The 69330-nt window shown below is 46.5% G+C and overlaps 7 protein-coding genes and 2 pseudogenes across 8 annotated transcripts; 5 read left to right on the forward strand and 4 right to left on the reverse strand.

Moving 5' to 3' along the window:
* Positions 1-15245: 15245 nt before the first annotated feature.
* On the forward strand, positions 15246-19287 carry LOC125511623 (calcineurin B-like protein 1). The gene is made up of 8 exons (XM_048677049.2): positions 15246-15716; positions 15855-15937; positions 17395-17451; positions 17561-17669; positions 17750-17802; positions 18005-18085; positions 18203-18315; positions 18947-19287. Exons 1-8 carry the CDS (start codon positions 15632-15634, stop codon positions 19008-19010), a joined length of 645 nt encoding a protein of 214 aa, XP_048533006.1. The 5' UTR covers positions 15246-15631; the 3' UTR covers positions 19011-19287.
* A 398-nt stretch (positions 19288-19685) lies between these two features.
* Positions 19686-22028, forward strand: LOC125511622 (putative casein kinase II subunit beta-4). The gene is made up of 5 exons (XM_048677048.2): positions 19686-19923; positions 20025-20249; positions 20372-20481; positions 20629-20794; positions 21491-22028. Exons 1-5 carry the CDS (start codon positions 19794-19796, stop codon positions 21622-21624), a joined length of 765 nt encoding a protein of 254 aa, XP_048533005.1. The 5' UTR covers positions 19686-19793; the 3' UTR covers positions 21625-22028.
* Positions 22029-23091: 1063 nt separating this feature from the next.
* Positions 23092-24104, forward strand: LOC125511624 (Transcriptional coactivator/pterin dehydratase). Its single transcript, XM_048677050.2, has 2 exons — positions 23092-23730; positions 23847-24104. The coding sequence occupies exons 1-2, from the start codon at positions 23193-23195 to the stop codon at positions 23939-23941; spliced, it is 633 nt and encodes a 210-aa protein (XP_048533007.1). The 5' UTR covers positions 23092-23192; the 3' UTR covers positions 23942-24104.
* On the reverse strand, positions 24094-24841 carry LOC125507636 (pectinesterase inhibitor 12-like). The gene has a single exon (XM_048672158.2). It carries the CDS (start codon positions 24785-24787, stop codon positions 24233-24235), a length of 555 nt encoding a protein of 184 aa, XP_048528115.1. The 5' UTR covers positions 24788-24841; the 3' UTR covers positions 24094-24232.
* Positions 24842-24991: 150 nt separating this feature from the next.
* On the reverse strand, positions 24992-25935 carry LOC125511625 (phosphatidylinositol N-acetylglucosaminyltransferase subunit P). The gene is made up of 2 exons (XM_048677051.2): positions 25455-25935; positions 24992-25333 (listed from the first exon to the last, which is right to left on the reverse strand). Exons 1-2 carry the CDS (start codon positions 25852-25854, stop codon positions 25179-25181), a joined length of 555 nt encoding a protein of 184 aa, XP_048533008.2. The 5' UTR covers positions 25855-25935; the 3' UTR covers positions 24992-25178.
* LOC125511620 (Man1-Src1p-carboxy-terminal domain protein) lies at positions 25897-29287 on the forward strand. Of its 2 annotated transcripts, none has more exons than XM_048677047.2 (9): positions 25897-26244; positions 26377-26504; positions 26600-26671; positions 26795-26892; positions 26990-27104; positions 27176-27256; positions 28158-28295; positions 28603-28690; positions 28890-29287. In XM_048677047.2, the coding sequence occupies exons 1-9, from the start codon at positions 25962-25964 to the stop codon at positions 29066-29068; spliced, it is 1182 nt and encodes a 393-aa protein (XP_048533004.1). In that variant the 5' UTR covers positions 25897-25961; the 3' UTR covers positions 29069-29287. The 2 variants fall into 2 exon arrangements, with proteins under 2 accessions (XP_048533004.1, XP_048533002.1); XM_048677045.2 differs by having other exon boundaries at positions 25901-26244; positions 26747-26892.
* LOC125511619 (ribose-phosphate pyrophosphokinase 1 pseudogene) lies at positions 29213-30550 on the reverse strand (annotated as a pseudogene).
* A 2421-nt stretch (positions 30551-32971) lies between these two features.
* On the reverse strand, positions 32972-35733 carry LOC125511618 (protein NRT1/ PTR FAMILY 7.3-like). Its single transcript, XM_048677043.2, has 5 exons — positions 35584-35733; positions 35286-35463; positions 34700-34917; positions 34033-34598; positions 32972-33926 (listed from the first exon to the last, which is right to left on the reverse strand). The coding sequence occupies exons 1-5, from the start codon at positions 35587-35589 to the stop codon at positions 33101-33103; spliced, it is 1794 nt and encodes a 597-aa protein (XP_048533000.1). The 5' UTR covers positions 35590-35733; the 3' UTR covers positions 32972-33100.
* A 15600-nt stretch (positions 35734-51333) lies between these two features.
* Positions 51334-54576, forward strand: LOC125511621 (uncharacterized; annotated as a pseudogene).
* The last annotated feature ends 14754 nt before the right edge of the window (positions 54577-69330 follow it).

Consider the following 69330-nt stretch of genomic DNA (forward strand, 5'->3'; position numbering starts at 1 on the left):
AAAAAAAAGAAAGGGTACAAACAAAATTACTAGTACAAACAAAGGAGTATCACTATAGATAGATGTTGCCGGCCCTAGCTGCATTGATCATAGCTGGTAAATTCAAAATAATTTCTTCAGTTATGATGTAGCATTGATAGATGCCAGGGTGGCTCTCCAGGTTCGGCATTGCTTTGAAGCAACACCACTGATTTGTTTGGCTAGAGCACACTTTCTTCAGAAGAGTTACAACATTCCACCTTCAGAAGGGTTACAAATGGGCGGCCTTTGCCCGTTTCCAAACTTGCGAATCCGCGAAATCACCCCGCTGCGTGCCGCCTCTAGTATCAGGTTGAGAAAAGATCCGTGTACACGGAGGGAGGAAGTAGAACAGACCTGGTTCCAAACATCCATTTTTACAGTTGAAAAAAAAGAAAGGGTACAAACAAAATTACTAGTACAAACAAAGGAGTATCACTATAGATAGATGTTGCCGGCCCTAGCTGCATTGATCATAGCTGGTAAATTCAAAATAATTTCTTCAGTTATGATGTAGCATTGATAGATGCCAGGGTGGCTCTCCAGGTTCTGCATTGCTTTGAAGCAACACCACTGATTTGTTTGGCTAGAGCACACTTTCTTGTCAAGAAACCGAATGAACTCCACCTTAAATCACATATTTGGCAGATCTTGTGAAAAATCAAAATCTAAATGGGTAACCATTAATGTAACAGAGAGCGTGCACTAAAAGAAGGCCGGGGGAAGCGGAAGGCGTTACAACATTCCACCTTCAGAAGGGTTACAAATGGGCGGCCTTTGCCCGTTTCCAAACTTGCGAATCCGCGAAATCACCCCGCTGCATGCCGCCTCTAGTATCAGGTTGAGAAAAGATCCGTGTACACGGAGGGAGGAAGTAGAACGGACCCGGTTCCAAACATCCATTTTTACGGTTGAAAAAAAAGAAAGGGTACAAACAAAATTACTGGTACAAACAAAGGAGTATCACTATAGATAGATGTTGCCGGCCCTAGCTGCATTGATCATAGCTGGTAAATTTAAAATAATTTCTTCAGTTATGATGTAGCATTGATAGATGCGAGGGTGGCTCTCTAGGTTCGGCATTGCTTTGAAGCAACACCACTGATTTGTTTGGCTAGAGCACACTTTCTTGTCAAGAAACCGAATGAACTCCACCTTAAATCATATATTTGGCAGATCTTGTGAAAAATCAAAATCTGAATGGGTAACCATTAATATAACAGAGAGAGTGCACTAAAAGAAGGCCGGGGGAAGCGGAAAGCGTTACAACATTCCACCTTCAGAAGGGTTACAAATGGGCGGCCTTTGCCCGTTTCCAAACTTGCGAATCCGTGAAATCACCCCGCTGCGTGCCGCCTCTAGTATCAGGTTGAGAAAAGATCCGTGTACACGGAGGGAGGAAGTAGAACGGACCCGGTTCCAAACATCCATTTTTACGGTTGAAAAAAAAGAAAGGGTACAAACAAAATTACTAGTACAAACAAAGGAGTATCACTATAGATAGATGTTGCCGGCCCTAGCTGCATTGATCATAGCTGGTAAATTCAAAATAATTTCTTCAGTTATGATGTAGCATTGATAGATGCCAGGGTGGCTCTCCAGGTTCGGCATTGCTTTGAAGCAACACCACTGATTTGTTTGGCTAGAGCACACTTTCTTCAGAAGAGTTACAACATTCCACCTTCAGAAGGGTTACAAATGGGCGGCCTTTGCCCGTTTCCAAGCTTGCGAATCCGCGAAATCACCCCGCTGCGTGCCGCCTCTAGTATCAGGTTGAGAAAAGATCCGTGTACACGAAGGGAGGAAGTAGAACGGACCCGGTTCCAAACATCCATTTTTACGGTTGAACAAAAAGAAAGGGTACAAACAAAATTACTAGTACAAACAAAGGAGTATCACTATAGATAGATGTTGCCGGCCCTAGCTGCATTGATCATAGCTGGTAAATTCAAAATAATTTCTTCAGCTATGATGTAGCATTGATAGATGCCAGGGTGGCTCTCCAGGTTCGGCATTGCTTTGAAGCAACACCACTGATTTGTTTGGCTAGAGCACACTTTCTTGTCAAGATACCGAATGAACTCCACCTTAAATCATATATTTGGCAGATCTTGTGAAAAATCAAAATCTGAATGGGTAACCATTAATATAACAGAGAGCGTGCACTAAAAGAAGGCCCGGGGAAGCGGAAAGCGTTACAACATTCCACCTTCAGAAGGGTTACAAATGGGCGGCCTTTGCCCGTTTCCAAACTTGCGAATCCGCGAAATCACCCCGCTGCGTGCCGCCTCTAGTATCAGGTTGAGAAAAGATCCGTGTACACGGAGGGAGGAAGTAGAACGGACCTGGTTCCAAACATCCATTTTTACGGTTGAAAAAAAAGAAAGGGTACAAACAAAATTACTAGTACAAACAAAGGAGTATCACTATAGATAGATGTTGTCGGCCCTAGCTGCATTGATCATAACTGGTAAATTCAAAATAATTTCTTCAGCTATGATGTAGCATTGATAGATGCCAGGGTGGCTCTCCAGGTTCGGCATTGCTTTGAAGCAACACCACTGATTTGTTTGGCTAGAGCACACTTTCTTGTCAAGAAACCGAATGAACTCCACCTTAAATCATATATTTGGCAGATCTTGTGAAAAATCAAAATATAAATGGGTAACCATTAATATAACAGAGAGCATGCACTAAAAGAAGGCCCGGGGAAGTGGAAAGCGTTACAACATTCCACCTTCAGAAGGGTTACAAATGGGCGGCCTTTGCCCGTTTCCAAACTTGCGAATCCGCGAAATCACCCCGCTGCGTGCCGCCTCTAGTATCAGGTTGAGAAAAGATCTGTGTACATGGAGGGAGGAAGTAGAACGGACCCGGTTCCAAACATCCATTTTTACGGTTGAAAAAAAAGAAAGGGTACAAACAAAATTACTAGTACAAACAAAGGAGTATCACTATAGATAGATGTTGCCGGCCCTAGCTGCATTGATCGTAGCTGGTAAATTCAAAATAATTTCTTCAGTTATGATGTAGCATTGATAGATGCCAGGGTGGCTCTCCAGGTTCGGCATTGCTTTGAAGCAACACCACTGATTTGTTTGGCTAGAGCACACTTTCTTCAGAAGAGTTACAACATTCCACCTTCAGAAGGGTTAAAATGGGCGGCCTTTGCCCGTTTCCAAACTTGCGAATCCGCGAAATCACCCCGCTGCGTGCCGCCTCTAGTATCAGGTTGAGAAAAGATCCGTGTACACGGAGGGAGGAAGTAGAACGGACCCGGTTCCAAACATCCATTTTTACGGTTGAAAAAAAAGAAAGGGTACAAACAAAATTACTAGTACAAACAAAGGAGTATCACTATAGATAGATGTTGCCGGCCCTAGCTGCATTGATCATAGCTGGTAAATTCAAAATAATTTCTTTAGTTATGATGTAGCATTGATAGATGCCAGGGTGGCTCTCCAGGTTCGGCATTGCTTTGAAGCAACACCACTGATTTGTTTGGCTAGAGCACACTTTCTTGTCAAGAAACCGAATGAACTCCACCTTAAATCATATATTTGGTAGATCTTGTGAAAAATCAAAATCTGAATGGGTAACCATTAATATAACAGAGAGCGTGCACTAAAAGAAGGCCCGGGGAAGCGGAAAGCGTTACAACATTCCACCTTCAGAAGGGTTACAAATGGGCAGCCTTTGCCCGTTTCCAAACTTGCGAATCCGCGAAATCACCCCGCTGCGTGCCGCCTCTAGTATCAGGTTGAGAAAAGATCCGTGTACACGGAGGGAGGAAGTAGAACGGACCCGGTTCCAAACATCCATTTTTACGGTTGAAAAAAAAGAAAGGGTACAAACAAAATTACTAGTACAAACAAAGGAGTATCACTATAGATAGATGTTGCCGGCCCTAGCTCAATTGATCATTGCTGGTAAATTCAAAATAATTTCTTCAGTTATGATGTAGCATTGATAGATGCCAGGGTGGCTCTCCAGGTTCGGCATTGCTTTGAAGCAACACCACTGATTTGTTTGGCTAGAGCACACTTTCTTGTCAAGAAACCGAATGAACTCCACCTTAAATCATATATTTGGCAGATCTTGTGAAAAATCAAAATCTGAATGGGTAACCATTAATATAACAGAGAGCATGCACTAAAAGAAGGCCGGGGGAAGCGGAAAGCGTTACAACATTCCACCTTCAGAAGGGTTACAAATGGGCGGCCTTTGCCCGTTTCCAAACTTGCGAATCCGCGAAATCACCCCGCTGCGTGCCGCCTCTAGTATCAGGTTGAGAAAAGATCCGTGTACACGGAGGGAGGAAGTAGAATGGACCCGGTTCCAAACATCCATTTTTACGGTTGAAAAAAAAGAAAGGGTACAAACAAAATTACTAGTACAAACAAAGGAGTATCACTATAGATAGATGTTGCCGGCCCTAGCTGCATTGATCATAGCTGGTAAATTCAAAATAATTTCTTCAGTTCTGATGTAGCATTGATAGATGCCAGGGTGGCTCTCCAGGTCCGGCATTGCTTTGAAGCAACACCACTGATTTGTTTGGCTAGAGCACACTTTCTTCAGAAGAGTTACAACATTCCACCTTCAGAAGGGTTACAAATGGGCGGCCTTTGCCCGTTTCCAAACTTGCGAATCCGCGAAATCACCCCGCTGCGTGCCACCAGTAGTATCGGGTTGAGAAAATATCCGTGTACACGGAGGGAGGAAGTAGAACGGACCCGGTTCCAAACATCCATTTTTTACGGTTGAAAAAAAAGAAAGGGTACAAACAAAATTACTAGTACAAACAAAGGAGTATCACTATAGATAGATGTTGCCGGCCCTAGCTGCATTGATCATAGCTGGTAAATTCAAAATAATTTCTTCAGTTATGATGTAGCATTGATAGATGCCAGGGTGGCTCTCTAGGTTCGGCATTGCTTTGAAGCAACACCACTAATTTGTTTGGCTAGAGCACACTTTCTTCAGAAGAGTTACAACATTCCACCTTCAGAAGGGTTACAAATGGGTGGCCTTTGCCCGTTTCCAAACTTGCGAATCCGCAAAATCACCCCTCTGCGTGCCGCCTCTAGTATCAGGTTGAGAAAAGATCCGTGTACACGGAGGGAGGAAGTAGAACGGACCCGGTTCCAAACATCCATTTTTACGGTTGAAAAAAAAGAAAGGGTACAAACAAAATTACTAGGACAAACAAAGGAGTATCACTATAGATAGATGTTGTCGGCCCTAGCTGCATTGATCATAGCTGGTAAATTCAAAATAATTTCTTCAGTTATGATGTAGCATTGATAGATGCCAGGGTGGCTCTCCAGGTTCGGCATTGCTTTGAAGCAACACCACTGATTTGTTTGGCTAGAGCACACTTTCTTGTCAAGAAACCGAATGAACTCCACCTTAAATCATATATTTGGCAGATCTTGTGAAAAATCAAAATATAAATGGGTAACCATTAATATAACAGAGAGCATGCACTAAAAGAAGGCCCGGGGAAGCGGAAAGCGTTACAACATTCCACCTTCAGAAAGGTTACAAATGGGCGGCCTTTGCCCGTTTCCAAACATGCGAATCCACGAAATCACCCCGCTGCATGCCGCCTCTAGTATCAGGTTGAGAAAAGATCCGTGTACATGGAGGGAGGAAGTAGAACGGACCCGGTTCCAAACATCCATTTTTACGGTTGAAAAAAAAGAAAGGGTACAAACAAAATTACTAGTACAAACAAAGGAGTATCACTATAGATAGATGTTGCCGGCCCTAGCTGCATTGATCATAGCTGGTAAATTCAAAATAATTTCTTCAGTTATGATGTAGCATTGATAGATGCCAGGGTGGCTCTCAAGGTTCGGCATTGCTTTGAAGCAACACCACTGATTTGTTTGGCTAGAGCACACTTTCTTCAGAAGAGTTACAACATTCCACCTTCAGAAGGGTTACAAATGGGCGGCCTTTGCCCGTTTCCAAACTTGCGAATCCGCGAAATCACCCCGCTGCGTGCCGCCTCTAGTATCAGGTTGAGAAAAGATCCGTGTACACGGAGGGAGGAAGTAGAACGGACCCGGTTCCAAACATCCATTTTTACGGTTGAAAAAAAAGAAAGGGTACAAACAAAATTACTAGTACAAACAAAGGAGTATCACTATAGATAGATGTTGCCGGCCCTAGCTGCATTGATCATAGCTGGTAAATTCAAAATAATTTCTTCAGTTATGATGTAGCATTGATAGATGCCAGGGTGGCTCTCTAGGTTCGGCATTGCTTTGAAGCAACACCACTAATTTGTTTGGCTAGAGCACACTTTCTTCAGAAGAGTTACAACATTCCACCTTCAGAAGGGTTACAAATGGGTGGCCTTTGCCCGTTTCCAAACTTGCGAATCCGCGAAATCACCCCTCTGCATGCCGCCTGTAGTATCAGGTTGAGAAAAGATCCGTGTACACGGAGGGAGGAAGTAGAACGGACCCGGTTCCAAACATCCATTTTTACGGTTGAAAAAAAAGAAAGGGTACAAACAAAATTACTAGTACAAACAAAGGAGTATCACTATAGATATATGTTGCCGGCCCTAGCTGCATTGATCATAGCTGGTAAATTCAAAATAATTTCTTCAGTTATGATGTAGCATTGATAGATGCCAGGGTGGCTCTCCAGGTTCGGCATTGCTTTGAAGCAACACCACTGATTTGTTTGGCTAGAGCACACTTTCTTGTCAAGAAACCAAATGAACTCCACCTTAAATCATATATTTGGCAGATCCTGTGAAAAATCAAAATATAAATGGGTAACCATTAATATAACAGAGAGCATGCACTAAAAGAAGGCCCGGGGAAGCGGAAAGCGTTATAACATTCCACCTTCAGAAGGGTTACAAATGGGCGGCCTTTGCCCGTTTCCAAACTTGCGAATCCGCGAAATCACCCCGCTGCGTGCCGCCTCTAGTATCAGGTTGAGAAAAGATCCGTGTACATGGAGGGAGGAAGTAGAACGGACCCGGTTCCAAATATCCATTTTTACGGTTGAAAAAAAAGAAAGGGTACAAAGAAATTACTAGTACAAACAAAGGAGTATCACTATAGATAGATGTTGCCGGCCCTAGCTGCATTGATCATAGCTGGTAAATTCAAAATAATTTCTTCAGTTATGATGTAGCATTGATAGATGCCAGGGTGGCTCTCCAGGATCGGCATTGCTTTGAAGCAACACCACTGATTTGTTTGGCTAGAGCACACTTTCTTCAGAAGAGTTACAACATTCCACCTTCAGAAGGGTTACAAATGGGCGGCCTTTGCCCGTTTCCAAACTTGCGAATCCGCGAAATCACCCCGCTGCGTGCCGCCTCTAGTATCAGGTTGAGAAAAGATCCGTGTACACGGAGGGAGGAAGTAGAACGGACCCGGTTCCAAACATCCATTTTTACGGTTGAAAAAAAAGAAAGGGTACAAACAAAATTACTAGTACAAACAAAGGAGTATCACTATAGATAGATGTTGCCGGCCCTAGCTGCATTGATCATAGCTGGTAAATTCAAAATAATTTCTTTAGTTATGATGTAGCATTGATAGATGCGAGGGTGGCTCTCCAGGTTCGGCATTGCTTTGAAGCAACACCACTGATTTGTTTGGCTAGAGCACACTTTCTTGTCAAGAAACCGAATGAACTCCACCTTAAATCATATATTTGGCAGATCTTGTGAAAAATCAAAATCTGAATGGGTAACCATTAATATAACAGAGAGCGTGCAGTAAAAGAAGGCCCGGGGAAGCGGAAAGCGTTACAACATTCCACCTTCAGAAGGGTTACAAATGGGCGGCCTTTGCCCGTTTCCAAACTTGCGAATCCGCGAAATCACCCCGCTGCGTGCCGCCTCTAGTATCAGGTTGAGAAAAGATCCGTGTACACGGAGGGAGGAAGTAGAACGGACCCGGTTCCAAACATCCATTTTTACGGTTGAAAAAAAAGAAAGGGTACAAACAAAATTACTAGTACAAACAAAGGAGTATCACTATAGATAGATGTTGCCGGCCCTAGCTGCATTGATCATAGCTGGTAAATTCAAAATAATTTCTTTAGTTATGATGTAGCATTGATAGATGCGAGGGTGGCTCTCCAGGTTCGGCATTGCTTTGAAGCAACACCACTGATTTGTTTGGCTAGAGCACACTTTCTTGTCAAGAAACCGAATGAACTCCACCTTAAATCATATATTTGGCAGATCTTGTGAAAAATCAAAATCTGAATGGGTAACCATTAATATAACAGAGAGCGTGCAGTAAAAGAAGGCCCGGGGAAGCGGAAAGCGTTACAACATTCCACCTTCAGAAGGGTTACAAATGGGCGGCCTTTGCCCGTTTCCAAACTTGCGAATCCGCGAAATCACCCCGCTGCGTGCCGCCTCTAGTATCAGGTTGAGAAAAGATCCGTGTACACGGAGGGAGGAAGTAGAACGGACCCGGTTCCAAACATCCATTTTTACGGTTGAAAAAAAAGAAAGGGTACAAACAAAATTACTAGTACAAACAAAGGAGTATCACTATAGATAGATGTTGCCGGCCCTAGCTGCATTGATCATAGCTGGTAAATTCAAAATAATTTCTTCAGTTATGATGTAGCATTGATAGATGCCAGGGTGGCTCTCCAGGTTCGGCATTGCTTTGAAGCAACACCACTGATTTGTTTGGCTGGAGCACACTTTCTTGTCAAGAAACCGAATGAACTCCACCTTAAATCATATATTTGGTAGATCTTGTGAAAAATCAAAATCTGAATGGGTAACCATTAATATAACAGAGAGCGTGCACTAAAAGAAGGCCCGGGGAAGCGGAAAGCGTTACAACATTCCACCTTCAGAAGGGTTACAAATGGGCGGCCTTTGCCCGTTTCCAAACTTGCGAATCCGCGAAATCACCCCGCTGCGTGCCGCCTCTAGTATCAGGTTGAGAAAAGATCCGTGTACACGGAGGGAGGAAGTAGAACGGACCCGGTTCCAAACATCCATTTTTACGGTTGAAAAAAAAGAAAGGGTACAAACAAAATTACTAGTACAAACAAAGGAGTATCACTATAGATAGATGTTGCCGGCCCTAGCTGCATTGATCATAGCTGGTAAACTCAAAATAATTTCTTCAGTTATGATGTAGCATTGATAGATGCCAGGGTGGCTCTCCAGGTTCGGCATTGCTTTGAAGCAACACCACTGATTTGTTTGGCTAGAGCACACTTTCTTGTCAAGAAACCGAATGAACTCCACCTTAAATCATATATTTGGCAGATCTTGTGAAAAATCAAAATCTGAATGGGTAACCATTAATATAACAGAGAGCGTGCACTAAAAGAAGGCCGGGGGAAGCGGAAAGCGTTACAACATTCCACCTTCAGAAGGGTTACAAATGGGCGGCCTTTGCCCGTTTCCAAACTTGCGAATCCGCGAAATCACCCCGCTGCGTGCCGCCTCTAGTATCAGGTTGAGAAAAGATCCGTGTACACGGAGGGAGGAAGTAGAACGGACCCGGTTCCAAACATCCATTTTTACGGTTGAAAAAAAAGAAAGGGTACAAACAAAATTACTAGTACAAACAAAGGAGTATCACTATAGATAGATGTTGCCGGCCCTAGCTGCATTGATCATAGCTGGTAAACTCAAAATAATTTCTTCAGTTATGATGTAGCATTGATAGATGCCAGGGTGGCTCTCCAGGTTCGGCATTGCTTTGAAGCAACACCACTGATTTGTTTGGCTAGAGCACACTTTCTTGTCAAGAAACCGAATGAACTCCACCTTAAATCATATATTTGGCAGATCTTGTGAAAAATCAAAATCTGAATGGGTAACCATTAATATAACAGAGAGCGTGCACTAAAAGAAGGCCCGGGGAAGCGGAAAGCGTTACAACATTCCACCTTCAGAAGGGTTACAAATGGGCGGCCTTTGCCCGTTTCCAAACTTGCGAATCCGCGAAATCACCCCGCTGCGTGCCGCCTCTAGTATCAGGTTGAGAAAAGATCCGTGTACACGGAGGGAGGAAGTAGAACGGACCCGGTTCCAAACATCCATTTTTACGGTTGAAAAAAAAGAAAGGGTACAAACAAAATTACTAGTACAAACAAAGGAGTATCACTATAGATAGATGTTGCCGGCCCTAGCTGCATTGATCATAGCTGGTAAATTCAAAATAATTTCTTCAGTTATGATGTAGCATTGATAGATGCCAGGGTGGCTCTCCAGGTTCGGCATTGCTTTGAAGCAACACCACTGATTTGTTTGGCTAGAGCACACTTTCTTGTCAAGAAACCGAATGAACTCCACCTTAAATCATATATTTGGCAGATCTTGTGAAAAATCAAAATCTGAATGGGTAACCATTAATATAACAGAGAGCGTGCACTAAAAGAAGGCCCGGGGAAGCGGAAAGCGTTACAACATTCCACCTTCAGAAGGGTTACAAATGGGCGGCCTTTGCCCGTTTCCAAACTTGCGAATCCGCGAAATCACCCCGCTGCGTGCCGCCTCTAGTATCAGGTTGAGAAAAGATCCGTGTACACGGAGGGAGGAAGTAGAACGGACCCGGTTCCAAACATCCATTTTTATGGTTGAAAAAAAAGAAAGGGTACAAACAAAATTACTAGTACAAACAAAGGAGTATCACTATAGATAGATGTTGCCGGCCCTAGCTGCATTGATCATAGCTGGTAAATTCAAAATAATTTCTTCAGTTATGATGTAGCATTGATAGATGCCAGGGTGGCTCTCCAGGTTCGGCATTGCTTTGAAGCAACACCACTGATTTGTTTGGCTAGAGCACACTTTCTTGTCAAGAAACCGAATGAACTCCACCTTAAATCATATATTTGGCACATCTTGTGAAAAATCAAAATCTGAATGGGTAACCATTAATATAACAGAGAGCGTGCACTAAAAGAAGGCCGGGGGAAGCGGAAAGCGTTACAACATTCCACCTTCAGAAGGGTTACAAATGGGCGGCCTTTGCCCGTTTCCAAACTTGCGAATCCGCGAAATCACCCCGCTGCGTGCCGCCTCTAGTATCAGGTTGAGAAAAGATCCGTGTACACGGAGGGAGGAAGTAGAACGGACCCGGTTCCAAACATCCATTTTTACGGTTGAAAAAAAAGAAAGGGTACAAACAAAATTACTAGTACAAACAAAGGAGTATCACTATAGATAGATGTTGCCGGCCCTAGCTGCATTGATCATAGCTGGTAAATTCAAAATAATTTCTTCAGCTATGATGTAGCATTGATAGATGCCAGGGTGGCTCTCCAGGTTCGGCATTGCTTTGAAGCAACACCACTGATTTGTTTGGCTAGAGCACACTTTCTTGTCAAGAAACCGAATGAACTCCACCTTAAATCATATATTTGGCAGATCTTGTGAAAAATCAAAATCTGAATGGGTAACCATTAATATAACAGAGAGCGTGCACTAAAATAAGGCCCGGGGAAGCGGAAAGCGTTACAACATTCCACCTTCAGAAGGGTTACAAATGGGCGGCCTTTGCCCGTTTCCAAACTTGCGAATCCGCGAAATCACCCCGCTGCGTGCCGCCTCTAGTATCAGGTTGAGAAAAGATCCGTGTACACGGAGGGAGGAAGTAGAACGGACCCGGTTCCAAACATCCATTTTTACGGTTGAAAAAAAAGAAAGGGTACAAACAAAATTACTAGTACAAACAAAGGAGTATCACTATAGATAGATGTTGCCGGCCCTAGCTGCATTGATCATAGCTGGTAAATTCAAAATAATTTCTTCAGTTATGATGTAGCATTGATAGATGCCAGGGTGGCTCTCCAGGTTCGGCATTGCTTTGAAGCAACACCACTGATTTGTTTGGCTAGAGCACACTTTCTTGTCAAGAAACCGAATGAACTCCACCTTAAATCATATATTTGGCAGATCTTGTGAAAAATCAAAATCTGAATGGGTAACCATTAATATAACAGAGAGCGTGCACTAAAATAAGGCCCGGGGAAGCGGAAAGCGTTACAACATTCCACCTTCAGAAGGGTTACAAATGGGCGGCCTTTGCCCGTTTCCAAACTTGCGAATCCGCGAAATCACCCCGCTGCGTGCCGCCTCTAGTATCAGGTTGAGAAAAGATCCGTGTACACGGAGGGAGGAAGTAGAACGGACCCGGTTCCAAACATCCATTTTTACGGTTGAAAAAAAAGAAAGGGTACAAACAAAATTACTAGTACAAACAAAGGAGTATCACTATAGATAGATGTTGCCGGCCCTAGCTGCATTGATCATAGCTGGTAAATTCAAAATAATTTCTTCAGTTATGATGTAGCATTGATAGATGCCAGGGTGGCTCTCCAGGTTCGGCATTGCTTTGAAGCAACACCACTGATTTGTTTGGCTAGAGCACACTTTCTTGTCAAGAAACCGAATGAACTCCACCTTAAATCATATATTTGGCAGATCTTGTGAAAAATCAAAATCTGAATGGGTAACCATTAATATAACAGAGAGCGTGCACTAAAAGAAGGCCCGGGGAAGCGGAAAGCGTTACAACATTCCACCTTCAGAAGGGTTACAAATGGGCGGCCTTTGCCCGTTTCCAAACTTGCGAATCCGCGAAATCACCCCGCTGCGTGCCGCCTCTAGTATCAGGTTGAGAAAAGATCCGTGTACACGGAGGGAGGAAGTAGAACGGACCCGGTTCCAAACATCCATTTTTACGGTTGAAAAAAAAGAAAGGGTACAAACAAAATTACTAGTACAAACAAAGGAGTATCACTATAGATAGATGTTGCCGGCCCTAGCTGCATTGATCATAGCTGGTAAATTCAAAATAATTTCTTCAGTTATGATGTAGCATTGATAGATGCCAGGGTGGCTCTCCAGGTTCGGCATTGCTTTGAAGCAACACCACTGATTTGTTTGGCTAGAGCACACTTTCTTGTCAAGAAACCGAATGAACTCCACCTTAAATCATATATTTGGCAGATCTTGTGAAAAATCAAAATCTGAATGGGTAACCATTAATATAACAGAGAGCGTGCACTAAAAGAAGGCCCGGGGAAGCGGAAAGCGTTACAACATTCCACCTTCAGAAGGGTTACAAATGGGCGGCCTTTGCCCGTTTCCAAACTTGCGAATCCGCGAAATCACCCCGCTGCGTGCCGCCTCTAGTATCAGGTTGAGAAAAGATCCGTGTACACGGAGGGAGGAAGTAGAACGGACCCGGTTCCAAACATCCATTTTTACGGTTGAAAAAAAAGAAAGGGTACAAACAAAATTACTAGTACAAACAAAGGAGTATCACTATAGATAGATGTTGCCGGCCCTAGCTGCATTGATCATAGCTGGTAAATTCAAAATAATTTCTTCAGTTATGATGTAGCATTGATAGATGCCAGGGTGGCTCTCCAGGTTCGGCATTGCTTTGAAGCAACACCACTGATTTGTTTGGCTAGAGCACACTTTCTTGTCAAGAAACCGAATGAACTCCACCTTAAATCATATATTTGGCAGATCTTGTGAAAAATCAAAATCTGAATGGGTAACCATTAATATAACAGAGAGCGTGCACTAAAAGAAGGCCCGGGGAAGCGGAAAGCGTTACAACATTCCACCTTCAGAAGGGTTACAAATGGGCGGCCTTTGCCCGTTTCCAAACTTGCGAATCCGCGAAATCACCCCGCTGCGTGCCGCCTCTAGTATCAGGTTGAGAAAAGATCCGTGTACACGGAGGGAGGAAGTAGAACGGACCCGGTTCCAAACATCCATTTTTACGGTTGAAAAAAAAGAAAGGGTACAAACAAAATTACTAGTACAAACAAAGGAGTATCACTATAGATAGATGTTGCCGGCCCTAGCTGCATTGATCATAGCTGGTAAATTCAAAATAATTTCTTCAGTTATGATGTAGCATTGATAGATGCCAGGGTGGCTCTCCAGGTTCGGCATTGCTTTGAAGCAACACCACTGATTTGTTTGGCTAGAGCACACTTTCTTGTCAAGAAACCGAATGAACTCCACCTTAAATCATATATTTGGCAGATCTTGTGAAAAATCAAAATCTGAATGGGTAACCATTAATATAACAGAGAGCGTGCACTAAAAGAAGGCCCGGGGAAGCGGAAAGCGTTACAACATTCCACCTTCAGAAGGGTTACAAATGGGCGGCCTTTGCCCGTTTCCAAACTTGCGAATCCGCGAAATCACCCCGCTGCGTGCCGCCTCTAGTATCAGGTTGAGAAAAGATCCGTGTACACGGAGGGAGGAAGTAGAACGGACCCGGTTCCAAACATCCATTTTTACGGTTGAAAAAAAAGAAAGGGTACAAACAAAATTACTAGTACAAACAAAGGAGTATCACTATAGATAGATGTTGCCGGCCCTAGCTGCATTGATCATAGCTGGTAAATTCAAAATAATTTCTTCAGTTATGATGTAGCATTGATAGATGCCAGGGTGGCTCTCCAGGTTCGGCATTGCTTTGAAGCAACACCACTGATTTGTTTGGCTAGAGCACACTTTCTTGTCAAGAAACCGAATGAACTCCACCTTAAATCATATATTTGGCAGATCTTGTGAAAAATCAAAATCTGAATGGGTAACCATTAATATAACAGAGAGCGTGCACTAAAAGAAGGCCCGGGGAAGCGGAAAGCGTTACAACATTCCACCTTCAGAAGGGTTACAAATGGGCGGCCTTTGCCCGTTTCCAAACTTGCGAATCCGCGAAATCACCCCGCTGCGTGCCGCCTCTAGTATCAGGTTGAGAAAAGATCCGTGTACACGGAGGGAGGAAGTAGAACGGACCCGGTTCCAGACATCCATTTTTACGGTTGAAAAAAAAAGGGTACAAACAAAATTACTAGTACAAACAAAGGAGTATCACTATAGATAGATGTTGCCGGCCCTAGCTGCATTGATCATAGCTGGTAAATTGGGGATATTTGGTTGAATTATGAGGCATTGGTGGTAGTAGACGCCAGGGTGGATCTCCTCTCATCTTGTCCACCCCCAGGTGAGGTCCAACGCGCGTGCACTGACTGCAGCACATTGACGCAGCACCGCACCACTGGTTTTGGTTTTGGTTTTGGTGGTGCACAGACACTTGGACTTGGCTGTTAAGCAACCGAATTAACTCCTCCAAATCTTCTCTTCTCTTCTCTTGTGTGGGTGGAAAAACAAACAACAAGATTCCCTTCACCAACCAACCCCCTGCATATAAAGAGCGGAACAGTGAGGAGGAGTCCACCCCACCCCGCCCCGCCCCGCCCGGCCCCAAACAATTGTAGCCAGCGGCGCCGGCGAGCGGCGGCAGCCCCTCCGGCGACCGTCTCCAGCGGTCCTCCCCCCTCCATTATATACAGCCTCCCTGCCGCCTCCAGTCCTGCCCGCCGCCCACCAACCAGCGACCTACCTAGGGTTCCCTTCCCTTCCGTCAGCGGCTAGCTCTCGCCCCTTCTGTTCCTCCAATTACCCACTCCTGCCGCCGCCGTCCGATGACCCAATCAGCGGCCTGCTCCGCCCAGACTCGCCGCGGGTTCCAGCATTAGCGGCAGCGGCCTGTGCGATTCCGCCCCCATTCCGAAAATCGCGGAGGAGGACCAGAGGGGGAAACAAACAATGGGGTGCTTCCACTCCACGGCCAGGGCCAGGCGGCGCTACCCGGGCTACGACGACCCCATGCAGCTCGCCGCCCAGACCGCATGTATGTTTGTTTGTAACCACCTACCAATTTCACTATTCCACTAGTCAAACCTTAATTAATTCACTCACCACATGTGTTCCATTGTCTTTTTTCTTCTCTCTCTCTCTCTCTCTCTCTCTGTTTCTTGATCTGCTGCAGTCAGCGTCAGCGAGGTGGAGGCGCTCTTCGAGCTCTTCAAGACCATCAGCGGCTCCGTCATCGACGACGGCTTCATCAACAAGGTAGTAAGCAGCAGCACACCAAATCTTCCATCTTTGTATGCATCCCCTGCTCTGCTTGCCATGTTTTATTTTCTTACCTTCCCTGGGAAACACATTAATCATAAATTACAGTGTTGCACAAAAAAACACAACTAGCCCTGTGGTCCGGTCTTTTTTTAGGGTACGATGGTCCAGTCATTTTCTAAAGCCCTGTTTAAGGAAGTTGTTGTTTTTGGTCACTGTCGGCCTCATAACTTTGTATCAACGACAGGCTGCCGTGTCCTTGTCTCTTTGATGCAGTTACAATCTTTCTAAAAATGAAGACGGCCATGTGTTCGTTTCCTCATCTACGTACAGCCATTTATATTTTTATATAATAGTTTGTTATGGTTTCGTTTTTTTGTAAGCATCACGTCCGTCTATAACCATCATACAAGCTTGTGGACTGCGCCTAATGCTTATCACATAAGATTGTCCTGTTTCCACCAGAGAGAGCAGAGTTTTGCGCCACGCTGAATATATTACACTGGGCTTAATGCCTATCACATACATGCCCTGCTTGCCATGTTTTTCTTTTGTTGGTAAAACACATAGTTTATTTCAATGTTTGAAAAATGGACCGGCTCTGTGGTCCGGGCGTTTTCTAAAACCCTGCTTAGGGAAACTGCCGTTTTCTGGTTGGTGCCGGCCTCATAACTTTGTAACAAAGACAGCCAGGCGTCTCTTTGGTGCAGTTAGAATCTTTCTAAATCAAGAGGGTGATGTGTTTGTTTCCAGATCAGCATTCATTATTTTTCAAAAGTTTGATATGGTCTCCATTTTTGTAAGCATCATGTGCATCTGTAGCCATCATACAAGTGCGTGGACCGCACCTAATGCTTATCAAATAAGATTTTCCTTTTCGACAGGACAATTTCACAGCACAGTACAGTCATTTTCTAAAACCCTGTTTTAGGAAAATTTATTCTTTTGGTTGGTGTCAGCCTCATAAATTTGTAAGACAGGCTGGCGTGTATTTTATGCAGTTTAGAATATTTCTAAATGAAGGGGGTCAGGTGTTCGTTTCCTGATCTGGATTCATTAAAAAAAGTTTGATATAGTTTCCATTTCTTGAAGCATCAATTGCCATCTGTACACAGGCCTGTGAACTGTGCCGAAAGCTCAGCTCATGAGATTGTCCTTTTGGATAAGACAATATCACGAGACAGTACAGTATATGTATCCAAATATCTAGCTCTCACCGTTAAACTCAACTGTCATGCTAGCTTACTTTCTACTCTATAATTCTGCCGCACATGAATCATGTAAGAAGAATTCCAATTTCTTCTTTATACACAAGAACAGTTATGCCGTTGTTTATTCTTCCGGAGAAAAACTGGAGTACTAAGTTTTTTTAGATTGATTAATTGAAAGTAAGTGCTGTCAGTAATCCAAATTTGCAATCAGCTTGAACAGCCTCTGTATTTTCTGCTGTGCAGGAAGAGTTCCAGCTTGCATTGTTCAAGAGCAAGATGGACAATATTTTTGCTAACCGGGTATGTTTTGACATGCCAACCTTCAATATGCTTCTGAATTCTGGTACTTGTCTACTATGAGTTGGCATGCTCTCGCCTATGAACTTGCTGAATTTAAGGAACCTTTCAGATATTTGACCTCTTCGATGTCAAGAAAAGGGGGGTAATTGACTTTGCTGACTTCGTTCAAGCTCTAAATGTATTTCACCCTAGCGTTCCAATGGAAGAGAAAATTGATTGTAAGCTACCATCATGATGTTTCTTTTTGTCCATTTCGATAACACAATTCTGCTTTCTGAACATCTCTATTGCTTGCCAGTTTCCTTCAAGCTATATGATATGGACAACACAGGGTTTATCGAACGAAAAGAGGTATTTTTTTAGACTTTATTTCTTTTCTGACTCGCCACATCTTTTACGAAAATTAATTTTTATTCAAATATGAAGATTACAATATCTTCAAGCGTTAGTAGAATTAATCTTCCCGTACTTCCGGACTCTGACATTTAATATATTATTTTGCCATTCTTCCTCCTGTCATTGATGACATAATTTTTACTCCCTTGCTGTACAGGTAAAGCAGATGCTTATTGCCCTTCTGAGTGAATCAGGAATGAGGTTATCAGATGAAACCATTGAGTCAATCATTGACAAGGTATGGACATTTGAGCCCAACACCTGAGCTGTTACTCAAGTTTTGAATAACTTCAATAGTTAAATTCGGAGCCTTCATAAGAGTTCAGATATTGACTGATATGGTTGCTGCTAGCAGACATTTTCAGATGCTGATGTGAATCAGGACGGGAAAATAGATAGAGCGGAGTGGGAGAACTTTGTCTCACGAAATCCCTCCTTGATGAAGATAATGACTCTGCCATACCTAAAGTAAGTGTTATACATATCTGCCTCTGGAGAAAAAAAACAGAGTATATATAAAGAGGAAATGACAAGCATTAGAAATACTTTTGTTTTTGTTCCTCTTCTGATGAAGCGAATTAATTATTAGGTTTAAAAACAAAATACCTCCTTAAGATCATAGAACACCACATGCCAGTGACACAAGTAGCTGATGCAATATATGCACTGAGCATGCTGTTAAAAGTAGTTACTGACCAACAGAGCAGAAATTTTTGCAGAACTGTTAGTCTGTCACTTGGTAGTTCGTTGTTGACCTGTGCGCCGCATGATTGCCACAAGCACATTCTTAATTTAATTGTAGCTGTTTATTTTTGCCTGCCCCCTTGGATAGTCAGCTATTTGGCATATATTTAACTGCAATTATTCAAAGTTCAGTTTTAAAACATGGTTAAAGTGGCAACAAGTTCCCTCCCTTAACTGTACATCGGTAGGTAGAAATGCGCCTCGAATGCGGGTGGGCGGGCTCACGGGCGTGTGCTCTAGCCAACCGAGCACTGCTCGGTTCTCATTCAAGTCCATTTTTTAATATTCAATGAGTTGAAGCATGCAGTTGGCTGCTAATTAATGGTTGCTTATGGTTATCGAAAAATCCTTGCAGGGACATAACGACCACATTCCCTAGCTTTGTTTTCAACTCGAAGGTCGATGACATCGTGACATGAGTGGCATGGTTTCTGTGACATTTCACAAGGCCTGCGCGCAAGAGGGGAAGGACATGTACATCTAATAGTATATCAAGGAGAGTCATTTTTTCTGTTAGAGCAAAAGCAGTAATGCAAGGAGGTTAAGAGATGAGGGGAGGGTTGTAGTCTGAGAAATTGGCAAGTTACCGCGATATGAACTGCATCCATATGCTGCTGCTGTTGTTTGTTGTGAAATGCAATGTTAGTGCCAGAATGGAATTGTATCGCCTGGAAATCAATCTTTTTTATTTCTCCAGCGGCGTGTCATGTTGATCCAAATTGTGTCACGTGGCATAAATAACGTTCGTTTGTTCGTTCCTCATGGTTATGTTTGGATTGCGACCAAAATGCACCTTATTAGCCAAGAAAAAACAAGTTTGTGACGAAAAAAATTGGCCCCTGTTCGGACAGTTGCTTTTTGAGAAAATGCCTGAATTTACTCACCAAATAAACAAATCACATCGAATCTCCTCGATTTCTATCTAGGTTTTCTTGGGCCCAATTTCCAGGAAAGGCAAGTTGTTTACTTTTTTTTATTAACTGAAAGCAAGTTGTTCACTGCGTGAGTGCTAAAGCGCGCACGTCCACTACATTGCCGATTTTGTTCGTGGGCCGCTTTTGGGCCGAGCACGACGAATCTATCCTCTCCTCTGCCCACACTCTCTCTTTGGACGAGGGAGAATCTTCTTCTACTAGTCCCACTCCTCCCTCCCGTCGCCGTCGCCGCCGGCCCAAACCAAACCCTAGCCGCCGGCCGGCGCCATGGACCGCAAGCGCATCAACGACGCCCTCGACAGGCACCTCCGGGCGGCCACGGAGCGGTCGTCGCCCTCCACCTCCCGCGCCGCCGCCAAGCCCAAGCCGCCCTCCGCCGCCGCCCCCAAACCCAAAGGTATCGCCGTCGCTTTGCTTTCTCTCTCGTCAACCGGTTCTCCCTCTCCTTTCCTGTACCTTAAAATTGATGTGTTTGTGCGCGCGCGTTGGGGGCGGCAGAGCAGCTGGATTCGGACAGCAGCGAGGGGGGCAGCGCCGGCGGGTCCTCCGAGGCGGACGACACCTTCTGGATCAACTGGTTCTGCGCCATGAGGGGCAACGAGTTCTTCGCCGAGGTCGACGACGACTACATCCAGGACGACTTCAACCTCTGCGGCCTCAGCGCCCAGGTCCCCTACTACGACCACGCCCTCGATCTCATCCTCGACCTCGAGCCCGTCCAGGGTACGGTACACCTACACCTCACCTCCTTCATTTGTTGTGATAACCAGTTCATCATCGTAAGTTAGTAGGTTGCTCTGATCCTCACAAGTTCTGTTTGTTTGTCTGTGTGTGTGCATAAGCAGGCGATGTGTTTGCCGATGACCAGAATGAGCTGATTGTCGCGTCCGCGGAGATGCTTTACGGTTTGATCCATGCCCGGTACATCTTGACCACCAAGGGCTTGGCTGCCATGGTAAGCATCTTTCTACTTCCATGGTTCGTTCGATGCGGGAACTCCTATCGCCGGCATGGTTTATGCTTTTTCTATATCAATCACAGTAGTAGCAGCAGGACCCATTGTCCCGTGCTGATCTGTTCCAAAACCTGAATGTTTCTGCAGCTGGAGAAGTTCAAGAACTGCGACTTTGGAAGGTGCCCCCGCGTGTCCTGCTCTGGCCAGCCCTGTCTTCCAATGGGGCAGTCTGATATCCCTAGGTCCAGTACCGTTAAGATATATTGTCCCAAGTGCGAAGATCTCTACTACCCCAGATCGAAGCACCAAGCCAGTATCCTTTTAAACATCTTATACTTAGATAAGCACTCACAACACTGATCATTTATCTATAACCTGAAATATGCAGCCCCTCTGAATCTGGTAAGAATATGAATCATAATTTTGCAACTATTTTTCCGGTGTGTCCTTTTCAACTTCATGCCACACCTTTCAGTAAGGATTTATAAACTCAAAATGTGTCTTGCTCCATTCTCATCAATGGGATGGAAACCTTGTAAATAATGACGTTTTCTCTGCTTGCCTTTGCATCCCTAATGCTTTGAATGGACTGGCAGCATCTTTTTAAACATTATGTACTTAGATAAGCACTGCCAGGTCTATTCATTGCAAATGCTCTGATCTGGTAAGATTAGGAATAGTGATGTGCCATTATTGATATCGTGCCTTTTCAACATCACACTACCTACCTTTCGTTAATAACTTATGACTGTGAACTCTTTGTTTCGAAAATGTCTTGCTGCCTTGTGATCAATGGGGGCAGAGACATTGTAAGTAGTGGCATTTACTTTGCTTGCCTTTTGGCCTTTGCCTTGTCGCTTTTTATAGACTGATGATTCTGTTACAGTAGTTATGAGTACTATATTTTTTGCATCTGTAAGTACCGATGCAAGGTGCAATTTGTTGTGTGCTGCAAACTGCAGCGCGCCTATGTTAGTCAATCTTTGTACCGCCTTAAGTCTTCCCACAGATACAGACGGAGCATACTTTGGGACGACGTTTCCTCATATTTTCATGATGACCCACTCACAACTGAAGCCACAGAAGCCAGCACAGCAATACGTTCCTCGGATATTCGGCTTCAAAGTCCACAAGAAAACATGACGGTATCTTGGCGGCGAACTGCCCTGTGCTTGTTTTGCCCAGTCCGTCATCAGGAATGGTGATGATCCGCACTAGCTGGGCATGAGAAATGCTATAGCCGATTCAAGACGACAAGACACCAATCAACTATGCCACATTCTTTCTTCTGTATGAAGGCCTGCTCTTTGGAAAAGAAATATCGAGGAGCTGTGGTCAACCTCTGCCAGATTCATGCCATGTCATGTTGGGTATTCAGACGATATGATCCCGGCGAAATGGGAATGAGTTTGTGCATCTGCTGAATCTGTTGTGTATCCATGTATTTCACTCTTCATTCTGTGGTGGCGAGAAATCGGATGGCTGAGACTTGGAGAAAGTCGTGTTTCGGTGTATTGTTGCATGTGATTCGTGGAAAATTCAAATTACATGCACATGAATCTTTTTTTTTCTACTTCCTCCGTCCCACAATATAAGATCCCTTTGCAGCTAACATAGCTTGAAAAACGATCTTATATTGTGGGACGGAGGGAGTACATGTTAAAAAAGATGTCACGGACAGTAATGTGTGAGGATGCACATTTAGAGAGACCAAGGTGAGGGAACGGCTGGAACTTGAGAGAGAGAAGGTGACCATTGAAGCAAAGAGAGTGACAATCAAGACGAAGCAAGTTGGGCTTGCGAAGATCATCAAGGAGTCGAGGATCATGTTGGGCAACACTAGCATCATGGACGACAATGTCAAGGAGTGGTTCTGCATAATGCAGAAAGACATCAATGCGCACCATGAATATTGATTCACTCAAATTTTCAACCATGTGTTGAATTGTCGCGTTGTTTGACTTGCTGAATTGTCCTTTAATATTACGTTGATATTCCATATCTATCGCTGAATGTGTGCAATATGATAAAGATAGTGAAAAATACGCCGCCAAGTACCCGGGTTTTAGCAAACAAACCCGTGTTATCCAGGGACAGACGACATTTGGTGAATGCTGTTGGAGATGACCTGTTAACGTGCACTTCTAGAATTAGAATTATACTCACCCGCAAAAAATAAATATCACTCCCACCATCCTAATTTTTTTGTCACAGAAATTGATGTATCTAAAATTAAAAGTACATCTAGATACAATTACAGTTTTGATAAGTGTCAGTCGACTGAGACTTTGTTGTGTGTCTTAGTCAATACTATTTTTCTTTCATTTTGTATGAAGATTCGTATAAAAAAAATTCTTTTCAGTTTTTCTTTTTTCTTCTTACATACTATATCACTTGACTGAGATCTAACTACATCCATACATTTATTTTTGTGACAAGTAATTCGGACGAGTGGAGTAGTACGCAAAAGAGAGGAGACGATGAACACCAGAAAGCATTTACATTATCCTTTCTCCGGGCAGTGTATTATTAGACGTTGGATCGAGAAGAGGCGAGAAGCAAGAAACCAACAAATTGTGTGGTGATAAAAGGAAGAAGGCTTCAAGGGACGGCCAGATAAGAAGCAAGCTCCTCCGTCCATTGCTTCCCCCAGCCGCGCATCATCCATCCATCCATCCGTTCCACTCTCCTTCCTTCCTTTCCACTACACCATGGCGCTCATGCTCAGCCCGGCCGCGACCTTCCTCCCCGTCGCCGGCAAGCCCGCCGCCGCCATGCGGAACCTCCTCTTCGGCACCAGCAGCAAGGGAAGAAGCGTTCGCAAGGTGGTGGCGATGGCGGACATCCTGGGCGACTTCGGGGCGCGGGACCCGTTCCCGGAGGAGATCGCGAGCAACTTCGGGGAGAAGACGCTGGGCAACGTGGACACGCTGCACCGCATCCTCATTCCCACGCTCTCCGTGCTCTCGCTCTCCCGCGTGCCGCTCGACGCCGACCCCGCGCCGCTCTCCGAGGAGGACGCCCGCAAGCTGCTCTTCAAGGTGGTCGGATGGCGGCTCCTCTTCCCCAGCAAGGGCGACTCCGACGTGCTCAAGCTCGAGTGCGTCTGGAAGGTCCGCGACCAGGCCTGCGGCGACGAGCTCATCGCCAGGATCAACAAGACCCTCGACGGCGCCGGCCATGCCCCCGCCGCGCTCCAGTTCGAGGCGCCCAACCAAGTCAGGGCCCAGCTCTACACGCCCTCCGTAGGTCAGTTATAGTACCCTCTTCTCTCTTCTGCTCCAACGCAATGAGCTGCTGTGGTGTGCTTCTCCATGGATGATGGATTCTCATCAGTGAACTGAACTGATCTGAAATTTGTGCAGGTGGGCTGAGCGCCAACGACTTCATCATCGCCGCGAGGATCGACCAGATCAAGACCAAAGATCTTCTCCCAAAGAAGAGGGTCTGGGCATGCTAATAATCACTGCCATCTTGTTCCTCTTTGCATACATACCTGGACACAGTTTTGTTTCATGGAATGGAAGCCAACCTATCCACCATTGTAGCTCTACCCCTAGTGTTTAATGACGATGATGATGATGCCATCGCCATTTTGCCAATCAAATCAAATGATTTCTCAACTTCTTAGGTTCTTCCGAATGCGAGGCACGATTACAACAACACTTGTATAATTACAAAAATGTCAAGAAATTCATTAGCTATTTTAGATGCTACTGAACTGAACTGTACTTGCTGAAGAAGAAATATGTCACTTGATGAGGTTGGTGATGGCGCCGGCGATGATGGCGATCTGGATGCAGTCCACGGTGTGCAGTGCCAGCGGCTGAGGCAGGGTCACGCCGGCGGTCGCGAACGCGGCGTTGCACAGCTGCGTCTGCGCCAGGGCCTCGTCGAGCCTCTGCTTGGCTGCGGGGTAGGCGTGGTTGTTGATCTGGTCGTGCGCGTTGGCGAAGCACATGCCCACGTCCTTGTAGAGCGTGGCGCACTTGGCGAGCGCCGGCTTCATGCGCACATTGGGGTCGGCGGCCTCCTGGGCCTTGACGTCGGCGGCGGCGAGGTTGGCGTTGTCGACGCCGACGAGCGAGGCCACCTTGGCCAGGCCCCGGGCGTCCGCCGCCTCGAGGCTGTCGCGGTGGCTGCCGAGCTTTGACATGCACAGCTCCACGTTGACGCGCACGTCGCTGGCTGCGGCCGCCTTGCACGTGTCCGCCACCGCCGCGTCGACGGTGCGGGGGCTTAGGATCAAGGCCACCACCGCCAGCATGGTGGCGAGAGCCGTCGTCATCGTCGTCGCTGTCTTCATTGATTCAGAAGTCTTCTTGTTTGCCAAAAATAACTTGTTAAAATTATGAGGGAAGCAAAGCTAAATAAGGATGAGGCTGGCATGGCAGAGCGGAGAAGAGCCATTATCGGAGTCTTCTGCCCTGCCTGGCGATGCCCATGGCTTCTCAATATTCCGATCCCCATTTTGGGACTAATTCATTTATCCACCACTGGGCTATGTATAGACTCAAGAAGCTCAACAACTTTCTTGCTGAAAAATCACAGTATGCTTACAAGACAAACATTTCTTTAACAGAATTTGGTGAGCAAGCACTGTAAGAAGAACAGCACTACTGCACTATCAGCTACCATAGTTACAGAAAAATCATCGCAACGGTGGGGAATGGAGCTGAATTGGTGCGAGCGGGTCGTCAGTGATCACCAAACATGAGGTTGTTGATGTGATGGATGCTGATGTCCGAAATAGGCTCGATCGGCCTCTCCGCTTCTTCTTCTTCCTCCTCTTCTTGTGCCGTCGCGGCATCAACCGGCACGGCGGCGGCGGGGCGCTCGCGGCTGTACTCATCTGGATGGATGAATGGATGGAAATGATCAAATGAGCAACAACAAATTGAGCGCATCAATGTTGTAGCTAGAGAGCAGAAGTAATTTGGTTGCTGAAGTGAGGAGGGTGGTAGACGACGAACCGAAGATGGCGGAGAAGGAGGTGGGGGGAGGGGTGGCGACGAAGTTGGAGCCGAGGTAGGCGAGGAGGGAGAGCGCGAGGGCGACCATGGCGAGCGACGGCACGGCCAGCGCCCAGTACTTGGTGGGGTAGTAGGTGATGCCCAGCGACCGGAGCGCCGGCTCCGGCGTGTAGGCCCACGCCAGGTACACCGCCGTCGCGATCACCACGGTGATGGACCCCACGAACCCGTACACCTCCGACGGCTTGGGCCCCGCCGCCGGCTCCCTCCCCCGCTTCGGGTTCCGCTGCCGCTCCCGCTCCGGCCGCCCGAACTGCGGCCGCCGGCTCCGCAGCAGGCTCACCGTCTGCCGCGGGCTCCGCACCACCAGCGACGCCGACGCCGCCGCCGACGGATCCATCCGATCTGCTCTGTTCCCTTCCGTCGAGATGCGGCGCAAGCGAGAGACGGGCTATTTGGGCTGTGCGGTGGGCTTGTTCGTGGGCTTAAGCTCATATCAGATGGGCCATGGACCGGCCCGCCATGGAGGAAAAAGGCCGAAGGAGGAGAAGGAGAGGCTCACCGGGGAGAAGAGGGAGGACGGAGCGGAGCATGGCGCGGCGGCAGGGGAGGAGCAGGCCGGAGCCGCGGTGGTCCGAGCCGCCGCCGGGCCTCTTCCCCGCCGGCATCGACGACCTCCTCCGCCTGCTCGCCGTGCTCGCCATCGCGGCCGCCGTCGCCGCCGCCTGCAGCGTCCTCAACCGCCGCCCCGCCCCCTTCTGCGACTCCGACGACCCCTATTCCGCCTACGGTGATTCCTCGATCCCCCCTTGCTTGATTCAAGCTCACGGCAGCAGTTCAATTACTTACCATGAGAAGCAAATCACTACCTTGTTAATCTGTCCGAATGAAAATTCCTCATGTGCTGTGCTTGCCTGTGCAGATTCGTGCGAACCCTGCCCGGAGAACGGCCGGTGCGTCGACGGCGAGCTGCGGTGCGTAGAGGGGTTCAAGAAACGCGGCAGGGCATGCGTGGAGGATGGCCTGCTCACCCACACCGCCAACAAGATCGTACTGCCCTGCTGACCTGACCTGACCCCATTTTTCTTGCCTGCATCCACAGGCTTATACACATTATTATTAACATCTACACAACATACTTGCAGGCAGAGTTGCTCCAGCATAGAATCTGCGATGAGCATGCCCGTGTGCTGTGCGGCCAGCCCGGCATGATCTTGGTATTGCCTATTGAACTACTTCTGCGGAACAGCTGTAACCCTCATCATCTAGTGATTCTGTTATCTCACTTTCAGTTCCAACAACATGACATCTCAAGTATGGCTGACGATCTGTTATCCAAGGATGCCGCCCGCCTAAGTGACGATGGAATCAAAGTCGTAAAAGAGAGGGTGCTGCAGAGCGCACATGGCTTCTTGGAGACAACGTCAACTTATGACAAGTATGCGTAATCACAACCTCTTTTGTCCTCAATGCGGTACATGTTATTAGATTCCTTGACAGTTGCTGGGAACTCGCTCTAATTTTCTTCCGTTTAGTGTCCAAGCGTTTAAATGTCCAGAGCTGGCCGCGGAGCTTCATAGGCCCCTGTCTTGTCAAGCTCGTCAATGGATCTCTAGCAATATCATCTTTGTGATCACCTTCTGTCTCCTGGTACGCTTGTAACATTACTGCCTTAGACAAGCATCCATTCAAACGCAGCTCAAATGATGATAAAACCTTAGTCTGCAGCACTGCTCAGGATTCTATGGAGCATTTACCAGAGACGGGCATTATCAAAGAGAGCCGAGCAAATATATGAGCAGGTGTGACTTTCCTACTCTACTGTTTCATTCCTTCATGTGTTTATTATATGAAGTATCATTTGTTCCAGATGTCTGCATTACAATGATGCAACGCAATGTGTTACTGGTAAATGCAGTATGTTGTGCAGTGTCATGTACTGTTGGCAAACACGGTACTAACAATAGGCTGCGGGTCGTTGTTTTTAAATTATCTGATGTATCCCCACTGCCACTATATCCCTGAAATAGCGGACAAAGGACAATGACCTCTACACAACGGCTGCCTGTAGTAATTTACTGCTTGGTAGTTTGTACGGTTTTATCTCTCAGTGCTCTCATTGCCTGCTACAACCCGCAGTGCCCCAGTACTAATACATTTCAGAGTTTTATATGATTCCTTTGTTGCATATTTTGAATCATTAATCCAAGACTTGATATAAACCATTTCAATCAAATTTGATTTATTTGAATTTGGATTTCTACTGATATATCCAAGCGTATTGCTCCAACTACGTTATCGCTATCCTCAATCCGACACGGAAACACTCTGCCCCTAATGCTTCTGCAACACGCTATTTGAAACAAGGATACTTCAAGTCACCATGATGAGCAGAATATGTTATAAGCTGTATAAATTTACGTGGATTGATAAATAACAAAATAGAGAATGTACTATAAGCTGTATATGTTATTGTTTGATTGAGTGCCTATAGTGCTAGCATTCATTTTAGTGCAATTACTAGCACTTCCTCCACATGCTCCTCTAACATCACTCTCCCACATGTGACTGCGCTAGAGGGTGATGGAAGTGGAGAGACGTGTACAGTTTTTTTTTTTGTGTATCCAAAGTTTTTTTGGGGAATCATTTACTGTTCCATTTACATTTTCTCTGCTTTTATGAACTTTTGTTGTAATTTTGCAGGTATGTGAGATCCTTGAAGATAATGCCATAAGTGCAAAGGCTGGCAACTCTGAATGCGAGCCTTGGGTGGTCACCTCCTGGTTGCGTGATCATCTACTATCTACCCGAGAGAGACGGAACACTTTGTTGTGGAAGAAGGTACTTCTGTTACAGCATATCTTACTTAATTATGCAGCCCTTGATTTGTACTAATTGGTTAGTACTATCCAAATTTAATGATGGAAAGTTGGACAGAGTTACCATTTTGTGTATGATTTATTATTGTTACTGAGAAATGCAAGACATTTACATGTGAGCATATGAAGCAGCTGTAAGGACATTGACACTCTCCATATATGGCAATCAAACTCATTTTACTTTTCCTTATTGAACTTGCATGACACTCTCCGTATATGGCGATCGAACTAATTTCCTTTTTTCTTACTGAACTTCAAACTCGGCACAGGTGGAAGAATTGCTACTGGAAGATTCTCGCATCGACCAGTATCCAAAAGTGATCAAGGGAGAGGCCAAAGTTGTCTTAGAGTGGCAAGGTACAAACATCCCCCCTCCCTGCACTATTGTTCATGGATTAGAAGTATCAACCGGTAGCTATTTTACCGAATGCCTTTGTTGTTTCCTGTCACAACATTCGGTTCTGCTACTTATTATTTCTGATGAACTTTTTTTTGTGAGAATATTTTCGATGAGTGTGCATGGGTAAGATAATCAGTGGATGTTATGTTATTGCAGCTAGCGGGTCGCTGAGTGGGAAGATTAAGAAGATGCAAGGTGCAGCAGGGAAGACAAGGAGCGGCAGCGTTGGCGCCATCAAACTTGCTGAAGAAATATGTGGCAGCAGCATCATCAGCAGCAGAGACAAGGAGCATTGTTCTTCAACTAGCAAAGAAGCAACTAATCCTTTCATGTAATCAACCAATCAATCCAATCACGGTGAATACATCTTTGATGAGTGTGTGTAGATGACACGATGATCACGTAGGGATCTTATTTATGTCAGCATTATTAGTTAGCAATGTCGTCGATGAATGTTGGGTGGTTTTGCCTCTGCCCTCTGAAGAACAAAACAGAACAGATGTTGTAGTAAGATGATGTATATGTATGAATGAATGTAGTATCATTCATTGGAAGATGCTGCTGACGGAGCACTCGTCGTGGACGCGCCAGATGGTCTCGCCGAGGAGGTTGGCGACGGAGAGCACGGTGAGCTGCGGGAAGCGCTGGTCCGGCGGCACCGGGACGGTGTTGGTGATGATCACCTCCTGGAACAGGCCGCCGGAGAGCCTCTCCACGGCGGGAGGGCTGAGCACGGCGTGGGTGCTGCAGGCGTACACCGCCCTGGCCCCCTCCCTGTGGAGCAGCTCCGCGCCCTTGTGCATCGTCCCGGCGGTGTCGATCATGTCGTCCACCATGACGGCCACCTTCCCCCTCACGTCGCCGATGAGGTTCATCACCTCGGCCTGGTTGTGGCCCAGCCGCCGCTTGTCGACAATGGCGAGCGGCGCGTCGGAGAGCTTCTTGGCGAAGGCGCGCGCCCTGGCGACGCCCCCGACGTCGGGCGAGACGACGACGACGTCGTTGGGGCAGATGGTCTTGCTGGCGAGGTAGTCGAGGATGACGGGCTGGCCGTAGACGTGGTCCACGGGGATGTCGAAGTAGCCGATGGACTGGCCGGAGTGGAGGTCGCAGGCGAGCACGCGGTGCGCCCCGGCCTCCGTGATGAGGTTGGCGACGAGCTTGGCGGCGATGGACTCGCGGCCCTGCATCTTGCGGTCGGCGCGCGCGTAGCCGAAGTAGGGTACGACGGCGGTGATGGTCTTGGCGGAGGCGCGGCGGCAGGCGTCCACCATGATGAGCAGCTCCATGAGGTTCTCGTTGGCCGGCGGGCAGGTGGGCTGCACCAGGAACACGTCGCTCCCGCGCACGCTCTCCTGCAGCTGCACGTACAGCTCCCCGTCCGCGAACCGCTTGATCTTGATCCGCCCCAGCTCCAGCCCCAGGTAGCAGGCGATCTCCTCCGCCAGCGTCGGGTTCGCCGTGCCGGAGAAGATGCGGAGGCGGCTGCCGCTGCTGCCGTCCTGGACGGGGAGGCGCAGCGGGAAGTGCGGGTCCGGGGGTGGCTGCAGCAGCGGGTTGTGGTCGTACGTGCCGCCGGTGCTGCTCGCTCTGCAGCTCCACCGCCGGCGACGGCGACGGCGAGAAGGGGAGCTTGATGGGGGTGAATGGATGGCGGCGAGGTCTGGTGGAGAGAAGGAGGAGGAGGAGCAGAAGCAGGTGGCCATGGTGGCGGAGGCCATCATGGCATGGCAGAGCAGAGGAGGAGAGAGCCGAGCCGTCTGGATAAGGAAGAGAGGATTGATTAATTCCCCTTCTTTATTCGTGGGCCGCCACGCAACGAGATTGCGAAGCCCATGAGTGCGGCACATCCAGCCTGCTGGGCTCCTCATACTATTTTCTTTTTCTGAGCTCCTCCCACTGAGAGCAAGAGAGAGTAACACACGGAGAGAACGGCGAGCGGCCGGTCACCGGAGCCCGGGAAGGCTGCCGCCACCGCGTGCATTTCCGGCATGACGACTCCGGCGTCGTCCAGTAATCCTCATGCAGGTACTCTGTTGACCTTGTTGTGACTGATGCAAATTTCAAATTTACCTCAACTTAACCCTCCAAAGTTATAACCCTCTGATTTTTCCTTTTTTACAGAATGCATGTGCATAGCTCCTTCATTTCCATCTATCTATATGCAGTTTGATCTCCTTAACTAGTCTTACCATACTTACTGCAAGCAAAGCGAGCAAAGTAGAGAGCCACCACTGACATAGCCACATAGGTCCATACATAAAAGCTAGATTATCCAGGCATTCAAAATGGCCTTTAACTTTTCACCACCTGGTTTGGTTTGTTCTCTTCCAGTTCCAGGAGGCCATATATAGCAAGTTCTTGACACAAGCAAACACTAAGGGTATCTCCAGCCGTTGGCCCCCCAGGAGGCGTCTAAAAGCGCCGCCTGGGGTGAGCCGGCGAAAAAAAGGCACTGGGGGTGAGTCGGTCCCCAGCCGTCGGCCCCCAGGGCCGCCCTCAGGCGCGTATCTTAAAAAAAACAGAACCATTCGGCGAAGTTATGATAAAAACTAGTTAAATTTCGGCCAAACATTACAAATTTCGGCGAAATTCGGCCAAACATTACATGAACCTAATCTAAAAAAAAGAAAGGGGCTGAAGTCGTCGCCGCCATCGTCGTCATCGGCCTTCTCCTCCTTGACGCGGGCGCCCCTGCTGGACCCCTCCCCGGCGTCGCCATGGCGAACAGGCGGCGACGCGTAGTCGTCGTCGTCGCTGTCGCACAAGACGACGACCCCGCCTTCCTCGCGGCCGCGTCGGCGCTCCTCGAAGCGGCGTAGGGCGGCGCGCTGGCGCTCCTTCTCCTTCTCGCAGCGCGCCTTCTCCATCGCAATGGAGTCCTGGCGCGCCCATTCAAGGGCGTCGTCGTCGTCGTCGTCGAACTCGGCCTTCACCGGCGCCAGCCCCGGGTCTGTCTTCACCGGCGCCAGCCCCGGCTCCGTCTTTGGCTTGACGAAGCGCGGAGGAGCCGACGAGGGGGCGCGCCGGCCGCCCTCGTTGATGACGATGCCGGCGCTGCGAGTGCGCCGGCCGAGCGGCGTCTCCGCCGCGGGCTCGGCCTTGACGCCGAGCAGCGCCGGAGAGCCGGAGGAGTGTGAAGAAGAACGGGATGAGGAGGAAGAAGAGGAGGCGCCGAACCTCCTTGGAGCCCATGGTCCGGCGCGTCGGTGCTGCGCCGGGGCGGCCACCCTCGCCGGGGGGTACGCCAACGACGGGTCGTTGCCGCCCTCGAGGTACGTGAGCACGCCCTCGAGTGTGCGGCCGGGGACGCCCCACCAGAGGTGGCGTCCCTCGCTGTTCTGCCGGCCGCCGACCACCGGCGCGCCGTTGGTGGACGCCAAGCGCTGCTGTTGGCGGCGCTCGAAATACACCGCCCAGGCCGCGTGGTTGTCGGCGGCGTACTGGGGGAGGGAGAGCTCGGCGTCGGTGAGGGACGCGCGCACGATCTCGACCTGCTCGGCAAAGTACCTCGGCTTCGCCACGGCGTCGGGCAACGGGGGAATGGGCACTCCCCCGACGCTGAGTCTCCACCCCGTCGGCCCGGCGTGCATGTCCGGCGGCGCCGGGATGTTCGCCTGGAACAGGAGCCAGGACTCCTGTTCGCGGAGCGAACGGCGGCCGAAGCCGTTGGCCGCCACCGTATCTCCGGGGAAGCGTTCTGCCATGGCGAAGGCGGGGCTGGGCGGGCTCGGGAGAGGTAGAGGGAGGGGCTGGGCGGCGGCGCTCGGGGAGAGGTAGGGAGAGGAAGGGCTGGACGGCGGCGAGGGGCGGGGCTGGTGTGGGCGCAGGTGAGTGGAGGCCGTCGGCTTTTATAGCCGGGCCGCGCCCGTGTGTACGCGTGCGAGGGAGTGGAGGCGTCGCCGCGCCGTCCCGTGAACGCGCCGCCCGTGAGGAATCAGTGGCAAGGCTGACCGGCGGCAGCCTTGCCATTGATTCCCCGCGGGAACCGAGGCCGTTGGGGGAAGACAAGGCGCCGAGTCGCTGACGCGGCTGGCCCGCGTCTTTTTCGCGCCAAAACAGCTCGCCCCGGCGCCCCCGGGCGCCCCCCAACGTGCCGGGCTCGGCCTGGGTCCGCCGGCACTGTTTTCGGCTCAAGCCGGCGAAAATCGGGCTCCTGGAGGTGCGACTGGACCGTTTTTTCGGCGCCGGCGCGAAAAAATCGTCTAGGGAGGCCTTTCTAGGGGCGCGGCTGGAGATGCCCTAAGACAGCAGCCGGATGGCCTTTATTTATCATCACCTGGTGTACTGTCCCAGGTGGAGGTTGTACATGCACTACTGTTCCAGGTGCAGGTTGTACATGTACTATGCATACACCAACAGCAAGCTCACCTGATCGACCCGATGGCCACTGCCGCCGCAGGTTTCGCCACCGCCTTGTACCTCTTGGCGAGCAGCACGAAGAGCACCAGGTCGGCCGCGTTGAGCGCGGCGATGAGGAAGAAGAACCTGTCCACATGGCCCTGGTTGAGGTTCTGCGGTATCCACCCGGCTTGGCCCCCGCTGCGGCTGCCCGCCATGACCAGCGACACGATCAGGCTGTTCGCGTAGCTCCCGGCCGACATGGACGCCCCGGACATTGCGCTGCCGAGGCTCCTCATGCCGTCCGGGAGCTGGTCGTTGAAGAACTCCGTCATGGTCACGTACATGAACACCTCCGACGCCCCGATCAGCAGGTACTGGGGGATCTGCCAGAGGACGCTCAGGCGGTACCGGTCCGCGTGCTTCAGCCTCTGCCGCTCCACCAGCGCCGCCGCGATCATCGCTGCGGTTGATATGACGAGCCCGATGCCCATTCTCTGGAGCTCGGTTGGCTCCTTTGATCTCTTCGACAGGGGTTTGGCGATGCAGAATGTGTAGATGAAGACGAATGATGTTACGCCGATGATCTCGAAGATGCCGATGCCTGCGGCGGGGATCGTGAATTTGTTGATGGTGTTGTCCATGGCCTGTGCTTGCTCGATGAACACCGAGGACATCTGCGAGTATGTGGTGGAGTAGATGATGCTGCATAGCCATATTGGAATGAGTCGAAGGATGCATTTCACTTGCTCCACTTGAGTGACTGTGTAGAGCCGCCGCGGCCTGGATGCTGGCTGCTCGCCCGGTAGAAGGATGGATGGGTCCTCGATCACCGCCGCCTTGTCCAAAAACCTGCAAAAGGTAAACACACCACATAACTATGTATACATGGCAGAAACATTTGAGCAATACATACAAGGTAGGTAGAGGTACAAGAGAATATATTGGGTTGTGTTACCTGTATCCTGGTGTGTGTGCAATCTTCTTGCCCCCATTAACACTGTGAGTTCCATCCACCTCATACAGTTTTTCCACTTGGGTTGGGACGGTGAGGTGCCTCTTCTTCGTTGCAGCAACCAAGACATTTCCCACGGTGGCGGCAGGGTTCCCGCAGGGCATGAAGTGCCTGAACCTCTTGGTCCCGGCGGCGAACAGGAGGAGGCCGAGAAGAGCCGCCGCCGCTGAGATCACGAAGGCGGCCGCCCATCTCCCCTGGTCCTCGATGTAGGTGAGAAAAGTGACGGCCACCAGGCTGCCCAGGTTGTTGGCCACGAAGAAGTAGCCGTAGAAGGCCGTCTTGGACCTCTTCTCCTTGGTGTGCTCCTCGTCGAACTGGTCGGCGCCGAACGTCGTGTTGGTGGGCTGGTAGGCTCCGTTCCCGAGTGCGATCTTGTATATGGCCACATAGAATATCGCTATCTCGGCTGCCGTTGGTGTCCTGCAGGTCTTGGTGTCACCCGATTCCGACTCGCAGCTGAAGTTGTGCAGGAAGAAATAGGAGGATATGGCGAGCTCCACCAGTCCCTGTCAACCAATCAGTATATGTGCATATCAATGCCTAAGATCGAGCTAGCTGCCATCGAAACTAAAAAAGAAAGTACAAGAAGAAGAAGAAGAGTAGTTACGGCGAGGAAGATGAGCTGGAAGATGATGCAGGACTTGTATCTTCCCCAGTAGGAGTCGGCGATGATGGCGCCGACGATGGAGAAGACGTAGGTGGTGCCGGACCAGTTGCTCACATGCTTGGCGGCGTTGGCGTTGTCCAGCTGCATCACCACCCTCATGAAGGTCACCAGGTTGATGCTCACGCCGTTCACCGCCATCGTCGCAAGCGCCTGGTTGACTGCATTGCATTTGCATCCATGAGTGACGTGCACATGTTTGTTATGCCAGGCCAAACCCACGGTGGTTCTGGTTGCAGGTCTGACTTTAGTTTTGGCTATATATATACCTCCTCCAGAGCAAACAAAAAAACTACTAACAACTAGTAATAAATATGGCAGATCCGCTTAGGATTCCACTCCTCTTGTGTGGTCATCACGTATAGTGAGTAATTAAGATACCGGCCGTATTTACAAAAGAAATCTCTGAATTATACCAGTACATTTATAGTAGGAGAAACATATACTTGGTGCTAATTCGGTGAGAGTATTTTCGGAATTGGGATAAATCTAATCTAAGCAACAAGATATATATGCTAGTACTACTTACGCAGGATGAGGAGTCCGGCAGGCCATCCACCAGATTTGGCTCTCAGGCACGGGCTGCCGTTCCAATCCACCGACCCATCCATCGTCGTCTCTTCGCCTTCTCCTTCCCCTTGATCTCCGGCGACCACGATAACATGGTCATGGTCTTGGACATGATCCCTCTCACCCTCCTGAGCAATCTGCACATACACATACACAAGTACATCTTTTAGTCATCCATGATTGATGGTGCATCACAGGTGAAGAGAGAAGAAAAGAAAAGAGGAAAAAGTAGCTAGGCCTGCATCCATTCTACATACGTCCATGATGAAAGGGAAACTGCAGTCTTGTTTGCGCTTGCGCTTCCACGCCCCTCCTCCTCTCTTCTCAAGGTCAGAGGATAGATGCACCTATATATATCTCCTGGTGTTTGTATCTATGCCTATGCGTTTGGGTGTTGATGATGTAATATGTTGGTGTGTATTATTTATGTGTTCATGTATGTATATGCATGACCAGCCAGGATGATATGCCAGGTAGGTGGCAGGTGTGTTGCAATGCAAAGAGCCGAACCGCATGGCGGAGGGCAAGCCTGGTCATGCAACGTGGTCTCACCCTCTTAATTGCACTGCCAATTGTCATATCTTTTCTCATGACTAATAGTATCAAGATATAATGTTCAAAGAAAATGTATCAAGATATCTCCTCTATCTCTTGTCATGCATTTCCATAATTTAAGCGGCGCTCGATCCTCTTGCTTTGATTTCTTTTTAATGGCCCCGCGGTGAATACTTTCCATGTTAGGCTTATTACTTTTCACATCGGCTAATTATGTCGGTGGTGAGGAACTCCTATTCTTTGGCCATCATGATCAAGTTATGGTGGCGACAAAGTGGGAGCGTCCTGGGGCCGACAACTAACCGACTTACTTTCTGAATGGTCAATGATAGGTGTTGGTTGGCCAATTGGCGGCTTGCGGTCGGGGTGCTTTGCCGAGACGTATGGGGTGGATAGTTTCGTAAAAGGAAATACATAATGCACCCACACATAATAAGAACGGTCAATCTCTCATCATCTTGTTTTGTCGAGACGTATGGGGTGGATTGTTTCGTAAAAGGAGATACATAATGCACCCCGACATAATAAGAACGGTTGATCTCTCGTCGTCTTGTTTTGTCGAGACGTCTCGGGTGGATAGTTTCGTAAAAAGAGATACTTAATGCACCCACACGTAATAAGAACATTCGATCTCTCGTCGTCTTGTTTTGTCGAGACATCTAGGGGGGGGGGGTATTTTGGTAAAAGGAGACACATACTGCACCATAATATAAGAAGAATGTTTGATCTCTGGTCATCTTGTTTTGTCGAGATGTCTGGGGTGGATAGTTACGTAATAAGAGATATGTAATGCACCCACAACATAAGAAGAATATTTGATCTCTCGTCATCTTGTTTTGTCGAGACGTCTGGGGTGGATAGTTTTGTAAAAGGAGATACGTAATGCACCCACACATAATAAGAACATTCGATCTCTCGTCATCTTGTTTTGTCGAGACATCTAGCGGGGGGTAGTTTCGTAAAAGGCGATACATACTGCACCACAATATAAGAAGAATGTTCGATCTCTTGTCATCTTGTTTGGTATGTCTCGGGTGGATAGTTACGTAATAAGAGATATGTAATGCACCACATGATAAGAAGAATATTTGATCTTCCATCAACTTTGACCGACGAACTCTATGTATAAACCAAACCCGGATGTCCATCTCTCACCCACCACCATCCGCTTGTTGTGCCCACATGATATCACTCGCCGAGCCAATATTGCTCTCTCCTCTCCCCCTCTCTGAGCGAGGGCCACCCTCTTGTCTCATGTCATGCATCCAAATCCTCACAGACTATTTGGGATTGTTGCATGGAAAACAAATATTTTTTTCCTATGGATTCACCCAAGATCAATCTACTAGATGCTAGCAACGAGTGGGAGTTTGTTCACATACCCTTGTAGAGCGAAAGCGGAAACGTTCAACGAATGTGGTTAATGTAGTTGTACTTTCTTCATGATCCAATCCAATCAAGCACCGCATGAATGTCACCTCCGAGATATGCACACGTACAAACTCGGTGACGTCTCCTCCTTCTTGATCCAACAAGAAAGATGGAGAAGTAGATGGGATCTAGGCCAGCACAATGATGTGGCGGTGGAGTTCATGGTGGAGCTTCGGTAGGGCTTCGCCAAGAGACCGCAGAGAGGTGGGTGGAGTAACAGGGAGGGGAGGCGCCAAGGGATGGATGGCCTGCTGCCCCTGCGCCCCCTTTATATAGGCCGGGGAGCTGAGAGGCTTGGTCCCCAAGCCCCTAGGGCTGGAGGCCAAGGGTGGGGGAGGAAATCCCATCCTTTCCTTCCCCACCGATCGTGATCCCTTATCCCTCCATGATATGATCCTATTCCTTTTAAGAGGGATCTTGGTGCGTCTGGACCAGGGGTGTGGAGCCTTGAAGTTTTCAAGTTTTGGTTGAGATATTGATATGGGGAGAATAAGGAGTGGAAAAACCCTAATCTTGGGGATGCCCAAGGCACCCCAAGGTAATATTCAAGGAAGAATCAAGTGTCTAAGCTTAGGGATGCGCCGGATGGCAACCCCTCTTTCGTCTTCAACATTATCGGTAACTCACCTATATTTTTATTCGTCACATGATATGTGTTTTGCTTGGTGCGTATTTTCGTTTTGTTTGTTGTTTGAATAAAATACTTGGTTCTTAAATATTGAATTGGAGAGAGATCTCACATAGCTACTTAATTGTTTGACTACTCATTGATCTTCACTTATATCTTTTGGAGTAGTTTGTCATTCACATTTCTGCTTCACTTACATCCTAAGAGTAAATTGTTGAATGGATTGAATATCATAAATCTGGAATTATCTATGTTCCATATGATTAGTAATATTTTCACATTGGGTTTAGTAAGTAAAATCTATTGAACTTTGAAAATCACAATATTGGTTATAGAAGCAATTTATGAATGATTAGTATAAGGAAGAGGACTTTCACATACAAATATATTATCTTGGACATCTTTTTGTGAATACCCACTAGTTATTTTCGACGCTGATCAAATTAGTTAAAATTGGACAAGGAATACAACGTAATGAGTTATGGTTGGGTATATTTGCATAAAATATATATTTTTATGGATCCTCCAACATGTAGTGGTTGTTTATAATCTTTGCTAGCCAAAAATTTATGTACTAAGGGGGAACACTGCTTGTGCATCCAAAATCCTTGAGCCAAGCTTCTTCCATGAGTGTCCATCATACCTACCTATATATGATATTACCCTGTCGTTCCATGTAAATTTCCATGTGCCATCTCTAAAACCCTCAAATAAACATATGTTTTGTGTGCCTGTACCGCTCATGGAGCGACGGGGCGGTCCATATCTTCCAAGCTAAGTGGGTTATTCTCACGACGGGAGTTTATTCACTCGTCTTGCACAAGAGAGGTTGGTATTTTGGATGCCCAGTCCCGTTAAAAAAACAAAGAAAAATATAATACAACAAACTTCCCCTGGAAAGTTGATTGTTTGGAGGGCACCCGTGGATTCGACTACCATGGCTTGTGATTGTATGGTTGTGGGGGAGTAAATCTTTTCCTTTTTGCATGGGAACCGACAATAATGCGTTTAGCATGGAAGATATTGAAAATATTTTGTCATGACATTGACATGAAAAGCACACCGCTCAAAATGTATTCATCTCTGTTTTTAGCAGTGAGCTCTGGCACAAAAGCAAATCCATGCTTCCCTCTGCGAAGGGCATATCTTTTACTTTTTTGTTAATTTTATTTTTTTTGAGTCAAGTTCTTATTCCAATCTCAATTAGGCTCCACTTGGCAAGCATCATGCGGCGGGGAAAGATCCAAGCACATATATCCAGTCAAATATATTTGATCATGAATTATTATTAGTGACAATTATCTCTATGATAAGTAAGTTGGGAGGCAAAACGTTAAGCCCCTATCTTCCTCTATGTTCGATGGATGCTATTTGTTCTAAAAATATGCTTTGAGTACTAGCAATCATAGAAGACTATGTGATAATTGAGTATGTGGAGCTCTTACTTAGACTTTTCTGAAAGTAAGGTGCATTGAAATTGTTTGGTGACTAAGAACATAGGTTGTTAAGTTTCAAGAGAATGCATTGTTTGAACTGTAACGTGTGAATTGATTGCTAATTTATCATGATGAGTTTTATGAGAAAAAGTTGTTGTTTATGATGCTAGGAAAGGTAATTGAAATTATCATTGATCAAACTTATGCACTATGCTAGCATTCAAAATTCATAAGTTATTTCTTTTATCATTTACCTACTCGAGGATGAGCAGGAATTGAGTTTGGGGATGCTGATACGTCTTCAACATATCTATAATTTATGAAGTATTCATGCCATGTTTACAATAGTTTTATATAGTTTCGGTGCACTTTATATGATTTTCATAGACTAACATATCTAACATTCTTAAGAAGTTGATCCCGTGCCCAGTGATACTTGCTATTTTCTGCATTTTTTGGTTTTCTAGAAAATCCATACCAAATGAAGTCCAAACGTGACAAAACTTTTTGATGATTTTTTCTAGACAAAAAAGACCCTACAAGCTTCTAGAGGAGACTGGGCAAGAAGCGAGGAGGCGACAAGGCAACAGGGCGCGCCCTGGGGGGGGGGGGGGGTAAGGCGCGCCCTAATGCCTTGTGGCCCCCCTTGTGGCACCTCTTCGCTTGATTCCAATGCTGAAAATTCTTATATATACAAAACCTCCGAAAGTTAACCTATCTAGATGAGTTTTTCCGCCGCCGCAAGCCTCTATTTTGGAGCGACCTCATCCAAAGCTCCATTTTGACACCCTACCGGAGGGGGAAGTCATCACCGGAGGCCATCTTTATCATCCCCATTGCTTCCATGATGAGGCGAGACTAGTTCACCCTCGGGGCTGATGGAACTCACTGATACTTGTGATGGCATTTGAGTATATATGTGACATTAGAGTTGATTGATGCGTATCATGTGGTGTTATTTTAGCACAAACTCTAGGGCTGTTTGTAACACTTATAAGGATGGCTGAATAGATTGATCGGATAGGAAAACTTGGAGGTGGTTTGCTACTTACAACAATTTCATCTTATGTTCTCCACTATTGATAAGAACTTTGGAGTGATTCTTTGTTGCACATTGATGGATTATTATATGATTTAGTTATATTAGCACTATTGAGGGATTGCACTAGTGAAAGTTATGTTAGCCTTGTTTCTAAGAATTGAGACACCGTTTTTACTCACTATTGTTAATTGATACTTTGTTGTTTTTATTATTTTAGATCACAAAAACGTACATCTACTATCCATACTACACTTGTATCACCATCTCTTCACCGACTAGTGCACAAATACAATTTATCATTGTATTGGGTGTGTTGGGGGCGCAAGAAATTGCTTGTATTTGGTTGTAGGGTTGTTTGAGAGAGACCATCTTCATTCTATGTTTACCACGTATTGATAAACCTTAGATCATCACTTGAGGGAAATTTGTTGTTTTCCTACGAAACTCTGCGCTTGGAGGCCCAACAGAGTTGATGTCTACTACACAACCTTCTTCTTATAGACGTTGTTGGGCCTCCAAGTGCAGAGGTTTGTAGGACAGTAGAAAATTTCCTCAAGTGGATGACCTAAGGTTTATCAATCGGTGGGAGGCGTAGGATGAAGATGGTCTCTCTCAAGTAACCCTGCAACCAAATAACAAAGAGTCTCTTGCGTCCCCAACACACCCAATACAATGGCAATTGTATAGGTGCACTAGTTCGGCGAAGAGATGGTGATACAAGTGCAATATGGGGGTAGATAAAGGTTTTTGTAATCTGAAAATAAAAAAAGCAAGGTAACTAATGATAATAGTGAGCACAAACGGTATTGCAATGCTTTGAAGCAAGGCCTAGGGTTCATACTTTCACTAGTGCAAGTTCTCTCAACAATAATAACATAATTGGATCATATAACTATCCCTCAACATGAAACAAAGAGTCACTCCAAAGTCACTAATAGCGGAGAACAAACGAAGAGATTATGGTAGGGTACGAAACCACCTCAAAGTTATCCTTTCTGATCGATCTATTCAAGAGTCCTTAGTAAAATAACATGAAGCTATTCTTTCCGTTCGATCTATCATAGAGTTCGTACTAGAATAACACCTTAAGACACAAATCAACCAAAACCCTAATGTCACCTAGATACTCCATTTTCACCTCAAGTATCCGTGGGTATGATTATACGATATGCATCACACAATCTTAGATTCATCTATTCAAACCAACACAAAGCACTTCAAAGAGTGCCCCAAAGTTTCTACCGGAGAGTCAAGAAGAAAACGTGTGCCAACCCCTATGCATAAGTTCACGAGGTCACGGAACTCACGAGTTGATCACCAAAACATACATCAAGTGGAGCACATGATATCCCATTGTCACCACAGATAAGCATGTGCAAGACATACATCAAGTGTTCTCAAATCCTTAAAGGCTCAATCCGATAAGATAACTTCAAAGGGAAAACTCAATTCATCACAAGAGAGTAGAGGGGGAGAAACATCATAAGATCCAACTATAATAACAAAGCTCGCGATACATCAAGATCGCACCACCTTAAGAACACGAGAGAGGGAGATCAAACACATAGCTACTGGTACATACCCTCAGCCCCGAGGGTGAACTACTCCCTCCTTGTCATGGAGAGTGCTGGGATGATGAAGATGGCCACCGGAGAGGGATTCCCCCCTCCGGCAGGGTGCAGGAACGGGTCTAGATTGGTTTTCGGTGGCTACGGAGGCATCTGGCGGTGGAACTCCCGATCTAGGTTATTTTCTGGAGGTTTCTGTATTTATAGGAATTTTTGGCGTAGGTCTCACGTCAAGAAGGTGCCCGAGTCGTCCACGAGGTAGGCCCATGCATCCTCGTGGACGGCCCGGGACTCTTCGGGCCCAACTCTTTTACTCCGGGGTCTTCTTTTGGTCCATAAAATATCATCAAAAATTGGCATGTCAATTGGACTCCGTTTGGTATTCCTTTTCTGTAAAACTCAAAAACAAGGAAAAACAGAAACTGGCACTGGGCTCTAGGTTAATAGGTTAGTCCCAAAAATCATATAAAATAGCATATAAATGCATATAATACATCCAAGGTTGATAATATAATAGCATGGAACAATAAAAAATTATAGATACGTTGGAGACGTATCAAGAGTCTACAAGAATAAAAGTTGCATAGTAGACATCAAGCTATTTCTCGCGCTGTTGCTAGGGAGTTGAGTGCTATAGTTGAGGATTTTGGCCCTTGGAGAGACAAATTTTAGAGACTCTTCTAGTTCTAGTTCTCCGGTTCTAGTTCTAGTTCTTGTTGATCCAATTAGAGCTAGTTCTAATCCTTGCCAGTCCTCATTATTAGAAGCCAATGTGGTTCTAATATCCTCCCTCTAATTTTCCGGCAGTGATTAGCTCTTGAGGGCGAAGCACTGCTGGATCGTGAAGACCGTACACTTGTAAATTATGGATAGGCTGTGCTTTTGGTCTTCCATTCGAGGGATCATTTATGGATGGTTTGAGGGACTTCAAGTATAATCTACAATGACTCTTCTTCCGTTGCAACTCGGAGTTGGTAATGATCCGATCCGAAATCTTTATATAACAAATCCAATGTCAATCCTTTTGTTATAAGTGAAATAAACTTAAACATGGCTGATTCCACCTATACGCAATGCTTTATGTGATCTAGGTGTTACTACTATCCTGAAATATTTATATAATAAACTCAATGTCGGTCCTTTGTTATAAAATTGAGCATGGATGATTCCACTTGCACGCAAGCAGTAGGTTTTTTTGCGGATGAGGCAGTATGATGCGGACCATCCTACGGACATCACCATGTCAAGAGTCCGTTTGGCGAGTGACACGTGCGACATCTACTCCACAGACACAAAGGTGAATCATCTACTTCACGGACACAAAGGTGAATCATCTACTTTACGCGTGTTCACTTGACCCCTTCAAGGATGGTATACTACTTGACACTCCGTTCGTGTGCAGACATAGGTATTATCGGAGCACCATGGATGATGAGGAGGAGTGCGAGCACAAGTGTACAACTACACCATCCACGAGGGAAGCATGGAAGCGACGACGGAAGAAGACGGAGATAGATCCCAGGACCCAGACATCCGGCCACAGCCCCATACATCCGGCCCCTGAAGGTGACTACAGCAGCAGCCCAGCCGACGAGCTATAGGGCTCGGACATCCGGCCCAGGCCCCAGACATCCGGCCCAGCCCCGGAAATCCAGCACTCCATCACAGAACCTCATCGAAGCCGGTCTCCCAGGCCCCGGACATCCGGCACCCCCTCGAAGGCCCGGACATCCACCCCTGTTCCCGCACAGTAAAAGGGCCGAAGGCCATGTATCCCTTCCCACTTACCCCTTTGTGGCTTAGATTATAAATAGACCACCCCTCCTCCTAGTTAGAGTTAGCATTGTGATAGCTCATTTAGAGATAGAGCTTTGCTCATCCTTGTGGTTGTCCTCCATTCGAGAGACCACGACCTCTACGGAGAAGATCCACGCTTGGATTCAAGACCCCTCATGGGAAGATCCCTCACGGACTGAAGACCTCCTCAGGGAGATGAACTAGTTACCTCTTGTAACCCCCTTTATTGGATTTGGATCGTGTATCTCTTTGTGTTCATGGATCTAGCACATGTGTGATCATTCGTGTTGATTCGAGTGTTTCCTCTTGTTTCCCCTCGTGATTTCCCTCATGTTTCCCCTCGTGACTTCCCTCATGTTTCCCCTTGTGTTCTTTGTGTTCATCGTAGGATCCCCTCCATTTTGTGAAAGATTAGCCTTAGGGTTTCCACCCTACATCATCTTGGTATCATGAGCCACGTTGATCACGAATTTGGAGCCCATACCCTTGTTTTGCTTGATTTTGTCCCAAATTTCAAAAAATCCTCACCAAAAATAGCCCCCATTTTTTTGTGATTTGTTGGTTCGATGATGTTTTGTTGATTTTGATCCATGGATTCGTTGTGTCGTGAGTAGATCTAACTAGGACGAGGGGGATATTTATATATAGTCCAAGTCATGTAGGGGTAAGTGGGAAAGGGATACATGGGCTTCGGCCCGTTACTATGCATAGACAGAGGGGGCCGGATATCCGGGCCTTCGAGGGGATCCTGGATGTCCGGGCTATGGGGGCCGAATGTACGAGTCCTGGGAGACCGGATCCGGTGAGGTTCTGTGATGGAGTGCCGGATTTCTGGGGCTGGGCCAGATGTCCGGGTGGCTCAGGCCGGATGTCCGGGGCTTGGGCCGGATGTTCGGGCCCTGTAGCTTGTTGGTTGGGCTGCTGCTGTAGTCATCTTCAGGGTCCAGATGTTTGTGGCTGTGGCTGGATGTCTGGGTCTTGGGAGCTATCTCCGTCTTCTTCCGTCGTCGCTTCCAAGCTTCCCTCGTGGATGGTGTAGTAGTACACTTGCGCTCGCACTCCTCCTTGTCGTCCATGGTGCTCTGACAATACCTATTTATGCACATGAATGGAGTGTCAAGTAGTATACCATCCTCGAAGAGGTCAAGTGAACACGCTCAAAGAAGATGATTCACCTTTGTGTATGTGAAGTAGATGTCCGTAGGATGCTCCGCGTCATCCCCCCCCCCCCCCCGTGGGAAAGATCCGTGGGTATGATTATACGATATGCATCACACAATCTCAGATTCATCTATTCAACCAACACAAAGAACTTCAAAGAGTGCCCCAAAGTTTCTACCGGAGAGTTAAGACGAAAACGTGTGCCAACCCCTATGCATAAGTTCACGAGGTCATGGAACTCGCAAGTTGATCACCAAAACATACATCAAGTGGATCACGTGAAATCCCATTGTCACCACAGATAAGTACATGCAAGACATACATCAAGTGTTCTCAAATCCTTAAAGACTCAATCCGATAAGATAACTTCAAAGGGAAAACTCAATCCATTACAACAGAGTAGAGGGGGAGAAACATCATAAGATCCAAATATAATAGCAAAGCTCGCGATACATCAAGATCGTGCCGACTCAAGAACACGAGAGAGAGAGAGAGATAGAGAGAGAGATCAAACACATAGCTACTGGTACATGCCCTCAGCCCCGAGGGTGAACTACTCCCTCCTCGTCATGGAGAGCGCCGGGATGATGAAGATGGCCACCGAAGAGGGATTCCCCCCTCCGGTAGGGTGCCAGAACGGGTCTAGATTGGTTTTCGGTGGCTACGAAGGCTTCTGGCGGCGGAACTCCCGATCTAGGTTATTTTCTGGAGGTTTCTGTATTTATAGGAATTTTTGGCGTAGGTCTCACGTCAAGAAGGTTCCCGAGTCGTGCACGAGGTAGGCCCACGCGCCCGAGGGGGGTGGGCGCGCCCCCACCCTCGTGGACGGCCCAAGACTCTTCTGGCCCAACTCTTTTACTCTGGGGTCTTCTTTTGGTCCATAAAAATGCGTCAAAAATTGGCACGTCAATTGGACTCCGTTTGGTATTGCTTTTCTATGAAACTCAAAACAAGGAAAAAACAGAAACTGGCACTGGGCTCTAGGTTAATAGGTTAGTCCCAAAAATCATATAAAATAGCATATAAATGCATATAAAACATCCAAGGTTGATAATATAATAGCATGGAACAATCAAAAATTATAGATACGTTGGAGACATATCAAGCATCCCCAAGCTTAATTCCTGCTCGACCTCGAGTAGGTAAATGATAAAAACAGAATTTTTGATGTGGAATGCTACTTAACATATTTATCCATGTAATTTTCTTTATTGTGGAAAGAATATTCAGATCCATAAGATTCAAGACAAAAGTTTAATATTGACATAAAAATAATAATACTTCAAGCATACTAACTAAGCAATTATGTCTTCTCAAAATAGCATGGCCAAAGAAAGTTCATCCCTACAAAATCATATAGCTTGGTCATGCTCCATTTTCGTCACACAAAAATGCTCTCATCATGCACAACCCCGATGAAAAGCCAAGCAATTGTTTCATACTTTAGTAATCTCAAACTATTTTCAACTTTCACGCAATACATGAGCGTGAGCCATGGACATAGCACTATGGGTGGAATAGAATATAATGATGGACGTTGTGTGGAGAAGACAAAAAAGGAGAAAGTCTCACATCGACGCGGATAATCAATGGGCTATGGAGATTCCCATCAATTGATGTCAATGCGAGGAGTAGGGATTACCATGCAACGGATGCACTAGAGCTATAAATGTAAGAAAGCTCAACAAAAGAAACTAAGTGGGTGTGCATCCAACTTGCTTGCTCACGAAGAACTAGGGCATTTGAGGAAGCCCATCATTGGAATATACAAGCCAAGTTCTATAATGGAAAATTCCCACCAGTATATGAAAGTGACAAAACAAGAGACTCTCTATCATAAAGATCATGGTGCTACTTTGAAGCACAAGTGTGGAAAATGGGGATAGTAGCATTGTCCCTTTTTATTTTTATCTTTTTATTTCTTTTTTGGGCCTTCCCTTTTTTTATTTGGCCTTTTTTGGGACAATGATCTATTAATGATGATCATCACACTTCTATTTATTTACAACTCAATGATTACAACTCGATACTAGAACAAAATATGACTCTATATGAATGCCTCCGGCGGTGTACCAGGATGGGCAATGAATCACGAGTGACATGTATGATAAATTATGCATGGTGGCTTTGCCACAAATATGATGTCAACTACATGATCATGCAAGGCAATATGACAATGATGAAGCGTGTCATAATAAACGGAACGGTGGAAAGTTGCATGGCAATATATCTCGGAATGGCTATGGAAATGCCATTATAGGTAGGTATGGTGGCTGTTTTGAGAAAGATATAAGGAGGTTTATGTGTGACAGAGCGTATCATATCACGGGGTTTGGATGCACCGGCGAAGTTTGCACCAACTCTCAAGGTGAGAAAGGGCAATGCACGGTACCGAAGAGGCTAGCAATGATGGAAGGGTGAGAGTGCGTATAATCCATGGACTCAACATTAGTCATAAAGAACTCACATACTTATTGCAAAAATCTACAAGTCATCAAAAACCAAGCATTACGCGCATGCTCCTAGGGGGATAGATTGGTAGGAAAAGACCATTGCTCGTCCCCGACCACCACTCATAAGGAAGACAATCAAAGAAACACCTCATGCTTCAAATTTGCCACACAACAGTTACCATACGTGCATGCTACATGACTTGCAAACCTCAACACAAGTATTTATCAAATTCACAATTACTCAACTAGCACAGCTCTAATATTATCATCTTCATATCTCAAAACAATCATCAAGTATCAAACTTCTCATAGTATTCAATGCACTCTATATGAAAGTTTTTATTATACCCATCTTGGATGACTATCATATTAGGACTAGTTTCATAACCAAAGAAAACTACCATGCTGTTCTAAAGACTCTCAAAACAATATAAGTGAAGCATGAGATTTCATCTATTTCTTCAAAATAAAACCACTGTCGTGCTCTAAAAATATATAAGTGAAACACTAGAGCAAATGACAAACTACTCCAAAAGATATAAGTGAAGATCAATGAGTAGTTGAATAATTATGTAACTATGTGAAGACTCTCTAACATTTAATAATTTCAGATATTGGTATTTTATTAAAACAGCAAGCAAAGTAAAAGAAAATAAAATGAAGCTCCAAGCAAAACACATATCGTGCGGTGAATAAAAATATAGCTCCAAGTAAAGTTACCGATGAACGAAGACGAAAGAGGGGATGCCTTCCGGAGCATCCCCAAGCTTAGGCTCTTGGTTGTCCTTGAATATTACCTCGGGGTGCCTTGGGCATCCCCAAGCTTAGGCTCTTGCCACTCCTTAATCCATAGTCCATCGGATCTTCACCCAAAACTTGAAAACTTCACAACACAAAACTTAACAGAAAACTCGTAAGCTTTGTTATAAGAAAATAAATCACCACTTAGGTACTGTTGTGAACTCATTATAAATTCATATTGGTGTAATATCTACTGTATTCCAACTCATCTATGGTTCATACCCTCCGATACAACTCATAGATTCATCAAAATAAGCAAACAACACATAGAAAACAGAATCTGTCAAAAACAGAACAGTCTGTAGTAATCTGGATCAAACGTATACTTCTGGAACCCCAATAATTCTAAAATAAATTTCTGGACGTGAGGAATTTATATATTAATCATCTGCAAAAAGAATCAACTAAGTAGCACTCTCCAGTAAAACATAGCCGAAAATCTCGTGAGCGCTAAAGTTTCTGTTTTTTAAAGCAAGATCGCAAAGACTTTCCTCAAGTCTTCCCAAAGGTTCTACTTGGCACAAACACTAATTAAAACATGAAACCACATCTAAACATAGGCTAAATGAATTATTTATTACTAAACAGGAACAAAAATCAAGGAAAAAAAATTAAAAATTGGGTTGCCTCCCAACAAGCACTATCGTTTAACGCCCCTAGCTAGGCATGATGATTTCAATGATGCTCACATAAAAGATAAGAATTGAAATATAAAGAAAGCATCATGAAGAATATGACTAGCACATTTAAGTCTAACCCACTTCCTATGCATAGGGATTTTGTGAGAAAACAACTTGTGGGAACAAGAACCAACTTGCATAGGAAGGTAAAACGAGGATAACTTCAAGATTTTCTACACATAGAGAGGAAACTTGATATTATTGCAATTCCTACAAGCATATGTTCCACCCTAATAATAATTTTTAGTAGCATCATGAATGAATTCAACAATATAAATATCACATAAAGCATTCTTTTCATGATCTACAAGCATGCAAAGTTGACACTCTTCCAAAACAGTGGGATTAACATTAACTAAAGTCATGACCTCTCCAAACACACTTTCATAATTATCACAATAAGATTCAACACCCTCCAAAATAGTGGGATCATTACTTCCTAAAGTTGACACTCTTCCAAACCCACTTTCATCAATATAATCGTCATAAATAGGAGGCATGCTATCATCAAAATAAATTTGAACATCAAAACTTGGGGGACAAAAAATATCATCTTCATCAAACATAGCATCCCCAAGCTTGTGGCTTTGCATATAATTAGCATCATGGATATTCAAAGAATTCATACTAACAACATTGCAATCATGCTCATCATACAAAGATTTAGTGCCAAACATTTCAATGCATTCTTCTTCTAACACTTTGGCACAATTATCGGAATCCTTATTTTCATGAATGATGTTAAAAAGATGAAGCATATGAGGTACCCTCAATTCCATTTTTTTGTAATGTTCTTTTATAGACTAAACTAGTGATAAAACAAGAAACAAAAAGATTCGATTGCAAGATCTAAAGATATACCTTCAAGATCTAATCTCCCCGGCAATGGCGCCAGAAAAGAGATTGATGTCTACTACAAAACCTTCTTCTTGTAGACGTTGTTGGGCCTCCAAGTGCAGAGGTTTGTAGGACAGTAGCAAATTTCCCTCAAGTGGATGACCTAAGGTTTATCAATCCGTGGGAGGCGTAGGATGAAGATGGTCTCTCACAAGCAACCCTGCAACCAAATAACAAAGAGTCTCTTGTGTCCCCAATACAATGGTAAATTGTATAGGTGCACTAGTTCGGCGAGAGATGGTGATACAAGTGCAATATGGATGGTAGATAAAGCTTTTTGTAACCTGAAAATACAAAAAACAGCAAGGTAACTAATGATAAAAGTGAGCACAAACGATGTTGCAATGCTTTGAAATAAGGCCTAGGGTTCATACTTTCACTAGTGCAAGTTCTCTCAACAATAATAACATAATTGGATCATATAACTATCCCTCAACATGAAACAAAGAGTCACTCCAAAGTCACTAATAGCGGAGAACAAACGAAGAGATTATGGTAGGGTACGAAACCACCTCAAAGTTATCCTTTTTGATTGATCTATTCAAGAGTCCGTAGTAAAATAACATGAAGCTATTCTTTCCGTTCAATCTATCATAGAGTTCGTACTAGAATAACACCTTAAGACACAAATCAACCAAAACCCTAATGTCACCTAGATACTCCAATGTCACCTCAAGTATCCGTGGGTATGATTATACGATATGCATCACACAATCTCAGATTCATCTATTCAACCAACACAAAGAACTTCAAAGAGTGCCCCAAAGTTTCTACCAGAGAGTCAAGACGAAAACGTGTGCCAACCGCTATGCATAAGTTCACGAGGTCACGGAACTCGCAAGTTGAACACCAAAACATACATCAAGTGGATCACGTGAAATCCCATTGTCACCACAGATAAGCACATGCAAGACATACATCAAGTGTTCTCAAATCCTTAAAGACTCAATCCGATAAGATAACTTCAAAGGGAAAACTCAATCCCTTACAAGAGAGTAGAGGGGGAGAAACATCATAAGATCCAAATATAATAGCAAAGCTTGCGATACATCAAGATCGTGCCGACTCACACCACTAGGAAAATGCTTATACATAGAAATTTACCAGTAGAGTTTGTTTGTGTCCGCACGCTACTGGTAATTACCAGTAGCGCTGGGTACAAAGCACGCTATTGGTATGGCTTAGCAGCAGCGTTGGTTTCTTTGGGGCACGCTACTGGTAAATAATTCTCGACCGTGCCCCGCGGACAAACCATAACAATAGCGTGGGTGGTAAACCTACGCCACTGCTAATGGGATAACCGTAGCGCCGGTGAGACACCCTGCGCTACCGCTAGTACAGTCCGTCAGTCCCACACCGGACCACCCCCGATCCATTACCCACCCCACCAACCGTCCCAGTTCAACCCCACACCACACACATCCCCAATCCAGATTCCCTCCACCTCCTCTCCTCTCCTCTGCCACCGGGATCCCCTCCCGGTTCTTCTTCGAAATAAGGCGACAGAGTGAGAAGGGAAAGGGTAAGGGGAAGCAGTGTGTGTCGACGCGATGGAGCAATGGCGGACAAGCCGAGCCGGGAGCTGGTGCTGTACGCTGCCGGCCATGCGGCGCTGCTCGCTGGGGGCGGAGGGGGGAAGGGCCAGCTCGACGCGTTCGCCTACATCGCCTCCTACGGCTTCCTCTCCGTCCTCACCCCCGCGGTCAACGGTACCAATCCGCCCCCACCCCCTCTCGCGCTCTGCACGGTTGCTCTGCTTTGCTTACCCCCCATTAAACTGAGAGGCTTCTGGTCTTGTCTCCCAACCCAGAGGATGGAGGGGACAGGAATAGCGACTCGATTCTCGAGCTAGCGTAGCTGCTCGATGTGTACGATGCCCTCTACCCTGCCAAGGTGCGATCCTACTCTCCGGGTTTGCGTCTAGGCGAAGTAGTTGCAGAGAGGGTTTGAGTATGCGATGCTGATTGTATTTGTTTCACGTTAGGATGGGGAAATTTCCTGGGTGGATCCGCAGGAGCTAGTAGTCCCCAAGCTATCCGAGAGGCTTGATGTGTGTGTGTGATCTTTTGCTTTGATTACTATCAGGGTATCCATTGTAAATGCTAGGGCTGACTCTGCTGCTGAACATTCAGGTTCATGGGGCTGAGAGCTGCTATGGTCAGAAATTGCCCCAATGTTAGCTCATTCGCGGCGAATCATGGCTTCCACATTTTCGGAACTGAGGATTTTGCCGTGCAGTCAGGTTCTGGCAGCAGTTCTAAGGACACTAGAATAATCGACCGGGCGTTCACTCTGCTGGGATTTGCAGAGGGGGATGTACAGGATGCATCCGAATTCGATCTGGTGTTTGTACATGCCGCAATGGAGAACACATCCAACAAGCTTGGGAAATTAGGGATGAAGACGGATCTCAACCGGCTTGACAAATTGGTGGCTTCAGTCATGGAAGCTGCGCCGGTCGGTTCAACTGTCGCTGTCTGTATTCATGTTTCTGTTATCTTGAGCTATGGATCAGCTACTGGAAATAAGGAAGAGACATGCCTCATCTTGAACTCTTCAACCGAAACTGATTCCGACTTGAAGTTACTCCGTCCACGCCAGAGCTACACTATGAAAGCAGGAAAGACGTTGGAGGATGTCAGGTAAATGTTGTTCTTAGATAGCAAAAAAATTTCATAACTGATGTTTTGAAGTGCAATCTTTATTGCAGAAAAATGTTCCTTTAGATTCTGTATGTGTTTGATGTGAGTTGAACCATATCATGGCCTTCCATATAAAACCTGTTTGTCATTTCCAGTCAATTTTTTGGTGTACAAAATGACTCCGCAATGGCTCGTATCACAACCATTTAGCCATCTCATGAAAGCTAACAGCCACCTTTTGGTTTTGTGAAGTGAAGTTGAAAAATGCCATTCTAATGCATGACAGGACATGACTAAATTATTTTACAGTAGATGCTAGATCAGTCTATGTGGCATTTTGTTGTGTTACGCACTCAATGATGGAGCAATGTATTGTACAATGAAAGCACATCTGTGTACAATGACACGTCTAGACTTACACAAATAACTTTATTATGCATATCCTGCAGGAATCATCATCCAATGCTACTAGCACAGTGGTAACAAGGAGTAACACGTTCTGATTTGGCCAAGGAGTTCTCTTTTGAGGAATTTATAAAGGTCTGCTTAATGCACTTTTTAGAATGTTTGCCTGAATCATAGAAACTTTATCAAATAATACTATATATGCAAGTTTGTTCCCGGGATCCTGTTTATTACTTTGTTTCTTCAGTTGTTTATAATGGACAAACACTGCAGTTCTCCCTTTTCCTAGTGTGGGTACTGGTGCCAGCATTAGAAACATGACGGTACCTTTTTTAGGAAATAGAGTTTGTAGATTAGAATAAGCCATGTAGTATTGATATTAATTCCTTGGGTAGTGGGCAGTTTATGTGATAATATAGTAACTATGGTATTACAAATTCTCAACCTCCTCTTTTGATTCGTAACAAAATCATTTCAATAGAATGGCAGGGCTTCTCTTCTGTACAACCAACTTTACCCAATTGCTTCCACAGAGCAACACCAAACTCCACACTTAGCATCATTGTGTCAGTGCAACACCAATTCAGCACTTAGAATCATTGTATTTTGTCATTTAACTTCAGTTTTGTAGGTATGTGACAGATTTATTGCCCGTAAGCTTGTGCAACGGTTTTATGACAAAGCCCTTGTGTTTGGTCTAAAGGGCTATGCAAAGCTGTAAGTATCTGGTCCTCAGTAAGCATTTTTACATGACTCTTTTTACCGAATCTCTAGTTTTGACGTCATTCTTACTATTTCGGTTTTGGTGCTACTACTATACTCTCCTGTAAATTCCTACTATGTGTATATATGAAACCTAATTTTAGTCTTTTTTTTAATAAATTAAATTCTCACTTGAGGACAAAAGATAGACCTTGTCTATCTACCCTTGTTCAGTGATGCCATTTTTTGTAGTTCTAATTCTTCTAGGTAGTACCAACAAAGAGCAGACCAAATGATTTCTTCAGGAAAGAGGAAAAGCCCATTAACTTCAGAATTCATTTGTCAAGTCTGTGAACTGGCAGGTATATATGTTCAAGCTTCAGTTTGTATAGTCACTATGCTCTACCAATAGTAGATTCATGGACTTTGTTATCTTCAAAAACGTGAAAGATATCAAAGTATTGAAGTGACTACTTAGAAAAATGGATAGATAGAAAATTACCGAAAGAATTATGCCTCTAACTCCTTATGTGCTTCGTAGGTGCTGTTTCTTTTTAGGGCTTCCAACACAACAGAATTGCTTCTAATCTTTTGCGTTACCTTTTGTCATGGAAGTAACTATGTGCTGCTTCAGTGTGTAGTTAAGTTGTGCATTATGGCTTAAATAAGAATCTCGGAAAAAATTATAGCACATTGGCATCGACATGTACCGCATTGTTTTTCTGTGTCATTCTTCTGAAGAATCTGAAGTTTCTAAATCTCTGTTGGTAATGCTGCAGGCTTGTGGTGGCGACGTTGACGATCGTCGAGAGGTTCGTGGACTGGATGGTGTCATGGCTGCCGATGGATTCCTTCGTCCGCTGGTGGTGAGGCACGAGCACGACATCGATCGAGGCCTGCTGGAGCTGAGGGTTAGGGCGAGGGACGTGACGACGTCACAACTCAAGGCGGCGGCCGCCGTCGGTCAGGTGTGGCTCGCGAGGCTGCTCGGTGTGTTTCGTCGCAGCTGCAGGCCACGTGATCAGGCCGTGCAGGCTTTGCACATTGACTAGGCACACAACACTATGTGATAGGAATTATACATGAGTTGCCGCTAGCTACAGTGAGAAATTGTGTGATGGTAGATACGACAATTGTGTGACAAAATGGAATTGCTTCATTTTATTTTTTTAATTCCTAATAAGTTACTAGTAGCGTGGGGAGGAAACTGGGTGCTACTAGTATATAGGATACTAGTAGCATTTGTAGTTTACCAACGCTAGTACTATTTCATTATTGGTAGCGCGTGTACGTAATAGCAGTAGCGCGGGTGGAACACACTACTAGTAACTTTTTTAGCTATAGCATGGGGTAAAAAACGCGCTACTGCTAAAATTTAGCTGTAGCGCTGTAGCAGTAGCGCGGGTTCATGTGCTACTGGTATGCAAAAAACCTACGCTACTTGTAGTGTTTTTCCTAGTAGTGTCAAGAACACGAGAGAGAGAGAGAGATCAAACACATAGCTACTGGTACATACCCTCAGCCCCGAGGGTGAACTACTCCCTCCTCGTCACGGAGAGCGCCGGGATGATGAAGATGGCCACCGGAGAGGGATTCCCCCCTCCGACAGGTGCCGGAACAGGTCTAGATTGGTTTTCGGTGGCTACGGAGGCTTCTGGCGGCGGAACTCCCGATCTAGGTTATTTTCTGGAGGTTTCTGTATTTAGAGGAATTTTTGGCGTAGGTCTCACGTCAAGAAGGTGCCCGAGTCGTCCACGAGGTAGGCCCACACGCCAGGGGGGGGGGGGTGAGCGCGCCCCCCACCTTCGTGGATGGCCCGGGACTCTTCTGGCCCAACTCTTTCACTCTGGGGTCTTCTTTTGGTCCATAAAAAATCGTCAAAAATTGGCACGTCAATTGGACTCCGTTTGGTATTCCTTTTCTGTAAAACTCAAAAACAAGGAAAAACAGAAACTGGCACTGGGCTCTAGGTTAATAGGTTAGTCCCAAAAATCATATAAAATAGCATATAAATGCATATAAAACATCCAAGGTTGATAATATAATAGCATGGAACAATCAAAAATTATAGATACGTTGGAGATTGATGACCCACAAGTATAGGGGATCTATCGTAGTCCTTTCGATAAGTAAGAGTGTCGAACCCAATGAGGAGCAGAAGGAAATGATAAGCGGTTTTCAGCAAGGTATTCTCTGCAAGCACTGAAATTATCGGTAACAGATAGTTTTGTGATAAGGTAATTTGTAATGAGTAGCAAGTAATAAAAGTAAATAAGGTGCAGCAAGATGGCCCAATCCTTTTTGTTGCAAAGGACAAGCCTAGACAAACTCTTATATGAAGGAACGCGCTCCCGAGGACACATGGGAATTATTGTCAAGCTAGTTTTCATCATGTTCATATGATTCGTGTTTGGTACTTTGATAATTTGATATGTGGGTGGACTGGTGCTTGGGTACTGTCCTTACTTGGACAAGCATCCTACTTATGATTAACCCCTATTGCAAGCATCCGCAACTACAACAGAAGTATTAAGGTAAACCTAACCATATCATGAAACATATGGATCCAAATCAGCCCCTTACGAAGCAACGCATAAACTAGGGTTTAAGCTTCTGTCACTCTAGCAACCCATCATCTACTTATTACTTCTCAATGCCTCCCTCTAGGCCCAAACAATGGTGAAGTGTCATGTAGTCGACGTTCACATGACACCACTAGAGGGATGACAACATACATCTCATCAAAATATCGAACGAATACCAAATTCACATGACTACTAATAGCAAGACTTCTCCCATGTCCTCAGGAACAAACGTAACTACTCACAAAGCATATTTATGTTCATAATCAGAGGGGTATTAATATGCATAATGGATCTGAACATATGATCTTCCACCAAGTAAACCAACTAGCATCAACTACGAGGAGTAATCAACACCACTAGCAACCCACAGGTACCAATCTGAGGTTTGGATACAAAGATTGGATACAAGAGATGAACTAGGGTTTGAGATGAAATGGTGCTGGTGAAGATGTTGATGGAGATTGACCCCCTCCTGATGAGAGGATCGTTGGTGATGATTTCCCCCTCCCAGAGGGAAGTTTCCCCGGCAAAACAGCTCCGCCGGAGCCCTAGATTGGTTCCACCAAGGTTCCGCCTCATGGCAGTGGAGTCTCGTCCCGAAAGCTTGCTTATGATTTTTTTCCTTGACGAAAGACTTGATATAGCAGAAGATGGGCATCAGAGGGCCACCGGGGGGCCCACGAGGCAGGGGGCCCGCCCAGGGGGATAGGGCGCGCTCCCACCCTCGTGGCTGGTGTGTGGCCCCCTCTGGTACTTCTTGTGCTCAGTATTTTTTATATATTTTGGAAATAACTTCCGTGAAGTTTCAGGACTTTTGGAGTTGTGCAGAATAGGTCTCTAATATTTTCTCATTTTCCAGCCCAGAATTCCATCTGCCAGCATTCTCCCTCTTCATGTAAACCTTGTAAAATAAGAGAGAATAGCCAGTATTGTGACATAATGTGTAATAACAGCCCATGATGCAATAAATATCGATAGAAAAGCATGATGCAAAATGGACGTATCAAATCCCCCAAGCTTAGACCTCGCTTGTCCTCAAGCGAAAGCCGAAATTGAAAAATATGTCCACTTGTTTAGAGATAGAAGTGTCGATAAAAATAAAATACGGACATGAGGGCATCATGAGCATTTTGAGAACAGTAACATATATATACATTGTCATATGATATCTTATGCTAAAGTAACAATTCAATCACAATTTCAAGTATGAATCATAAACTTCATTGAGAACCAACAAACTCTAATCTCAGTCATTGAGGCAATTGCAATTTATCATAACATAAGAAAGAGTTAATATAAGAGCTTTTCAGCAAGTCCACATACTCAACCATATTTTAGTCTTTCACAATTGCTAACACTCACGCAATACTTATGGTGATGGAGTTTTAATCGGACACAGAGAAATATAGGGGCTTATAGTTTTGCCTCCCAACATTTTACCTCAAGGGTAATGTCAACAATAATAGTTCATGAAGACTCACATCCAATTAGCTATATATATCAGGATCTTTCCAACATATTGTGCTTGCCAAAGGATAAAATGTAAAAAGGAAAGGTGAAGATCACCATGACTCTTATGTAAGGTAGAAGATAAAAGTAAAAGATAGGCCCTTCACAGAGGGAAGCAAAGGTTGTCATGCGCTTTTATGGTTGGATGCACAAAATCTTAATGCAAAAGAATGTTACTTTATACTGCCACTTGTGATATGGACCTTTATTATGCAGTCCGTCGCTTTTATTTCTTCCATATCACAAGATCGTATATGCTTATTTTCTCTGCACTAATAAGTCATACATATTTAGAGATCAATTTTTATTGCTTGCACCGATGACAACTTACTTGAAGGATCTTACTCAATCCATAGGTAGATATGCTGGACTCTCATGGAAAAATTGGGTTTAGGGATATTTGGAAGCACAAGTAGTATCTCTACTTGGTGTAAAGAAATTGGCTAGCATGAGAGGGAAAGGCAAGCTCAACATGTTGGATGATCCATGACAATATAATTTACCTCAGATGTAAGAAAACATAACCCATTACGTTGTCTTCCTTATCCAACGTCAATTCTTAGCATGTCATACTTTAATGAGTGCTCACAATCATAAAAGATTTCCAAGATAGTATATTTATATGTGAACATCTCTTTCTTTATTACTTCCTATTAATTGCAACGATGACCAAAACTATGTTTGTCAACTCTCAACAACTTTTATTCATCACACTCTTTATATGTGAAGTCATTACTCTCCATAAGATCCATATGATCTTCTTTGTTTTTTATTTCTTCTTTTATTTTATTTTATTCAATTCCCTCAAGATCATAGCAAAATAATCAAGCCCTTGACTCAACACCAATCTTTATTATATAGCTCACGGACTCGATTACATAGAAGGATCATAAAGCAAAACTCACAACTAGATCATACTAAAACTGTATTCTACTAGATCAAGATATTATCAAAAGGATCGAACTAAGAAAAAGGGTAAAGATAAAAGTGACGGCGATACGATACCGGGCACTCCCCCAAGCTTGGCAGTTGCCAAGGGGAGTGCCCATACCCATGTGTTTATATCTCCTTCTTTGTCAGTGAAGAGGGTGTTGGTGATGATGGATAGTCGCACATCGAGCGTAGGAGATCTTCCAACTTGCGGATAATGCCCTTGAGTGCGATGATATGCTCCTTCAACAAAATATTTTCACGTATGAGATACTTGTTTTGTATACGAGCTAACTCAATCATCTTGAAAGCTTCGATCTCAGTTGGGTTAAGAAGATTGTGATCAAGTTGAAGGATGTCTTCTGCTGCCGGAACTTGGTCCTCCGTGGCCTTCTTGATCCCTTCATCCTTGTTGATCTCTCCTGGCTCTTCTCTCTTTAGCTCTATCTTCATTAGCCAAGCATCGTTTCCCTCATTGTTGGAGGAGGAGGGAGATGACATGATGCTTGGCCTTGACAACTGTGACGCCCCCGATTTGACCGTACACTAATCATACACGGAAACGTGTACGATCAAGGTCAGGGACTCACGGGAAGATATCACAACACAACTCTACAAATAAAATAAGTCATACAAGCATCATATTACAAGCCAGGGGCCTCGAGGGCTCGAATACAAGAGCTCGATCATAGACGAGTCAGCGGAAGCAACAATATCTGAGTACAGACATAAGTTAAACAAGTTTGCCTTAAGAAGGCTAGCACAAACTGGGATACAGATCGAAAGAGGCGCATGCCTCCTGCCTGGGATCCTCCTAAACTACTCCTGGTCGTCGCCAGCGGGCTGCACGTAGTAGTAGGCACCTCCTGAGTAGTAGTAGTCGTCGATGGTGGCGTCTGGCTCCTGTGCTCCAATGTCTGGTCGCAACAATCAGGTATAGGAAGGGGGGAAAGGGGGGAGTAAAGCAACCGTGAGTACTCATCCAAAGTACTCGCAAGCAAGGAGCTACACTACATATGTATGCATTGGTATCAAATGGAATAAGGGTATCATATGTGGACTGAACTGCAGAATGCCGGAATAAGAGGGGGATAGCTAGTCCTATCGAAGACTACGCTTCTGGTAACCTCCATCTTGCAGTAGTAGAAGAGAGTAGATGGTAAGTTCACCAAGTAGCAATGAGGGAGTCCTGGATTAGGGGGTGTCCGGATGGCCGGACTATACCTTCAGCCGGACTCCAGGACTATGAAGATACAAGATTGAAGACTTCGTCCCGTGTCCGGAAGGGACTTTCCTTGGCGTGGAAGGCAAGCTTGGTGATACGGATATTCAGATCTCCTACCATTGTGACCGACTCTATGTAACCCTAACCCTATTCGGTGTCTATATAAACCGGAGGGTTTTAGTCCGTAGGCAACATACACATCAACAATCATACCATAGGGTAGCTTCTAGGGTTTAGCCTCTCTGATCTCGTGGTAGATCAACTCTTGTAATACCCATACCTTCAATATTAATCAAGCAGGACGTAGGGTTTTACCTCCATCGAGAGGGCCCGGACCTGGGTAAAACTTCGTGTCCCCTGCCTCCTGTTACCATCCGGCCTAGACGCACAGTTCGGGACCCCCTACCCGAGATCCGCCGATTTTGACACCGACATTGGTGCTTTCATTGAGAGTTCCTCTGTGCCGTCGCCATCTGGAAGGATGCCTCGCCCCGTCTTTAAAGACGGCACCGTTGCTAAGGGAGCTTTGGTTGTCGGCCAAACCCTCCGGCTAGGTGGTTTTCTTATGAACGCCTGTTTGGCTTCTACGCCGACGATGACCTCTCGAGCCATCGAAAGCAATCTTCATGTCAGTTCGGAACTCGTCGAGCAGTTAGATCCAATGGATCTTTCCTCCGTAAATGAGCTCTTGGATCGCTTCGCCGCCCTGGGAGTCGCTACAGATTACGACCAGATTGGGCCTAAAACCGATCTGAGAGAGATTAACTCTCCCCAAGTCACCCATCACGTTGCCGTGGTAGAGGGACAGTGCGGCGACCCCTCGTCTATCTTAAGGACTCGCTACGTCCGGATTCCCGATCCCTCCAAACCGGATACCCGTGGAGGGGAGGATATCACTCAAGACCCGAACTTAGAGTCAGGCGACGGACTGGATTCATTGGACAACACCCTGGGATCCAAATTTTCGAGTTCAGAAATTCCTCGGCCTCTGAGCCGCAGACGGGGTGAGGCTTCGGATTTAACTCCACCCACCCACCCCAACATATGCGATCTATCCAAAACCAGGCAAGAGCCCGACGAAATAGTACATCATTACTGGGCTAGATTCCTCCTGGTTAAGAACAAGCTAAGGGATGGCTGCGAGGAAGATGCAATCTTAATCTTCTGCAATAATTGCATGGACAAGGGAATACTCAACGCCATAAGTCGCCGTGATATCACACGCTTCGCTGACTTGGCGTCCATTGTACGAAAGTATTGTGCGATGGAAAGCGCCTGGAAAACCAAAATAAAATTTTGGGACAATCCGGCCCTAAATACAAACCTAGTCCGAAATAAAAGGGTGCAGCATAACCAGACACCCAGGTCAGATACCAAAAAGCAAAAACCCTCTATAGGGCATGGAACCAGACTGGAAGGATGGCTTAACGGACCCTGTAAAATTCATAGTACAGAGGACGCCACACCAACTCACAGCCTTAGAGCATGTTGGATACTCCGGCAGGTGGCCAAAATTGGAGAAAACCTCCTAATTCCGGAGGCCACAGAAAGCCACCCCAGAGACACCCATACGGTATTAACAGTCTTCGAGACTTTCGCATCAAATAATATGTGAAAAAGGACACTCCGCAGCCTTGCCGAAGTCTATCAAGTAGCAACAATAAACCCATGGAGTGACACGGCTATTACCTTTAACGCCAGTGATGAACCCAGATTCCGAACAGCCCGAGCACCAGCCGCATTGGTCCTCAGCCCAATAGTGGACGGCTTTCGTCTTACCAAGGTACTCATGGACAGCGGCAGCGGATTGAACCTCATTTATGAGGAAACTCTTCAAAAAATGGAAATAGACTGGAACCGCATTGAGCGAAGCAGCACAACCTTTAGAGGAATAATCCCCAGTCGGGAAGCGCACTGTACAGGAAAAATCACACTAGATGTGGTGTTCGGCACGCTGGATAATTACAGGTCCGAAGAGATCATGTTCCATGTGGCTCCGTTCAGTAGCGGTTATCACGCTCTTCTTGGGTGGGAAGCATTTACAATCTTCCAAGCAATACCCCATTACGGGTACATGAAGCTCAAAATGCACGGGCCTAACGGGATCATCACTCTCGCTAGTGATCCGGACACAACACTCCACGCCGTAAACAAGACAGCCGCACTGGCCCTCGAGGCACTATCCGAAGCCCTAGCGGCTGAGGAACTGACTGCGCTGCGCTCTACGGTAAATAGGGACGATGTGGTACTCGACAAAAGATCAAAGTCCACCTCCTTTAAACCGGCGGACGAAATAGTCAAATTCCAAGTCCATCCAACGGACCCAAATAAAATAGCTTCCATCGGGGCACAGTTAAACCCTGATGTAGACGCCGCACTTCGAGAGTTCCTACGAGAAAACTGGGACATTTTCGCCTGACACCCTTCAGACATGCCAGGAATCCCACGCAGGCTGGCCGAGCACAACTTAAATATCCAAACAGGATTCAAACCTGTCAAACAGGCTCTTCGGCGTTTTTTCGAACCTAAGAGATAGGCTATGGGAGAGGAGCTAGCAAAGCTATTGGAGGCCGGATTCATCAAAGATATAAAACATCCGGACTGGCTAGCAAACCTGGTGATGGTACCAAAGAAGGACAAATCCTGGCGCCTGTGCGTTGATTTTAAAGACCTTAACAAGGCTTGCCCAAAGGATCCCTTCCCCCTCCCCCACATCGATCAAATTATCGACGCTACCGCAGGACACGATTCATTGTGTTTCCTCGACGCATATTCCGGCTACCATCAAATCATGATGGCAGAATCAGACCAATCCGCAACGGCATTTATCACACCATACTGCCCATTCTGCTTCAACACAATGCCCTTCGGGCTCAAAAACGCCGGCGCAACATAACAGCGCATGATTCAGACATGTCTAGCAAGCCAGATCGGCAAAACAGTGGAGGCATATGTAGATGATGTGGTCGTCAAAACAAGACATGTCGAATCTCTAGTAGACGACTTGAGGCTCACATTTGATAACCTCCAAACATACGACATCAAGCTCACCCGGAAAAATGCGTTTTCGGCGTTCCAGCCGGAAAGCTCTTGGGCTTCATTGTATCCGGTAGAGGAATCGAAGAAAATCCAGCCAAGATCTGAGCTCTGTCGCAACTGGATATCCCAAAGGACCTCAAACAAATACAAAAGTTAACTGGATGCGTGGCGGCTCTAAGCCGCTTTATCTCCCGCTTGGGAGAAAAGGCCCTACCCCTTTACCGCCTCCTTCGGCGCACCGAACACTTCGAATGGACGGATGCAGCCACGGCCGGACTCGAGGAGATAAAAGCCATACTCGCAACAAACCCAGTCCTGGCCGCGCCAAATATTGGCGAACCAATGCTATTATACATTGCAGCAACACATCAGGTTGTAAGCGCAGTGCTCGTCATCGAACGAGAAGCGGACGGACACAGATTCCCCCTTCAAAAGCCGGTCTATTATGTGTCCACTGTCCTCACTCCTTGCAAATCACGGTACCCGCATTATCAAAAGATTGCATACGCGGTATTCATGGCATCCCGGAAGCTACGACACTACTTTCGAGAGTGTTCAATAACAGTAGCCTCGGAAGTACCACTTAACGATATTATAAACAACCGTGACGCAACGGGCCGGATTGCAAAATGGGCCATTGAGCTCCTCCCGTTCGACATAACTTATAAGCCATGGCGAGCCATTAAGTCGCAAGTCTTGGCCGACTTCATCGCAGAATGGACGGAGGCCGAACTCCCTAAAGAGTACAACACATATTCAAATTGGATCATGCACTTCGACGGCTCCAAGATGTTGGACGGACTAGGGGCTGGCGTCGTCTTGACGTCCCCCACAGGAGACACAGTTCAATACGTACTCCAGATTATGTACACGGACTCCAACAACGCAGCCAAATATGAGGCCCTTTTACATGGTCTCCGGATGGCAGTATCCATGGGTATTCAACGCCTAGAGGTGCGCAGGGACTCGAACCTCGCAATATCCCAAATAAATGGAGACTTCGATGCCAAGGATCCAAAAATGGCAGCCTACCGCAACGCCGTCCTAAAAATGTCAGCTCGGTTCGAGGGGCTTGAATTTCACCATATAGCCCGGGAAAACAATCAGGCGGCAGATGTCCTGGCACGCATCGGCGCAAAACACGATGTAGTCCCCCCAAAATCTTCTTGGAAAGGCTGTTCAAGCCATCCGTAGTATGGGAAGGGGAGCCGAACAATAACACCCCGGACCCAACCGCACTGCCCGACACCGAAAATTCTGACACAATCGGAGGCTCTGCCAATGAAATAAAACCTTCAGCCCACGTAATAATGGCCGTCATCGCCCCGTGGACAGAACCATTCCTCGCCTACCACACTAGGCAGGAACTCCCCGAGGACCAAAATGAGGCACGCTGCATAGTGCGGCGATCCAAAGCCTATAGAGTCCACGAGGGAGAGCTTTATAAGAAAAGCACTACCGGAGTGCTTCAAAGGTGCATCTCTAAAGAGGAGGGGCGGAACCTCCTGGCTGAAATTCATGCCGGACTGGGCGGTCATCACGCTGCAGCTCGGTCCCTTGTAAGCAAGGCCTTCCATACAGGCTTTTATTGGCCGACGGCCCGGGCAGACGCTCAGGACTTAGTCCAACGATGCACCGGTTGCCAGCTCTTTGCAAACCAAAGCCATATGCCACCCACCGCCCTCCGAACTATCCCCATTACTTGGCCCTTCGCGGTCTGGGGGCTTGACATGGTTGGACCCCTTAAAGGCGGAACCCACAAGCAAAAATACTTACTGGTCATGGTGGATAAATTCACCAAATGGATAGAAGCCAAGCCTGTTAAGACGGCCGAATCCGGACCGGTGATAGACTTTATATCCGGGGTCGTTCACCGTTACGGCGTTCCCCATAGCATCATCACTGATAACGACACGAACTTCATGGCCAATGAGGTAAAACTCTGGTGCAAAAACATGGGCATCAAGCTCGACTATGCTTCCGTCTATCACCCACAAACTAACGGCCAGGTCGAACGTGCAAATGGCCTCATCATGAGCGGCATTAAACCCAGGTTAGTGCGGTCCCTCAAGGAATCTAACACGTACTGGGTAGAGGAGCTCGACTCCGTACTCTGGGGGCTGCGGACCACGCCGAATCGCACCACCGGATACACACCATTCTTTATGGTGTACGGCGCAGAGGCAGTTTTGCCCTACGACATAATCCATGACTCATCTCGAGTGCGCATGTACGAAGAAAGAGAAGCCAAGCTCGATTGGCAGGACAGCTTAGACGCATTGGAGGAGGAGCGTGACATGGCAAAAGCCTGTTCCGCATTCTATCAACAGCAGGCTCGAAGATACCAAAGCAGAGAAGTACGGGCCAAAACCTACAACGTTGGCGAATTAGTTCTACGGCTACTGGACAAGAAAAAGGACAAACTCAAGCCCAAGTGGGAAGGTCCCTTCATAATTGACCAAGTCCTGACTGCTGGAGCGTACCGCCTGCGAGATGCATTGGATAACCGACTCGAGCCGAACCCATGGAACGCAACCCGTCTCCAAAGATTCTATGCCTAGCGCCGGACTCTATGTTCGTCTCCTCCCTCTGTCCATTTTTATACATTTTCTGTCTTGCATTTCTCTTCTTCTTCTTCTTCTTCTTCTCTCTCTCTTATAGCCCTTAAAGGCTCATAAAGTGACGCGCTATCTGCGCTCATTAAACCTGGGGGCTTCTTTAAACAGAAGCTTATTTATACGGGCTTCATGCCCAACACATGTGTCACACTTCCGCATGTACCTTTTCTTCACCATTATATGCATCGATATGACTTGAGTTTTGGCCAAGCTGGGTTGCCTGGCTCCTGTGCTTACCCCTACATTCCCGATTGTTCGGCTAGGTGGTAAAGGGAGCACCTCTGCGATTGTTACTGCCGGGTCAGCCGGATGTGTACCTCAGACTGGGTGAAGCCGAAAGCTAGCGTTCTTAAGGGAATATTCGGTCGGTGAACTAAAGATGGTCTTTTTTATTTTTTTATGCCCCCAGATGTTTTTCCTGCGTTTCTTTTCGCAGCATGGACATGCACTTTAGGGCATGCCTCCCAGGGAAAGGAACCCCTAACGGAACTATTCTCCCTGGAAGATGTTTCTTACTAACCATGTAATATAACATAACTAGTCGGGCACTTGTCTGTTCACGCACTAATGACCCCTATGCCTGGTCTCCATGCATTCCCCGGTTCTTATATAACCGCATGGGAATTCGGACACACTCCGGACCGTCAGGTCCCGAGGCTGAAGCGAAAAGGTCGGCCATGACAAACGATCTACAATCCGGCTAGAAGGCATCATAAACGTCAATTACATTACATAGTCATTTTGACTGATCGTATTCCTCTTCAATACCATCTAACATGATATCTAATTTACAGTCCTGCTGGGAATACTTTGCGGCCAACTCTACTTGGCCGTATACCAAGCTTACAGGGATCTCCTTCCCATCGGGCCCTATAGGACCGACCTCGGCCATGTGGTTGGGGTCAGCCTTTGCATACCGCGTCTTCACCATGGCCCCAGGCCTCCCTAGCGCCTTGATGGCAGGCTGATATCTTCCACAATCGGAAGCACCGCCGTTCTCCTTTTAGCTTCTCCGCAAGCTCTCCAAGACCTTCGGGCATGGAGACAGATGGCCATAGGGCCTGGGCGACGCCTCGCATCACCTGCCGAACTCGATCGAGCAGTTGCGAGAGCTCGGGAAGAAGGTCACCCGTAGAACCGGGCATCTCATCTGCAGGACGACCTGTCAGCACACCTACAGACATTGCTCTATTAGTCGATTTCCCCGCCGAACTTTCTTTCAAAAGGTTCGTTCAAGCACTTACTAAATATGCCGCGCCGAAGCCGCTGATTCTCCTTCACGGAGTCTGACAGCTGGGCATGAACATCTTTCAGCTCGACGCCCAGCTTGGTGTTGGCATCTCGGAGATCGTTCTTCTCCCCCATCACCTTCAACAGCACCCTCTCACCAGCCTTTAGCTGGCGTAGGAGGTGTTGCCTTTCCGGATCTAATCCGGCGCCATCTGCAATTTCATTTGTCAGATTCGCACCAAAGCCGTGCTTCGCAAAATACTTATCTTTCGAAGTGTATATTACCAGAGGGGGCCTCCTTAGGCTCCCCTGCCGCGGCTAGTGCAGCCTCAAGTTGGGCTTTGCACTCTTCCAGCTCGTTGGACAGTAGGGAATTCTTTTCTGTAAGAACCTTCATAACAAATGATCCTTAAATCAGTTATCTTAACTGTTTCAAGTCTCGGGGGCTACTGGTATATATAAGTACCAAAATTTTCTTACCCATGTGTCTTTTACGTATTGCTCCATGGCTTTGGTTAGACCATTTTGAGCGGCACGGAGGTGCGCATCTCCCGACTTAAAGGCACCTAACGCCTCTTGGGAGAAACACGCGTCGCGAAGAACTGTCCGGCGACGCCTGTGCTTCATGGCACTCTCCACCTCAGAGTTGGTGGCAGACAACCTGTCCACATCCTCCGTTGGAGGAGCGTCTAGTGCGCACCTTGTGTTCGGCCCCGCTTCCGGGCCAGGCTTTGGAGCCTGGCTGGTGGAGGCGCGATTGGCGGTCTCTCCGAATATAGTTCGGCGAGGTCTCTTTATCCTGAAGAGAGCGCAAGTGGTAAATATGCCCTGAAGGTACGACACCTGGGATAAGGGGGTACGCCATACCTTTGCGCTGACGCCCCGGTCCGGACTGCACATCTTTTCTGCCCACGGGACCCTGCGGCCCCTCGTTGGCTTGTCGTCGCAGGTTCGGCCTCCCGTTTCTGGGAGGCCGGAATTAGCCGTGGATAATCGGCCGTAATGGCCACCAGGACATTGTCCTTGCTCAATTGATGGAACACTCCATCAATCAGATCCACCGAAAGCTCCGGATCCTCCTGCGAGTCCGAGTCGAGGGACCGTCCTGGGTCCTCGGGTTGTGGAGGAGGGCTGTTTATTTCTTTAACAGCCTGGTGCAGTTCCTGCGTAGAAATCACTAAGATTAAATATTTAAACAATGAGGACATAAAACGGATGGGCAAGATGTGATCACTCACCCAGCTTGGAGGATTGTACATGGAAAATCCACCCTTTGGGTCAACGCGGAGAAAATCCTCCTCTTCTCCCTTGTGCAGCCGAATCCGGCCCCTTACGGCCGTAATGGGTGGTGTCGTCCTCCCCGTTGAAATCCCACATGGGGTGGCCTCTATACTATAGCGGCTGCACCCCTCGCATGATGCATGCGGCCATGACCCCGATCATGGTTAATCCGGAATGAGCTAACAATCTTATCCTGCCCATCAGGTAAACGACGTCCCTGTCACTTTCCCTCTGAGGGCTACGTGCGCGCCAGCTTAGGCGCTTCTTCAAGGGAGCGTTGTTGAATTCAGGGAGGCCGATCCGGACAGGATCCGGCAGCGGGACGTCTTCTATGTAAAACCATTCCGAGGGCCAGTCTTCGGACGCCTTCTTTGGGGTTCCAGACAGATAGCCGGTCCCGGCGATGCGCCATACTTCGGCTCCGCCCACTTGATACATAGACCCCTTCTTGGAACGGGGCACGAGGAAAAATAGCTCCCTCCACAGTCCGAAATGAGCTTCAACACCCAAGAACAGCTCGCAGAGGGCTACAAAGCCCGCGATATGCAATACCGAGGCAGGCGTGAGATGATGTAGCTGGAGGCCGTAGAACTCCAGCAGCCCCCGGAGAAATGGATGGATTGGAAATATGAGCCCCCTTATTAAATAAGGGACGAGGCACACCCGCTCTCCTTTGGAGGGATTAGGGGCGCTCTCCGCTTGCTCTCGGCCGTTATAGACGGCAAGACCGGCTCGAACCGGGATCATATAGGCCGGGGGGAGGAATCCCTTGGTCTGGAGCGTCACTAGCTCGCTATGTGGGATGGAGCATCTTTCCCGATATCCAGGCTTAGGGCTGGAGGGGCGGGAGGAGGAGTCGTGACGGCTGGCCATGGTGGGATGGATCTTTGTCGAATGCGCTCTGATGAACACTCGCGAAGGGGGAAGGTGTGGTTTGGATCTAAATCCTCGTCTCCTTAAATAGGTCAGCTTGTTTACGCGGCTAGGGGTGTGAATGTAAAAACACTCAGACCTTTCATATTCGTTTGACACGTGGGGAGCGGCCATTATTGGGCGCAGAAGCCAAGGAGCGCAACATCTACAAGAAACCGGACTTTATTCAACAGGTACATGGAATTTGGAGGAGAACCCGCCTTGCAATGCCGAAGACAATCTGTGCACCGGACTCATCGTCATTGAAGCCTGGTTCGGGGGCTACTGAGGGAGTCCTAGATTAGGGGGTGTCCGGATGGCCGGACTATACCTTCAGCCGGACTCCAGGACTATGAAGATACAAGATTGAAGACTTCGTCCCGTGTCCGGAAGGGACTTTCCTTGGCGTGGAAGGCAAGCTTGGCGATACGGATATTCAGATCTCCTACCATTGTAACCGACTCTATGTAACCCTAA

The sequence above is a fragment of the Triticum urartu genome, chromosome 5A (assembly GCF_056163025.1).
Source record: "Triticum urartu cultivar PI428250 chromosome 5A, HENAU_Tu73, whole genome shotgun sequence".
NCBI lineage: Eukaryota > Viridiplantae > Streptophyta > Magnoliopsida > Poales > Poaceae > Triticum > Triticum urartu.

What these genes read in the sequence shown, in the direction of transcription:
- LOC125511623 (XM_048677049.2), top strand. Translation starts at nt 15,632, where the DNA reads ATGGGGTGCTTCCACTCCACGGCCAGGGCCAGGCGGCGCTACCCGGGC. An exon ending in GCTCGCCGCCCAGACCGCAT is followed by an intron (nt 15,717 to 15,854) that starts GTATGTTTGTTT and finishes GATCTGCTGCAG; the next exon opens with TCAGCGTCAGCGAGGTGGAG. An exon ending in GGTTTATCGAACGAAAAGAG is followed by an intron (nt 17,803 to 18,004) that starts GTATTTTTTTAG and finishes CTTGCTGTACAG; the next exon opens with GTAAAGCAGATGCTTATTGC.
- LOC125511622 (XM_048677048.2), top strand. Translation starts at nt 19,794, where the DNA reads ATGGACCGCAAGCGCATCAACGACGCCCTCGACAGGCACCTCCGGGCG. An exon ending in CGCCGCCCCCAAACCCAAAG is followed by an intron (nt 19,924 to 20,024) that starts GTATCGCCGTCG and finishes TGGGGGCGGCAG; the next exon opens with AGCAGCTGGATTCGGACAGC. An exon ending in CCAAGGGCTTGGCTGCCATG is followed by an intron (nt 20,482 to 20,628) that starts GTAAGCATCTTT and finishes ATGTTTCTGCAG; the next exon opens with CTGGAGAAGTTCAAGAACTG.
- LOC125511624 (XM_048677050.2), top strand. Translation starts at nt 23,193, where the DNA reads ATGGCGCTCATGCTCAGCCCGGCCGCGACCTTCCTCCCCGTCGCCGGC. An exon ending in GCTCTACACGCCCTCCGTAG is followed by an intron (nt 23,731 to 23,846) that starts GTCAGTTATAGT and finishes AAATTTGTGCAG; the next exon opens with GTGGGCTGAGCGCCAACGAC.
- LOC125507636 (XM_048672158.2), bottom strand. Translation starts at nt 24,787, where the DNA reads ATGAAGACAGCGACGACGATGACGACGGCTCTCGCCACCATGCTGGCG.
- LOC125511625 (XM_048677051.2), bottom strand. Translation starts at nt 25,854, where the DNA reads ATGGATCCGTCGGCGGCGGCGTCGGCGTCGCTGGTGGTGCGGAGCCCG. An exon ending in CTCCTTCTCCGCCATCTTCG is followed by an intron (nt 25,334 to 25,454) that starts GTTCGTCGTCTA and finishes TCATCCATCCAG; the next exon opens with ATGAGTACAGCCGCGAGCGC.
- LOC125511620 (XM_048677045.2), top strand. Translation starts at nt 25,962, where the DNA reads ATGGACCGGCCCGCCATGGAGGAAAAAGGCCGAAGGAGGAGAAGGAGA. An exon ending in CCCACACCGCCAACAAGATC is followed by an intron (nt 26,505 to 26,599) that starts GTACTGCCCTGC and finishes ACATACTTGCAG; the next exon opens with GCAGAGTTGCTCCAGCATAG. An exon ending in ACAACGTCAACTTATGACAA is followed by an intron (nt 26,893 to 26,989) that starts GTATGCGTAATC and finishes TCTTCCGTTTAG; the next exon opens with TGTCCAAGCGTTTAAATGTC.
- LOC125511618 (XM_048677043.2), bottom strand. An exon ending in TGCCGGACTCCTCATCCTGC is followed by an intron (nt 34,918 to 35,285) that starts GTAAGTAGTACT and finishes AATGCAATGCAG; the next exon opens with TCAACCAGGCGCTTGCGACG. An exon ending in TCCAGCTCATCTTCCTCGCC is followed by an intron (nt 34,599 to 34,699) that starts GTAACTACTCTT and finishes ATTGGTTGACAG; the next exon opens with GGACTGGTGGAGCTCGCCAT.